The 69,884-nt window shown below is 54.1% G+C and overlaps 2 protein-coding genes across 3 annotated transcripts; both read left to right on the plus strand.

Moving 5' to 3' along the window:
- The first annotated feature begins 4,531 nt into the window (after positions 1-4,531).
- Positions 4,532-10,223, plus strand: CRYAA (crystallin alpha A). Of its 2 annotated transcripts, none has more exons than XM_070465902.1 (4): positions 4,532-4,939; positions 7,204-7,406; positions 8,532-8,654; positions 9,514-10,223. In XM_070465902.1, exons 1-4 carry the CDS (start codon positions 4,807-4,809, stop codon positions 9,721-9,723), a joined length of 669 nt encoding a protein of 222 aa, XP_070322003.1. In that variant the 5' UTR covers positions 4,532-4,806; the 3' UTR covers positions 9,724-10,223. The 2 variants fall into 2 exon arrangements, with proteins under 2 accessions (XP_070322003.1, XP_070322005.1); XM_070465904.1 differs by having other exon boundaries at positions 4,532-4,739.
- An 18,096-nt stretch (positions 10,224-28,319) lies between these two features.
- On the plus strand, positions 28,320-58,390 carry LOC139034867 (DNA-directed RNA polymerase II subunit RPB11-a-like). Its single transcript, XM_070467093.1, has 4 exons — positions 28,320-28,326; positions 29,582-29,650; positions 30,466-30,551; positions 57,933-58,390. Exons 1-4 carry the CDS (start codon positions 28,320-28,322, stop codon positions 58,230-58,232), a joined length of 462 nt encoding a protein of 153 aa, XP_070323194.1. The 3' UTR covers positions 58,233-58,390.
- The last annotated feature ends 11,494 nt before the right edge of the window (positions 58,391-69,884 follow it).

Below are 69,884 nucleotides of genomic sequence, written 5' to 3' on the forward strand. Positions count from 1 at the left end.
AAAATAGTATAGATGAACTTGTTTGCAAAACAGAAATAGAGACAAAGATATAGAAAACAGACATATAGATACCAAGAGGGAAAGTGAAGCACGGGATGAAATAGGCGATTGGGATTGATGCATATACACTCTATGTATAACATATGTAACTAATGAGATCCTGCTGTGTAACACAAGGAATTCTGCTCAGTGTTCTGTGGTGACCTAAACAGGAAGGAAATTCTCGGAAGAGGGGGATATATGTACACATATAGCTGATTCACTTTGCTGTACAGAAGAAGCTAACATAACACTGTAAAGCCACTACATTCCATTTATTGGAATATAGAGAAAAAAAGAGGAGGGACCCATATAAGGGCGGAATGACAGGCAGTCTGGGCTTTGCTTGAAAATATTTCAGGAAAGAAAAAAGAAGATGAAGCAAGTGGGACCAAACTCACCATCATTGCTGAATGTGGTTGATAACTACCTGGGGTCATTGTACCATTTTTTCTACATTTTAGATGTATGAAAACATTTGTAACAAAAAATAAACTAAATGAGATAGCACTTTACTCTCATGACAAAAATTATTGAAAATGCGAAGTGTTGTGGGCAAAATTGTATGTTCTGCCAGGGCCAAGCATGACCTGCAAAGGCGCTGGTGCAGGGTGGTCAGACTTGCCCTCCCTCCCTGGGCTGCCTTTGCAGCCCGTCAGCCTCACGGAGAGTCAGGACGAGTGAGAGCTCAGCCCAGTGACCCCCAGCACCACCTGATGGCCTGCACGGGGCACATCTGTGGCTGAGCCCTGCTGGGCCCTGGAGTGGAAAATCAGGGTGCCCGGGGATTTGCGAACACGCCTGCAGACTGCTGACGTCCGGGAATGCTGTGGATAAAGCAAATACCAGCCTTTGTGTGGGAAGGGCTGACATTCAGCTGGGGCAGCGGGATGCAAAACTGCTGAGAGCAGCTTAAGCGCTGCAGAAACAATGCCGGGATCACCCTCAAGGCCCCACTTCCTGCCGACGCAGGGCTTTGCCAGGGTCGGACCCCAAACTCCTGACGGGTCCCAATTTGTTCAGATGTTAGAGAGATGATCTTGGGGACTGTGACTCATGCTCCCCCAAACACACACACTACACACCCCCCCCACATGGGCACCCCCTTGTACAGACACACACAAGCACACATACACAGAGACACACATATATACATACAAACACATGTACAAAAAGACATACGTACAAGCACTTGCACAGATACACAGACACACATACCCTACATGTGCATCCCCCCATATAGACACACACGCAGACATATATGCACGCACACACATAGGAAACAGACATACCATACAAGCACCCCCCACATACAGACACACACACACACACACACACACACACACACACATACATACAGGCACACACATGCACCCCCTCAGTAGACACACACAGAGGCATATACTGGGGAGCCTGAGGACCTCGGCTTCCTGCCTGCCCCCACCCGGGCCCTCCATGAGCCTGGTCCTTCCTTTCCAGGTGGGGGCTCCAGGGCCAACCCTGGCCCAAGAAGCAGACAGGCACACCCGTGCATGGCATCTGCTCCTTTATCGGTACTGGGGGTGGCCTTGGGGTCAACTCTGTGGCCTTGTAGCCTCCATGGCTGGGCTGGGTGGGAAGACCTCTGTTGGGGTCTGGGGACAGGTCAGAGGGCCAGGGATATGGGAACACAGCTGTCTGGTCACTAGGGATTTGCACAGATCAGGGTCCTGGCCGGGGTGGCCTGGCTTAGCGCTCAGCTCGAGGGCAGGGGTCCCTGCACAGGCCTGCGGGGGTGTCCTTGTAACAGAGAGCAAGGTGGCTGGGTCCCCAGGACACCTCCTCGCTGTGCGTCCTCACCCTGGAGGCCCTGCGGGTCTCAGGAGCACATTGCTGGGGCGTTGTGGCTCCACTTCTCGTGGGCACCGCTTTGTGGTTGGTGCCCACGACCCCGATAAACAGCCCAACGAACAGAAGGGGGAAGTCTCACCCTTCCTCTGAGGCAGCCAAGACTAAACACTCAGGGTTCGGTAGGATGACAGGTTTTCCCCCCACTTTTAGATTACTGGATTTGTCCAAATTCTGAATAAGGGCAATGGACCACTTTTATAGTAAAAATGCCATTTAAAATAGAAAGAACATCACGGGACTCGTTGGTCCTCTTCTAAAAACTTAGTTCACACAGACCTTCTTGAAAAAACCCCTCCTGTCAATGATCTGCTTTTGTTCCTGAGAGCATTGTCTCCTCCTGGAGTTCCCAAGGCTGCTGGTGACCAGGCGGGTTACAGCTTGGAACCCCCAGAGGCGAGGCTGGGGTCCCGGCCAAAGGGCTCCACTCAAGGCCTTTCTGAGAACTCCTGAGGGGACGCATGTAGGGTGGACTTCGGGTCGTCCCTGGAAAGCTGCGGGGCCCATGCCACTCTTGTCAAGCTGCAGAAGGCCTCTGGGTTGCCAGTGGGGTGCCCGGAGGAGCCCAGGCCAGTGGCGTGCCGGTACATTTAATTCCGGGAGCCAGTCACTTTGGAACCCTTCCTTGTCCACAGAGCACATTTATTTCCAGTGTAATCGGAGAATAATCATGGATAAACATGAGTTTCCTGATTTGTTTTTTAAAACAAACAATTAACCATAAAAGAGAATATATTTCCATCTTAAATCACTGTCCAAAACTGTTTGCACTGCAACATCACATGTAACAGTCTGTGCTTCATTTCACAGCTTTTTAAATATGCAGTAAAAGTGCCAAAACGTTTCCTGGTGGCTCAGTGGTAAAGAGCCCGCCTGCCAAGCAGGAAACACAGGTTTGATCCCTGGGTCTGGAAGATCCCCTGGAGATGGAAATGGCAACCCACTCCAGTATTCTTGCCTGGGAAGTCTATGGACAGAGGAGTCTGGTGGGCTACAGTCCATGAGGTCGCAAAAGAGTTGGACACGACTTAGTGACTAAACAACAGCAGAAGTGCTGCGAAGTCACATAGAACGACAGAACGAGGATAACTCTGGTGCTGCGGCTTTACATGGGCTGTCACTGCATTCTAAAAATCCCGTGTTTAAGCACGGAAATAAGTCACATCACAGAGGCCAGAGGTGAGAACTGCCCTGGGAGCCTTAGTGGTTCCTGACCTTGGAAACTGGCTGCAGAACAGAAACACAGAGTGGAATCTGCCAGCTTTGGGCTAGCCATGTCACTGAGGGTCCTCCAGGTGATCACCATTTCCAAATGTTTGCATGCTCAGTGGACCAGCCGTGTTTGACTCTTTGTGACTCCATGGACTGCAGTGCCATCAGGCTCCTCTGTCCATGGGATTCTCCGGGCAAGAATACTGGAGTGGGTTGCCATGCCCTCCTCCAGGGGATCTTCCCGACCCAGGGATCTAACCTGAATCTCTTAGGTCTCTTGTATTGGCACATGGATTCTTTACCATTAGCGCCACCTGGGAAGCCCCAGCAAATGTTTAGAGATGGCTAAGAAAAAAGAACTCTTCAGATGTGAAGCTTACACACAAGCAGGCCCTCTGTGTATTTGTGGATTCCGTGTTTGAGGACCAGTCTTCAGCATTAGGTGCTCAGGCTGCCACAGTGTAGAACCACATATGGGTGGTTACATGGCAGGAATGACTCCTCAGTGTGAATGCTGGTAGCCACAGCTAGGCGCAGCAGGGCTGGACCCCCTGAGGCCTCCCCCTCTGGCGTGGAGAGGCTATCTCCTGCTGTGTCTTCACAGGGTATTTCACATGTTTGGGGACCACTGGTGTCTTCCCCTTGTAAGGACACCATCCTAGGGGATGAGGTCCTCCCCGGTGTGTGTCTGTGTCCTTGTCCCTCTTTTCGTGAGGACACCAGTGTATCAGGCCAGGACGCATCCTCGCAGGCTGATCTATCTTAGCTTGATCTCCTATTTAAAAGACCTGTCTGCAAACAAGTTCACGTTCTAAGTGCTGGGGGTTGGGACCTCAACACAGGACTTTGGGGAGATGCAAGTCAATCCATATCATCTACTCTCTGACATTTATTTTTGACCCCAAATCAATTCTCACGGCTCTTTTCACAGCCACTCACTGAGCAGAGCAGATGACATGGAGAAACCGAGTGGCCGGACATGCACGTCCCCAGCCGAGGGCGACAGGGCAGCTCCGCCTGCTTGTTTCAGCTTGTGCTGCAAACCAGCCTCTTTTCCAGGCCAGTTGAGTGCCAGGTTTTTTACATCTTTGTGCTTTTTCCCGGTGATTTTGCTTTTCTCATGGCCCAAGCCCAGTGGGAATGCTGTCTCGGGTCCCAGATTCAGGAGGCTGCGCTGTGACCTCTGGAGAAAGTAGGGTGTCACAGAGGAGTTTTGTTACAGGAGTGAGTTATGGGGATGCAGGCGGGAGCTCAGGGTTAGTGAATCAACAACACGCATGAAATCAGCTGTCTTTACTTACAAACACACACCAAACAAGCTCAAGTATTGATTGGCTGATGAAACTGTTGTGGCCAGAGGCTGGCAGAACTCTGACCCTGTGCTTCCCTGGGGGCCACGTCTCACTAGCTGCTAATTCGTCTTTCACAGCGACTTTATAGGATGTTCTTACTTCCAATAAATAGACCAACTACATTTTCTTTTTTAAGATTTTTTTTTGACTCCGACCAATTTTAAAGTCTTTACTGAATTTGTTACAATGTTGTTTCTGTTTTAGGTTTTGGTTTTTGGCTCCGAGGTAGGCGGTATCTTAGCTTCCAAGGTATGTGGGATCTTAGCTTCTTGCTTGTGTGCTAAGTTACTTCAGTCGTGTCCAACTCTCTGATCCCATGAACTGTAGCCTCCCAGGCTTCTCTGGCCATAGGATTCCGCAGGCAAGAATACTGAGAGGATTGCCATGCCCTCCTCCAGGGGGTCGTCTCAACCCAGGAATCGAACACGCATCTCATGTGACATTGGCAGGTGGGTTCTTTACCTCTTGTGCCCCCTGGGAAGCCACTTTAGTTCCCTGACTAGGGATGAAACCTGCACCCCCTGCATTGGAAGATTAAGTCCTAAACACGGGACTACCAGGGAAGTCCCAAGAACCAACTAGATTATTAGGTAGACTAACAGAAGAAGAGGTGTATATTGCACCTGCATAATTAGAACAGATTTTAGGTGGTTTGTTCTTGTTTTAATAAATCTCTGCACACACACACACAGTGCACCCCTTAGCATACAGCTGTGAATTCAAGGAGGAAGCTAGACCTGGATAAAAAGGGTCTTGTTTTCTCAGAATCCAGGGTGGGAGGGGCTGTGTGTGAGAGGCCAAGTGTGAGCAGGAGAAGCCACACAGGCGAGCTGGAAGCATTGGTGCCCATTGCCTTCATCTGCCATCCTTCATCTATCCCCGGGTCCGCTCTGCAGAGCCAGGCTGGGCCACCTGCTGCGGCACATGTGACCCACAGTTTTGGCCAATAGGTGAGGTCGGCAAACTGGAGAGGAAGCTGTTAAGGCCTGAGATGTAAGTCGACATGAACTAGGTGTTGTCTCTGAGTGACGTGAGCTTGTATTGGGTGTGATTGGCAGGACTTTCCTGAACTAAGGGTCACAGCTCTCCCCAACCCTCACTGCAGTGAGGGGATTCCAGAACCTGAGACTGTCACCTTATGTGGCAAGCAGGGAAATAAGGTTCCTTAAAGAGCAGATGTAAGAGAGGGGGTGATCCCTAGGAGGGGCCAGCCCTGCTGACTCTTGGATCTGAGCCCAGTGAGATGCAGGTGGATTTCTGATCTCCAACCCACAAGGTGATACATTTATATTGTTTTCAGCCACAAGTTCATGTCTTTTCAAGGTCACCATACTCCAACTGCCCAAAAAGGCTTTTGTTGTGGAATAATCCTTTATAGTAGTTATAGCAGCTGCTGGAAACCAATAGGGCGCTGTCATCTTGGCCTTGAACGGTACCCAAGGTCTCTGCAAGAAGGCCTCTGTAAGAAGCTGCAGGCTTCCCTGATGGCTCAGGGGGTGAAGAATCTGCCTGCGATGCAGGAGACATGGGAGATGAGGGTTTGATCCCTGAGTCGGGAAGAGGAAATGGCAACCCACTCCAGTATTCTTGCCCGGAGAATCCCACGGACAGAGGAGCCTGGCAGGCTGCAGTCCAAAGGGTCACAACAGAGTTGGATGTGACTGAATGATTAAGTACACGAGAAACTGCATGAATAAGTGTCTTGCCGCCTGGACTATGCATGAGAAAGCCGGCTGGGGTAGGGCATGGGAATGACTCTCTATTATGCTGTGAGTGGGGAGGGGAATGGTGCATTAGTGTAAGGCTCCCAGAGGCCAAGCTACTGAGAAGTATGAAAGCCTTAAAGCCGGGGGTGTCCTGACTGTGGTGGGTCTCCCTGGAACGCCTTCTGGGCCGTAGTTGGATGGGCAGAGCAGTCACACACCTGGCACAGGGCAGGGCACCTGCTTGAAGGAGCCTGGCTCTGTCTGTTCCCAGGCCTTGAGGTTTGCAGGGACGGGGTCCAGAGGAGACTCCTGCACATGCGGTTTTCCTTTGTCAAAGCAAACCTGCCTCCCCTCCTGGATACACGCAGACGCCATGACAGGCCTCCCTGGTGCTGGAGTCACAGGCTCTTTGTAGCTTCTGAGCTGCACTTTTTGTCTTTCCCAAGGTTTTTACAAGTATGTATCATTTTTGTGATCACCAAGATATAAGGGAGGTAATTCTGCCTTAAGGAAATGCAGCCGAACCCGGTAGCTGTGGGGCTGGGCGATCACTTGGGTGCCTGTTGGCTTGTGAAGCAGGGGTACGAGCTCCCACTCGGGGGGCAGCCGTGGGATCACAGGGGTCCATGTGTGCAGAGAGGGGCGCTGTCCCCGGCACACGGAGCCTCCCCTGGGGAAGGGAGATGAGAGTCTTCCCTGGATACCAGGGAGAGCGTGGGGGACGCAGAGCCGCCACAGAGGAGCCGCCTGGCAGCCCCGTCCTCCTGGCGTAGGGAGCTCCCGCTGGTCGGCGCTGCAGCCAGGGCTGGGCGAGGTGGGCGCTCAGCCTGGCCGGCCTACGATTCTGCTGACTGGGCGGCCTGCCTCCTGAGCTCGCGCTTTCCAGACAAATCCCTCTAATGCCTCCATTCTGCCCCGGCGTATATAGGCAGGGCCCGCATCCCAGTTCCTCAGTGCGCTGCCCACAGGCCCTGCTCTGACCATCTCCTCGCCCCGGCCGCCCGCAGAGCCGCTGCCCACCATGGATATCGCCATTCAGCACCCCTGGTTCAAACGCGCCCTGGGCCCCTTCTACCCCAGCCGGCTGTTCGACCAGTTCTTCGGCGAGGGCCTCTTCGAGTACGACCTGCTGCCTTTCCTGTCCTCCACCATCAGCCCCTACTACCGCCAGTCCCTCTTCCGCACCGTGCTGGACTCCGGCATCTCTGAGGTGAGGCTGCGGCCACGCTGCTTCCCGCTGCGGCCGTGGGGCGGGCCGGATGGGAGAGAGGGGCTTCTGAGGGCCAGCGGGGGCCCCGTCGTGTCTCGTGAAGCGGGTGGTAAGCGCCGCGGGGCCACTTTCCCTTCCTGCCCAATCTCGTCCCTCCTGGACTCAGAGGCTGGGCAGGCCATCCCCCCAGCAGAGCCTCCATGCCTCTGGGCTGGTGGGAAGAGGAGCCCACCCACTGTTTATGCCTCCTGCACTCAACTCGTGACCTGTATGTGGTGGGTGAGGTCCCCACCATCATCTGGGGTCCCCGAGAGCAGCGCCACTGGGGCATGGGCACTGGAGGGCCCAGCTTCATGCTCCGAGGCTGTGTGTGCCCTCAGGTCGGATACCTGACGTGGGCTGTGCTGCCCAAGGTCAGGTCGGAGGCCTCCTGTCTGAAGCCGTCTGTGGCCAGAGCTGCAGAGTTTGCCCAGCCGCCCAAGGCCAGGCCCCCAAGGGCAGCAAGGAGGCCCACAGGCTTTCCCTCTGCAGGGTCCAGCTCTCTGGGGGTGCCGGGTCTCACCACTGCCTAAAACACAGAGACCTGCCCAGAGCTGGTGCAAGGCTGACCACTCCGAGGAGTGGAGGGGGAGTGTGTGAGGAGCTGGGTGGTCTGTGCAGACCACTGGGAACATCTGTCCACGTGCAGAGACAGGGCCCCAGGCTGTTGACGGAGAGGTGGGCAGGGCCCAAGTATTTGATCTCATCGGCCATCTGAACAAACCATAACCAGTGCACAACCATAACCGGATAGTCAACCAACCCATAACCAGCCAAAAAGCCAGCAGCTAAGACATAACCAACCCTACAACCTTAACCCACCAATCTATAACAGGCAACTCAACCCCTCACCAGTCAGGCGGACAGCAGACCTCCAAGGTTCTGGTTGTTGGCCGAGTGTCCACTCACTCCTGAGTCCTGGGAGCCCCTGTCTCCGGGCACTCGGAGGGAGCGGTCAGAGCCCTGATGGTTCTTTCTGTTCCGATAACCCGGGACTGAGCCCCGGCCACCCAGCTCCGGCCGCTCCAGCTAGTCCCCATCCCTGAGCCGCGGCCCCGCAGGACCCACACGGGTGCTTGGTTTCAGGTCCGATCCGACCGGGACAAGTTTGTCATCTTCCTGGACGTGAAGCACTTCTCTCCCGAGGACCTGACGGTGAAGGTGCAGGAGGACTTCGTGGAGATCCATGGCAAGCACAACGAGCGGCAGGTGAGCCTGGGGCTGGCTGCAGCCTCAGCTGAGAGGCAGGACCACCGCTCCAGACCCTGGCCAACCTGGGGACCTCCGTAGGCCGGGGCAGCATGGCCAGTCCCCAGTGGGGCACTGCTTGGCATCCCTGGCTCTGTCCAAACCCCTGGGTGACTGGGTAGGGTTATGAAAGACCCCAGGAGATGCTGCACTGAGGGGCGAGCTCCTAGCCAGGCAGGCTTTCACACCAGTCTCACTCAGGGGGTTGGTGCAGCCAACGACTCCTGTTGGAGCCCTGATGCCCATTATCTTGGGGACAGGGGCACAACCTGACTCAGGGAGGACCCCAGCCAGCCAGGACAGGTCGGAGACCAGGGCTTCTCCGGTGGTGGGGGAGCTGGACTTGGGGGACAGACCCCACCCATCTGCTGTCCTCCCCTCCTGGGGTCCTAGAGACAAGCCCGGACACTTCCCTGGGGCTCCGAGTCTTTCCACTTGGAGGTGGCGGGAGCTGGGCCAGGGCATCAGGAGATGGGAATGTCCAGGCGTGGCTTTCTGGTTAGATGGATGGCAGGGACCTGAGCCCAAATGGTCTTGGGGCCACAGGTGAAGGGGAAGCTGGACTTGAGGGCGGGGCCAGGGTAGGACTGTTCGCAAGATGTTGTAATGAAATTAGTGAGAAGAGCCAAGGGCCCTGGGCGGGCCCAGATCTCATGCAGGGAGGCAGGGAGGTCCAGGGCCCTGGACACAGCCCAGCACCTGCCGCCCACCGCCCAGAGGAGCCTCGTGGGTCTGACCTCGTGCGGCCTGGGCCTCCTCCACGGGGGCTGGGGGCTGCCGGCAGCCGCAGCGCCTCTGACCGCGTCCTCCCCGTCCCCAGGATGACCATGGTTACATCTCCCGCGAGTTCCACCGCCGCTACCGCCTGCCTTCCAACGTGGACCAGTCTGCACTCTCCTGCTCCCTGTCCGCAGACGGCATGCTGACCTTCTCTGGCCCCAAGGTCCCATCTGGCGTGGACGCCGGCCACAGCGAGCGGGCCATCCCCGTGTCCCGGGAGGAGAAGCCCAGCTCTGCGCCCTCGTCCTAAGCTCGGCCTCGGCCTCGGCTGCCACCCGCTGCGGTCCCCACACCCATCCATCTGGGGGACCCTAGAAAGTGGGGGCATCCATCTCCCTCTGCTTCCCCCCTTTCCAGTTCCTTTTCCTCTTCTCCGAGGGCTTGAGGGTTTGAGAGAGTAGCCAGGAGGGCCCAGGGCCCCAGCCTGTGGTGCAGAGACCTCAGAGTGACCCGGATCCCAACACCAGCCCCTCGGTGGAAGTGACCGCCATCACAGCTTCTGCCCCGGAGGTCAGAGAGCACCCGTCTCTGAGCCATCTCTGGGTGGCCTCTGGTCTCCAGGCCCAGCCGGTGGTCCTGGCCCTTGGTGGCAGGCACTCTCATGAGGTCCGTCTGGTGGGGCTCCCCTGCGCCTGGCCTCTCAGACCCCCTTCCCTCAACCCTCCTTTCTGTAGTGCCGCTCTTGGGGCATCTGGTCACCCCTGAGAAGGCAGCCCGTGGCAGTCAATAAAGAGCAGGTGACACAAGCAACTTGCGGTGTGGTGGCTGTGTGATCTGTCCGGGGCTGGGGGGCGGGGGTGTTGGGGAGCTATGGAGAAGGCGAGGATTACTTGTTTTGGGGTTGGGAGGCGATGGGAGAGGGGAGGCAGGGTCTACCTGTCCCTGTTCAACCCAGCCACCTCTGAGTGACCAGGTCACGTCCTCGGCTCTCAGACCAGTGCCCCCCCTCGACCTCAGTTGTCCAGATTGGTGGGGTCTCCTCCCAGGGTTGGAAGGAGGTGGGGAGGGGGACACGGGAGGGAGAGCAGCTGAGGTCCCCTCTCTAACCTGCGTGCAAACTGGGTTGCCACGTGGGACCTCATCATCCTGCCCAGGCTCCCTTGGGGTTTTGCTCCCTAAGGGAAGAGGGCAGGCGGTCAGAAGTGTCCGCTCTCCTAGGCACCATGCCCTGGGCGTCTGTGTGGGAGGTGCCCCTTCGCTCTGCCACTCCTTTCTTGGAGCAGTCATGGGGCCCTCGGGGGGCTTCTGGTGACCAGGGCTGAATGTCCCTCACCCAGAGGGGTGATTTTCTCCCTGTCTGCCCAGACTCCCCCGAGACAGGAGGCTGCTGGCCTCCCCTGGGGAGCTGGCAGGGGGCTCAGCCAGGGGCCCTGCCAGGAGCATGATGACCCCAGAGATGGCGGTGGGGCTAGATGTGGCTTCTGGGAGCAGAAAGCAGGCAGATGCCCGGGTTGGAGGCAACCCTGTCCTGGGAAGTGGAGGCTGGGGGCCCTGGGCAGCCTGATGGGGTCAGTGGGCTGGTACTTGGGGCAGTGTCCATGTTCTTCCTCCTGGAGAAATGACACCAAGAGGGGAGGACACATGGGAGAACTTTCAGAAGTGACCCCCACTCAACACAGGGAAACAGTTGCTGTTACGGGGGTTTTTAGTGGAAAACAGTGGAACACACACACACACACACACACACACACACACACACATCCTTGCAGCCTGGCGTTTCTCTAGGTCTGGCCCCCCTCTACAGAAGGGTCCTCCCTCCGTGGAGTTTCTCCAGACTCCTTCCCACCCCTGCCTGCCCCGTTCCTTCCAATAGGAAGCCCCCTGCCACCATCCTGCCTTTTCACCCACATCCGTGGAGAAGGGGGCACCTTGTGTAACCGGCATAAATGGCCGCTGCATTTGGGGTCTGGGGAGGGTTTCTTTGGAGGTGGTGGGTATTGAGGAAAATCAGAGTCTCTGAAGTGGCCTGCTCCTCTCGGGTCACCCCAGAAGGCACCTCCCTTTGTTCACATTCGCCTCTCACCGCTTGGGTCTGGGGGAACTAGGTCTGTGGGTCTGGCTGCAGCCAGGACGGAGTTGTTACTGAAGCCCGCTGCTCTTGTGTTCACTGTGGTTTCTTCCCAGCCTGGTCACGGGCTGAGCTGTGAGCCCCCAATCTCCATCCTGAAGTCCTCATGCCAGCATCTCAGAAGGTGATTATTCTGGAGACATCCTTGTCATTCAGTTGCTCAGTCGTGTCCGACTCTTTGCCACACTATGGACTGTAGCCTGCCAGGGTCTTCTCCATGGGGATTCTCCAGGCAAGAATACTGGAGTGGGTTGCCATTTCCTCCTCTAGGGGATCTTCCCAACCCAGGGATCGAACCTGGGTCTCTTATGTCTCTTGCATTGACAGGCGGATTCTTTACCACTAGTGACACCTGGGAAGCCCATTTTGGAGACGAGGGTCTTTGAAAGGGTGATGAAGTTAAAATGACTCCTAGCCCTGCAGGACTGGTGTCCTTATAAGAAGAGAAGGTTGGAACACAGACACACATGCAGAAGGACAAACACTTGGGAACAGAGGGAGGAGCCGGCTGGCTATGTGCCCAGGAGGGAGGCCCTAGAGGACACAGCCTTGAGCTCAGGTTTCCAGCCTCCAGGACCATGGGAAAATGAACTTCTGCTGTTTAGGCCTCCCTGTCTGTGATATTTGTCTGCTCCCCTCTTCAGGCTCATGTCCGTCTACCTGATGCAGGCCTGGAGCGCACCACCTGTGTGGGTGGCAGGCCCCCACCTGCCTTGGGGAACCTCTGGTCACATCTCTCCTGGGGGACACCTCTCTCCTGGTGGGGGGACCTCCCTGGCAGTCCTGGGCCACCAAACCTGGCCCTCCCCTCTCTAGGACACGTGGCTGTCCCCACGACCAGAACCAGCAGACCGGAATCGACCGGAAGGTGGAATTGGTCAGCATCCCCCAAAACTGCCAGCCTGTGGGACCCACTAGATGCCCAGGCCCCACCCCAGACCCAGTAAACGAGCCTGTGGGGCTGGAGTTGGGAGTCTGTGTGTCTGATGACTCCAGTGGTACCGACGACCAGGTGAATCTGGGGATGCTTTAGGAAGAGTGACCATGTCCCTGGGCAGGGTGAGTGTGGGGGAAGGCAGTCCCGTGAGGATCCGCCTCCTCCCTCAGGCCTCATCCTACATCTCTGTGGGGAGGGGGGCAGCATCTCAACCCGGTAAACACCAGCTTGAATGTGGTTACGAGGCTCTGGAGCAGGAACAATCCTGTTCCCTAGTGGGGTCTCATTTTCATCCCGAGTGGCAAGATCATCATTATTATCATAACATCATCACTGTCATCAGCAGAAGCACCAGCAGGAGCAGTGATTGAGCACCTACTGTGTGCCAGGCACCGTGCCAACTGCACTGGCAGCTGGCAGCCCCCAGGTAGCCCAGCCACCTGTAATGGGCTCCACTGTTAGGGGGAAACCCAGGCTTGGATGCTGAGTCACTTACCTGGCATTCCCCATTGGTGAAGGCCTCGCCAGGACCCACCCCATCTGCTTGACCTCAAAGGCAGGACTCTGAACCCCTACTTGATGTGTACTATTTTACAGCATCGCCCCTAACCTGTAAGTCAGCGGCTCTGAGGAAGCCAGCCTGGTTGTTCTGCAGGCAACTCATTGTGTGACCACAGACAAGTTTATCAAGCTGTCTGAGTATCACCAGTTTACCAGGGTGGTGGACAAGATGCTCCTGGCATGTCTAGTTCCCAGATGATCACCTGCCATTCCAAGTTTTACCACCAGATGGCAGCAGAGGCTTTGCCTCGGCTGCTGAGACACGCCGGAAGGAGGCACGGAGCTTGTCACAGAGGTCACCTTCATGGGTCCAGACCGCGGGAAGCAGCCGCAACACACATCCGCAGAGGCCTTCGCTTGTGTGGGCAGGGCTGGCTGTGTAGAGAGCTCTGAGAGGCGCGCATCCTGACTCAGGGAGCCAGGGTCCAACAGAGGACTCCAGAACAGAGAGAAAGCCCCACAGGGACCCAGGGGTATTTCTCTGTAATAAGCAGTTTTTGCCTTATTATTATTTTTTTTTTGCAAAATCATTTGAAAAAGTGGAAATCACTGTCTTGGCAGACCAGCACCGCGCTGGGGGTTCCCGCAGCCCTGGCGGGATCTCCTCCCACACAGAATGACGAGGTATGCCAGCCCGCCCCAGCCACCTGTCTCCCCGCCCCCACAGCCGCTGCTGGGGAGACTCGCAGAGCAGCGTCTGTCCTCCCATGTCCCAGGAGGGCACGCGGACCCCGCGGGCAGCCCCAGAGCCTGGCACAAGTGGCCGGGTCATGGGCTCAGAGGTCCTGCCAGCCAGATGCTGCGGGTGGCTGCTGGGGAGCAGGCTGAGACCCAGAGGCTTATGCACACGTGTCAGAGCGGCATTTGAAAGTGGAGAAGCTGCCACAGGACCTGGGATCTGAGGGTCGATGCTTGGACCTGCGTCCCCACGAGCAGGCACCTGCTGCAACAGGGAGGGGAGTAGGGGTCCTGGAAGGGGATTCCCACTCAGGCCGCAGCCAGCTGAGCGGTGGCCTGGATGCAGGCTGCAGCCCCCACTTGGCCCGTATCAGGGCCAACTCCCTGGCTGCTGCAGTCGCTGGGCAAGGTGCTCTGATGCGGGGTTTCCTCCAAGATCCCAGGCCAAGGGTTGAATTTGCAGGGATGGGGGAGGTGGGCAGCCCTATGCCTATGTGTGCAGGCTGCTGTCAGAAAAACAGAGCCGAGTAGAAGACACGCACGTGCACACACACACACAGAGCAAGTCACATACACATGCAGACACACACAGGCACGCAAGCACATGTGTGCACACCATACAACACACGGAGCAACAAATGCACACGTGTGCAGACCTGCATATCCATGCACACAGAGAACACACACACACACCTGCTCTGGGCTCTGTTTTCTGCTTCTCATTGACTTCCCTCTGTGTCTGATTTGTACTTGAACTTGAAGACACAGTCACACAAAGATGTTTCCTGCCAGCTTCTCCACCTCGAGGGGAAACCTCCTGTGTGTGTTGGTCAGCAGATCTGTCACCTCACTTCTAGGGAGACCCAATGTTCTTTGTGTTGCTGGAAGCACCTGCTGACCCGCTGCTGCTAGAGACTAGCGGGAGAGGGTGGGGCAGTGTGCTCAAGGGCACCCCAAGGTCACGGGGATGGAGCGTGAGGAGCAGGGTGGCTCCGTCTTCCCTGGGACTGTCAGGTCCCCAGAGCCCAGCTTTTCTGCACAGCCTTTCCCCCTCCCCCAACCAAGAGCCAGAAATCAATACAAAAAAGATCTGGCTCAAAATTGTGGCTTTCCAAGGCGTCTTCAGAGACTTGCTGCAGGTAAGGCGGGGGGATGGGTTTGCAGATTGCTGCGTATGGAGGGGGTGGCGCTCTGGGCTCGGGCAAAGGAGACCCATCAGACCTGGGGGCTGAGTGGGAGGTGAGACACCCACGCTCTGTCTGCAGGAACTTGGAGGCCCTGTGCTGGCCCAGGGGCGCTGGGATGACGGTGAAAGGGGCAGTTCCTGGAGGCGCTGGAAATCAGTTTCCTCCTGCCGGCTGGTAACAGCGATGTGGGGTTCTCCCGTGCTGGTCTATGCTGAGAGCTCACCCCCAGCTCCCTGTGGGGACTCACCAGGGGCTGTTGCAGCTGCTTCCGCTTGTCTCCTGTGAAAAACCGAGCTAAACCAGGGGTCTGAGGACACGTGGGCTCCGAGGGGGTGAGTCCCAGCCATCTCCTCCCAAGCCACATCCTGACTGTCTTCACCACCGGTTCCCTCAGCTTGTTTCCTGGGAAGGGCAGCTCGAGTTCTGCTCAGCTGTCCAGGTCTCCAGGGCTGCCGAAGCAACTAACCATGAACCAGACAGCTTCAAGCAATGGACATGTGTTTGGCGGCCAGAGTGGTCAGGTCATCGGTCCTGAGGAGGCTTGAGGGGGTTCCTTCCTGCTCTTCCGGCTCCTGGTGCTGCCGGCCCCCCTGGCAGAGGCCACATCTGCTCCCTGCCCCCAGCTCTGCCTCCTCCAGGGTCACGGGGCCTCCCTGGCTCACGGCCGCGTCCCCCTGCTCCCCTCACCCTTTCTCTGCCTCCTCCACAGTCATGGGCCCCTTCCTGCTGTGCCTCTGCTCTTCTTTTAATGACACTGGTCACTGGATTTGATGTCCACCCGGGTAATCCAGATTGAACCTGGGTCACGGCAGTGAAAGTCTGGGATCCTGACTACTAGGCAACCAGCGCATTCCAGCATTATCTTCACTCCATCTGAAAAGACCGTTTTTCCAAATAAGGTTGCATTGGCAGGATCCTGGGTTTAGAACTGAGACGGCTCTTTGGGGGCCCCTGTTCCACCCAGGCCAGGACTGACCGCCTGAGTCACACCCCCTCCCTCGCCTGTTGGCACTCTCCTCTTGGCCCTGGAAGGAAGCCTCTGAGGTCAGCAGGACAGATACCAGCCCATTTTAAAGAAGAGGAAACTGAGGCCTAGAAATGTACAGCCGGGGATAGGCGGCCTGGGGCACGGGGAGCCCCGGCACAACCACTGGCCGGGTTAACCCGAGTGGATGTTCCTACACATGAAGTGAAGGGCAGGTCCCTCAGGCCCCTTTGTGAGTAAATTCTGTGATGCCTTGACTTCGTGGTAAATGACAGTGAGTGATCTGTGAAGAGTTTGATGACCACCCCCCACCCTGTCCCACCCAGGCCAGGCCACCCCATAGTCTCTATCATAACAGCCATGCTACTGCTTTAAGATCTGGGTTTGGATACATCTGTCGGAGGTTCCCCGCCACACCCCATGGCCCCCAGAGCCCAGCCTGCATCCTAACACTTGGAGGCCTGGGTTCCTGTTTAGGCGTTGCTATGGCAACCCTCTTTTGCCCACCCATGGATGACCCGAAGACTGGCGTCAATGATTCACCTATTAGCAGACTCATGGGGCAGCCGCTGACCCGGGCCCAGGCGCTGCCGCCCACGGGGCCCCAAACATTCCTTCCCGGAACCAGGAGATGCTGGCGCCACTCAGGGAACATGGGATCAAGTCCCCGCCCTGCCAGCAAGACGGTCCTGGAGCCTTGCCCAGGGACGTGGCCCCCGAGGCCCTGTGCACCGGGGAGGGGGTGGGCAAGGGAAGGCCAGGGGGCCTCTGGGTCCCCACCACCCCCCGGAGGCACTCCCAGGCAGCTTTCTGAATCACCTCCACCCTCCGTCTGTCCTCCCAGAGAGGAGAGTCGGGCCGTGGGTGCTGGCGGCTCCCCCTGTCCCACTTGTGCTGAGAGCGAAGGAGAGGGGAGCAGCGGGGTGTGGTTTCTGTGTTTCTGTGAGCGTCCGTGGGGCCTGAGGTCAAGGGGAGGGGAGGTAGTGTCCATGTGACAGTCTCAGTGCCCCAGACACCACCCTGCTCCCCGTGTCGTGAGGACTCACACGTTTCGGGGTTGGCATGTTTTGGGGTGGATCTACTGGGGCATGGTGGTAAGTGTGGGTCTCAGGAAGCTGGCTGGGACCTGTCATGGGAGGGCAGGGACTCACCACCGTGACCTCACGGACGGAGGAAGCGTTGTCCCTGCCCCTGGCCTGGACACTCAGCCGGCCCCCTGAGCCTTCACCGTGCCCGACAGTCAGGGGGACCTGTGGTGTGTTGTCTGGACACAGAGGGGCCTTGGGGGGGCAGCAGGGTGGAAAGGATAGGAAGGGGGTGCCCGAGGCCTCCCTTTTGTGAGGGTATGGGGGCTGCCCCCTGTCCTTCTCCTGCCCTGCCGGGCAGCGCTCTCTCAGCTCCAGGCCTCCTGACTGCATTGGCCCCCACTCCTGAGTTGGGGTGTCGTGGGTGATGGAGTTGGGGTAGGGGAGGGGAGCCGGGGGAGACCCCAGGTGAGTCCACGGGTGACTGGTGACTTCCCTCCTGCACTTGGAACATGGGGGAGCCGGGGACACAAGGTCATAGCCCCCCTACCTCCTCGTGGGACCCCCCACTGTGCTTTCAGTGTCCACTTCCTGAGGTTGCCCGGAACCCCCCCTCGCTCCCTAAGCTTCAGGCTGGCCCTCCCTCCGCCCACACTGGGCATCTCCATACCGGCCCTCCTCTGGCTAACTAAAGGAGATCTAGGGCAAGCGGATACTCTCAGGCCCCTGAACTCAGAGAGAGAGAGGATTTCCCATCCGGAAAACAAGGAGATGCAAGTCCTTAGTCAAAGCCAGCCTCCTCCACAGCCAATTCAATTCAGGGCTGGTGGGCGGCAGCGAGGCGGGCATCAGTCCTTGGGTGTGGCCGGAACTCTGCCCACACGCCTGACCGTGGGACTGAAGGATGGGAGCCCCCACCCTGCAGGGTGCAGCCCCACTGCCTCCCCCCGCCGCAGTGGAGCAGGGACCCGACCTCTCCTCCGGGGAGTCCAGGGGAGGGGACGGGAGAGCCGGGCACCAAGGTGGTAAGAAAGCAGCTCGGGCCCAGGTGGTTTGCGGGTGCGGCTCACCTGTCCTGAGCCCCGCCCTCCACCTGCAGCGCAGGGGCAGTGGGCACCGAGCTGTGGGCGTGAGTGGCCTGGGGCAGCGTCCAGCCACCGTGTCCACACGCTCCCGTGGCTGCCTCCTGCTTCTGTCTTGGTGTAACACTGCTTGAGCCTGACTTGGACCAGCAGCCACACTGAGAGGCCCCCCAGGGCAAGCCTTGATGGGGTGGGGGGCAGACCTGCCCGTTCCCCTTTTGGGGGCCACCCCCAGGGATGCCCACACGCAGAGCCTGTGTTCCTGGGGCCGACCACTGCTGAGGGCGCTGCATCCATGACTGCGTGGCTCCTTGCTGCCCTGGGTTTGCCCTTTGGAATTTAAGCTGCCTAATCCTCCATACAGACCCTGCTTTCTAGAGCGCGCTTGGCCGGTGAGGCTGGGCCTTGCCCCCGGGAATGAGGGTCTGCACTGCACCCCCGAGGGTGGGGGGCTGCACGGCCCTTGGGACGCTCCCCGGGGTCAATGCCGAGGTGGACCGCACTTTAGCAGTGAGGCGGCTCCTAGTGTGGCCTGTGGTGTTAGGGCTGTAGGTGGTCCTCCCTGGTCCACAGCCCCCGGTGGCCCAGGGCCTGCATTCTGGCCAGAGAGCAGGGAAGAGGATGAGGGACATCTACGGGTCCGCTCCTGGCCACTCCCCTGGTTAGGTAGGGCTTCGTGGGCTCCTCCCCTGCGGGCCTACCCCCTCTGAGTGGCCCAGCTCATTCAGGCCGGCTCTTTTCTCCTCTGAACTTGGGCAGCTGGAAGACCGCAGCCCCTGACCGGCAGAGAAATCCCCGCGGCCCCTCCCAATGTGGGCGGCGGGAGGGGGTCTGACGGCAGAGCGGGAGGGGGCCCCTCAAACCAGCCAGCTGGGAAAGCCCCGACTGAGAAAGAGCTGGGGGTTTCACCCAGAAACTCCTCTGCCCACCCTCCCCCATCCCGGAGGGGGTCCCCAGAGGGAAGCCGCCGGAAAGATTGGGTTCTTGTGGCCCCTGTGGAGTACACGGCGATACTGCGGCCCCCACATTTCCTGCCTGGACACCCCGCCCACTATGGCTTTTCCTTCCTCCCCTGGCCCCTCTGGGGGGCTCTGTTCCTGGTTGGTGGGGAGTGGGGGAGGGGAGGCAGGGCCCCTCAGCCAGCAGCTGACACAGAGCCCGCTCAGGGGACTGTGGGTGGTTAGATGCTGGGTCAGCCTGAGCTGTTAGCCCTTGTTGGGGGAGAGCTGAGTCCCTGCCTCTGGGGCCAGCAGGTCTGGGTGGAGCCTGGAGCTTCGGGCTGCTTGCCTCAGCTTCTGCATCTGTCAAATGGGACGCTGACACTGATCTCGTGGGCCAGCCCAGCACCCAGGGGCCACCCAGTGGCCAGAGCAAACCCCACCAGCCAAGGAAGCTCCTTCACAATGCTTGCTGGAAATGCGTGGCTCACACCTGGGCACCCACATAGCCCCTTGAGGTGACCCTTGCTCTCCAAACCAGCCCTGCACACCCTCACTGTCGGAACTCAGATCCACATAGGCGTCAAGATCTGAGCACAGAGCCAAGCCCTGGAAGAGGCCCTGGAACAAGGCAAACACAGGGAGACTGTTGTTCGAGGAGCCGCCGAATCCTGCTGGACGTGGGAGGCCCAACGCCCCCTGAGGAGGAAGAAAGCCTGTCCTTGGACCCGCAAGATCCCCACTTCCTTCCTGTCCCAGGCTGGGGCCGGTCACACTCTGCCCCAGCCACGCTGCCCCTTGCAGACTCCTGCCCCAGGACATTGGCATGCTCTGCCCTCTGGCGGGGTTGGGGGGGGCCCTTGTGCATGGCTCCCTCCCTCCCAGCCCAAGCTCCTGGGCTGGACCGCCTTCCCTGAGCGCCCCATCTAGGCAGCACCCTTCCTACCCCTTCATGCACCCCATATTTTGATGGCTCAGAGTTCCCCTCTTCAAAGGACCTGAGCCCCATGAGCATAGCGGTGGGCCTATCTGCTTCACTGCCACATCTCTGGGGCTTCAGGCAGATTGCTCCACGCAGGTGCCCTGTAAGTGCTGGGAGCAAATGAACGCATGAACAAACAAATAAATGAATGTGGTGATGGTCAGAGGTGGAGGGTGATAGAGTCAGAGGCCCAGCGAGTCCTGGAAATTCCCACGGGAAGGACAGCCCCGCCAGCCTCCCTTCACCTCAACGCGAGAACCTCCTCCCAGCTCCGTGGTCTCAACCCTGGCTGGTTCTCAATACTTGGGGAGCTTTTAAAACCACTGATCCCGGCCGCCCTTCTGCCTCCTCATTTGGACATATTCCAGCTGGGCCTCCACAGGTATGTAAAAAACCCTCAGATGGTTCTACTTGCAGGTGGGGTCAAGGACCCGGGTTAGGCTTTATTTCACTTCTCGACCAGTTAGAGGGGCATTTAGGTGACTTGGCAGGTCCGGGAGGTCTCATCAGACATTCTCTCTCTTTTCAAAAAAATGTTTTGGTTGTGCTGGGCCTTCATTGTTGCACACAGATTTTCTCTAGTTGTGGCAAGTGGGGGCTGCTCTCTAGCCCCCAAGGCTTCTTCTCTGAGAAGCCTCATGATACGTGGGCTTCTCATTGCAGTGCCTTCGCTTGTTGTGGCTTTCGGGCCTCAGAGTGAGGGTGTCAGTAGTTATGGTGTGTGGGCTTAGTTGTCCTGAGGCAGGTGGGATCTTTCTGGACCAAGGATCGAACCCGTGTCCCCTGTGAGTCACTGGACCACGAGGGAAGTCCAGCCATTCACTCTTGAGTATGAATTAGTGGGGGGGTGGGGGGTAATCCTGCTTCTTTTTCCCAGTGCTGAGCTGGGTTAGGCAGGTGAGGAGGTGGGACATTTTCTGGGTGGGAGAGAGAAAAGGGGAAGGTAGTGTTGGGACGGAAAGCCCTTGGGGGGCCGTGTTTGGGTACGGGAAGGCTTGGAGGTGATGAGGAAAGGAGGCAATGTTTGAAACCTGGAAGGAGGGTGCTTCTGATTCCCGGTTTCTGGGGTGTTTCTCAGGACCACGCCCCTCCCCCAGGGCAGAGCTGGCTTTCCTGCCCAGCATGGGGGCCCTGGGGGCTCCTGGCTGAGGCTGACGACCCTATGACGACAGTCAGGCTGATGGCAGGGCCTGGCTGGCTTCACGCTCTGCTCTGTCACAGGGGTGGGGCTGGCAGAGCCTCCATGGCCGTTCCTGAGCTTTCTCTAGTCCCAGGACCCCACGTCTCTGCAGTGCAGATGCACGCAACCCACACCCCAGGAGACAGTGCGGGCGGCTGGCTGAGCCCACTCCTGCCCATCAGGCAAACACAGTCCCTCACTCATGCCTGTCCTTGGCCTCTGGTGGGCCCAACCCGGGTGAGGTCTGTCGGTCTGTAGACACAGGTGTGCATGTGCCCACATACACACGTGCAAGCATATGGAAGCCAAAGGGTGAAGTCATCCGATGCCGCCACCTGAGCCCCAGGCAGCTGGGATCCGTGCCGCTGTGGCTCGGGACCAGAGGACTCCTCACCTAGGCTTCTCGGTCTGCAACGCCGTGACCACCTGTGGTTTGACCTTGGTGATGACCTGCAGCCACGGTTGTCCAGAAACTGGCAGCGTTTCTGACTCTGGGGCGGCCTTGAAACTGCTGGGCGGGGCTGGGTTCTAACAACGCAGCTGGGTGACACCGTGCCTGCTGGTCTTGGGACTCTGCCTGAGAGGTGAGGTTACCCCAGCACAGAAGGGGAAGATGGGGGCCCCATAGGCCCTGGTCCCCGGGTGTTCACACCACACCTGCTATCCAGGGGGCCCCTGGGAATGGATGAACCACACCCCCACCTCAGTGCCTCGGGTGTCTTCGGATCACATACTTTACAAACTGCTGACCTTGAGCAGGTTGCACGGTCACCATCAACAGCAGCTGAAGCTGAGACCTAGGAGGAGTCTGGGAGGAGCCTGTGCAGGAGCGGACTGTGCAGGAGCTGCTCCTTGCAGGGGAAGGGTGATAACCATAAACTGAGTCTGAAAGCAACAAATCCAAACTAGTGAGTTTAATGCATTCCCCCCATTTTAAAATTCAGTGAAATGTTCTTAATTAGCATGTTCTCTATCTTTGCATTAACAGCCTGGCAGCTGGCACACGCATCCTGCGTGCGGGGCTCTCTGCTGAACTGCAGGGGTGGGTGAGCCTGGGAACAGGGGGGTCCTGAGCCCTGCCTGCTGGGGAGGAAGCAGTGTGGCCAGGTTGCCCAGCAAACCATCAACGTGCATTCTGGAGTGGCAGGCTGAGGGTTCTATGTGGGTGGAGTTGGGGTCCAGCCTATTCCACATGCCAGTGGGGTGTCCAGCTTTTGGCCAAGTTGTCTGGCCTCACTGGGCCTCAGTCTCATTATCTGGTCAGTGAATCCCAGTGCACTAGTGGGGTTTGGGAACCAGACAAAACCCTGCAGGCCTATGGCGAAGGGTTAGCATGGGGAGAGGGAGGGTTGGTTTTTTGGGCCCAGGAAAGGAGGGGGTGTGGACACCAGAGAACTTCTGGGGGGCAGGCTTGGTTCTCTTGGGCATAGGGCCAGAGCTGGCAGAGTCTCCATAGCCATTCCTGAGCTTTCTCTAGTCCCAGGACCCCACGTCTTTGCAGTGCAGACACACACAATCCACACCGCAGGAGATAGTGCTGGCGGCTGCCTGACTCCACTCCTTCCCATCCTAAAAACACAGTCCCTCACTCACACCTGTCCTCAGTCTGTCCTTGGCCTCCTGTGGGCCCAACCCAGCTGAGGTCTGTCAGCCTGTAGACACAGGATTGCATGTGCCCACATACACACGTGCAAGAGTGTGGAAGCCAGAGGGTGAAGTCATCCAGGGCAGCCACCTGGGCCCCGGGCTGCCCAGACCCCAGCTGATCGTCACTTGACTAAGTTGTCACAGACCTGCCTTAGGTTCAACAAAACAGTCTGGAGGAGACTCAGCCGCCCACCCTGCCACGTTCAGTGGGGAGAGACAGTGCAACACCTTCACGTCCACGGAGGCGCGGTCCATGTGGCCTGGGACTGAGTGTGCATGCATGTGTGTGCATGCGTGTGCACATGTGTATCTGTACCGTGTGCCCATGTGCATTTTTGTACCACCTTCATGCACATACATGCATGTGTGCATGTTTGTGTGTGTGCGTGTGTACATACCTATGGATGTGTAGACGTGTGTACATGTGTCTCCTGGGTAGAAATGCGCTTGTTCCATGACAGTGACCAAGCCCTCCTTCAGAACGCTGTGCTCAGAGTGGCTGCAGCCTGAGTTTCCACAGGGGTCATTTATGGCCTGTGGGTCCCCTTGAAGCCCCTCCTGTGTTTCTGAATGTGCCTGTGTGCAGGAGGCCGTGTGCTCAGAACACACAGAGCCTGGTCAGCTGGGTAGGTAATGTGCACTGGTCACTGAACACAGTTCACCCTGTGAATCCAGGCAGACTACTGGATTCGTTCACTTACCCATTCATCAGTTCACCAGTGGTTTATTGAGCATTTGTTGCATTCTAGGCTGGCCTGGTTTAGGAAGGCAGGTCCTTGTCATTGGAACACACTCTACTGGGGATAGGAAGGAGGTGGAAGAGGAAGGGTGTAGATGGGGCATAAATGGAAAGATACAAGGAAACTGACACCTTAATCAGACCTAGGGTGGAGGGAGACACATGGCCTCCGGCATTCATTCCTGCAGCGGTCAGGACAGACTTCTTGTGGTGCATAACAAGCACGCCCCAAGCTCAGTGCCTTAGAGCCTTGTCTCTGAGGCTGGGGCCCAGGGCTTAGTTCTGGTTGTTGTTGTCTGGCCTCACAGTGTGGCATTATCATTTCATCTTCAGCGCCCCTTCCTGAGAAGGGGACTCTGCCCCTGGTCTGAGGTAGGTCGTGAGTGGAGAAGAGGGAAGCAGGGCTCATGGTCTCCTGCCTGAGTCTGGCACCATGGCAGCCAGCGAGGTTCAAGGGGAAGGGGGGCTGGCCCAACTCTCTTGCTGGAGGAGCTGCAGGATCATGCTGCAGAGAGCAGGCTGCAGGAAGGCCCGGGAGAGGTGCAGTTCTCCCGCCCTAGGGCTCTTTACACCTCTGTGCAGACGGCTGGCCCTGAACCTCTCTCTGCCTTGGGTTTTGCAGCTGAGCCCGGAGCCCAGACAGGGATGGCGCATCTCCCTGCCCCAGGGTCATGGTGACTCAGTTTTGAGTCTCTTGTCGGGACTTTCCAGGCTCTCCCGCCCCTCCCACTGGTCTGTGCTTGTTACAACACAGAAGTGGCCTGCATTTGGGAGGTGCTGGGTGGATTCTCCCTCTCGAGTCACCTGCGGGTGGTGGGTGTGGCTGGGTGGCCCTGCGGCCTGGTCCCAGCCTGTCTCTGCTCTGTCACTGTTGGCCGAGGGCCTGCAGGGATGCTCGCCACAGGGACCTGTCTGTGCTCGCGACACAGCCAGGTGAGGTCAGAGAGGACACAGATGACCACAGGAGCAGGCGTGGGGAGCACTGGTGCTGAAGGAATCTTCCTGAATCTTCCCGAGCTTGACCCCCACTCCCTGCGTGCGGCCTTGGGCTCTGGGATCTCAAGGCAGGTTTGCCAGGGATGGGGTGGTTCTTGGGCCAAGCCCACCGCATTCTGGGCCCTTCCTTGTCAGGACTGAGTGTGAACAGGGAGGAAGGGAGCCTTGGCATGCCTGGTCCCTGCTCTCCAGGTAGAGCCCTGCAGGGGTGGGGGCACAGGGCTGACAGGACAGCATCTGACATCCCCATCCCCGGACTGGCTCAGACGTCTGCCCTTACCCCGCTCTGGGAGACCCCCTGCGAGACGTCCAGCAGGACAGTGAAGAAGCTGCCCCTGGGTGCCTGGCAGTGGGGGCCTGGAGGGGCTAGGACTGCTGGTAGCAGGGACAGGATCCTCAGCTTCTGGAACTTGCTGGTCTCTTTGCTATTGAAATGGGTTGTGGGAAGGAGGCCATCCGTGTCGGGGTTGGAGGGAGCTTCTGTCTCATAGGCGCCCCCACCGTCACCCTTCACAGACTGCCCAGCCCAGCCTCTGTCAGGGCGGCGCAGAGCTGTCCCCTCCACATGTAACCAGCTGGACCCCCAGGGCCCCAGGGCTGAGGGGAGGGGCGTGGCTCTCCAGATGTCAGGACCCCTGCAGGCAAGGCTGAGTGGCGGGCTCTGCACCTGCGCTTGACCCCCACAAGGTGAAGGGCAGGGCCGCCGAAGCCTCCCTGTCCTCTTCTGATGAAAAGGGCTGGCAAAGAAAAGGAAAAGGAAACCAGGAGCCCGGGAAGCCCGCTGCGAGGGGGAGGTGGGAGCAGTCTGTGCCATCTTGGCAACACCAAGCTCAACCTGGTTTCCACGGAGGCTGAACAGCCCAGGAGGGATGCGGGTCCCGAGGTGCAGCCTTCAAAAGCTGAGCACGTGTCATTTAAGGGCACAGACTTGCTCCAAGTATGTAAATGAGGCCCGGAGATCTAACCCACAGCACCGTGATTATCGTCAACAGGACTGCATTATGAACTTTAAAGCTGCTGAGAGATTGGATCTCAGTTGTTCTCACCATACACAAAAAATAATAACTATGTGAGGAGACAGAGGTGTTAGCCAATACATCATGTTGCTACACTGAGACATATCAAATCAACACACTGTATACCTTAAACTTATACAATATTATATGATGATTATAAATTAATTTTAAATAAAGAAAACAGAGTGCACCTTGGAATGGGGATGGGACTGGGGTTGTCTGGAGGGGTCTCTGGATAAAGCATTTCCATGGGTTAGATGGAGAATGCCATTTGCCACTGGCAGGTGAAGAACCAGGAGAGCCTAAGGATGGGTTTCCTTGTAGAGAAGTCTAGAAGCCCCAGGACAGGGGGGCAGCACTGACAGGGGGGCTGCCTTGCAACCACTCATGTTTCCCCAGGTGCCCTGCCTGTCTCCTCCTCTTTGGATTCTAAGGCAATATTCTGGCTTCCTTCCACCCATCTGAGCAGGGCCAGTGGCAGGAACACGCACTTTGGGGCACACACACCTGGATTCCATTGTTTCTAGCTATGGGGCTTTGGCAGGTTATCAAAGCTCTCTATGTCTCAGTTTCCTTTTCTGTGAAGTGGCACTATCTCAGATAATTGTTTTAGATATTAAAAGGAGACATAAAACATTTAGCATACTTACTCAGCCTAGAGTCAGTCTTCAGTGAATCGAAACAGCATGAGCTTCACCATTATGACCTCCATCATCACCATTACCATCACCATCCTCATCACCTTTATTATCGCCTTCACCATCACCACCATCGTTATCACTATCACCATCATTACTATCACCATCACCATCATCACCATCATCATGATCACCATCATCATCACCACCATCATCACGATCACCATCATCATCACCTTCATTATCACCACCATTACCACCATCATCACCATCACCACTACCATCACCATCACTACCACCACCACCATCATTGCTGGGTCAGTTTGCCAGAATGCTTAGTACTCATCTGGAATTCTAGGCCAGGGTACAAAATACAGAGTGCAAGAGAGGGGGTAGACCAAAGACTGACCGTACAGAAAACTCTGACCACAGATTAATCTCAGGGTGGGGGCTGGAGTGGGTGGGGAGGAGGAAGGTAGGGTTAACATGTGAGTGGACTCTGAATTCCATCACTGAGCAGGGATCCATGGTGGGCCTTTTGAAAGTTAAGGTGCTGCATACAGCATGCTAGGTAGGCCCATCAGAATCAGGCTCCTTGAGATGAGTGAGTCAGGAGGGTTGGGGGACACTGGGCTGCCCAGAGGAGTAAGAGATGGGAAAGAAGACTAAGAATCCTTTGTTACAAGGCTCTCAGTTCAGTGAGTCATACTCAATGCACAGTAAACAGACTGTGTGTGTACCTGTGTGTGTATCTGTGTACGCAGTGTGTATAGAGGTATGTTCATATGTGAGTCTGTGTATGTGTGTATCTGTGTGTGGTGTGTGTCTTAGGGGCAGGGGTCAGGTTAAGCCACAGGGCAAGGAGGGAGGGGTTACGATGAGGGTGGGGCCATCGGGTGCAGGAGGCTGACTGAGGGGTGTGGCCAGGCTGGGGCCCTTGGGTCCTCTAGGAGCAAGGGTGGCTATTGGCAGCATCCTTGGGGAAGTCTGACCTGGAAACACAGGCATGGGCGGGCCGGGCGGGGCAAGCACCTGGGAGATGGAAGAGGCAGTTGGGTGACTGTTTCCATGGGGGCGGACCCTGCTCTGTGCTCTGCGCAGGTGCCCATCCGACCTCTGGCAGCTTCCCCTCCCCATAGCCCAAGCCACCTGCACGGCCTGAGGTTGCATTTGTGCATCGACTCAGCCAAGCCCTGAGGTTCCCCACACTGAGGTCAGGACTAGCTGTGTACCTTAGGAGGTGTGTGTGTGAGAATAGGATCATGTGCAACTTACGTCCACTGGTGTGTGAACACATTCATGAGCATGTGAGTGTGCCTTGATGTGCAAGTATGTATGAATGTGAGTGTGTACATGTGTGCTTGTGTCCATGAGCATGCGACCATGTGTGTGTGACTGTGTGTGTGTATGTGTGTGTATGCACATTCATGAGCTGGCTGCGCACTGGGAAGTGGACACCATTCCTGAACCCAGGCACTGGGTCTTTGCAGGGAAATCAACACATTTGTGAACCCTCAACATTAACCCAATGTTAGCTAAATATTGAGCTTTCTGGGGCCACCCAGGAAGGTTTTGGGGGCCAATCACGGTCTCTACCCTTCTAGGATGCAGCCAGGGGTCAACCTCACATCTCGGTGAAACAGCCGGTCCCCTCTGGGCTGGCCCCCATCTCTGCGGCAGCCTGGGGGAGTCAGTTTTGCCTCTGTGGGTCATTTCAACATGCAGATCTGCAGGCGGCGGGGACTCCTTCCAGGGTACCTTAGTGGAAGGTGGCTGCTGGGAGTTGGTGGCCCTGGCAGATGGAGCACAGGAGGGTGCTGGGGCCCTGTGGTAGGTGGGGCACTGCAGACAGGTTCTGTGCAGCTGGATTTGATGGCAGGGTGCCTGCCAGCTGAGTGGCACTCGTGAGGGTTAAATGTGGGGTGGTCCCTGAGCACGGGCTGTGGCTATCCCACCGGCCACTCTGGAGGTAGAACAGGACCCCAGGGCCCCCGGGGCATCTCAGCACACACCCAACCATGACTTCATGGCAAGTGATTGTCATCCAGGGATGTGGAGGGCAGAGGGTGTCCGTGGTACACTCATGCTCCTCAGAGGTCCTCATGGTCTAGCAGAGGTGACGGTGGAGACAACCCTGGCATGAGTGTCTCGTGCCTGGATGGCCTGGCTCCATGACCTGTGCCGACCATGACAGGTAGGGGCCCTTTAAGTGGATGTCTGAGCACCCCATGGAGGGACCTGGCTGACGGCTCAGGTCGTCTGCTGGAGCTGCACCTGCTCTAAGTTGTGATCAGGCTAAATTAGATGGAAAAACATGCAAATATAGTTGGAGCCTTTTGGCAAATTATAGTGCAGACGGGCGGGTGAGGCTCGCCGTGGAAGGGAAACGCTTTCCCCGTTTGCTAATTACACAGGCAGTCACATTAAGACAGCGGGCTCTCCGTGCGTGAGTTTTTAAACGGGAATTATTTCAGCTACATTTTCTAGTCCTCCAAGGTTGCCTAAAAAGGCCAAGGAAAGATGTTCCCCTGCTGGTTTTCACCGGCATTGGATGGGTAAAGTTAGGGAAGCTTTTTAATGCAGGAGGAAAGTCAGGAGGCTTTCCTCGGTCAGCCTTTGACCACAGGACCTAGAATCCCAGCACGTTTTCCTGGGTGGGTTATTCTGGCTACGCCTGCTGAAGCTGGAGCAGTCAGAGCCCTGAACCCATGGTCTTCCATAGGTGGGAAGCAACCGCTTGGCTCTGCTTGTGTGTGGTGCCGTGATGGCCAAGACGTCATTAAGACCCCAGTGGCATGCAGATGGTCTTTAGGTGTTAGCGGTCCTGGGAGGAAAACATGGGCTGGGGCCCTACCAGCAAAGAGGCTCAGTGGTAACAAGACACCAGGCCCTCGTGTGGAGCGGGCCCATGTGTGGTTGGCATCCAGCTCCTTGCCTGGGTATCACAACCTAGCATCAGGTCAAGCCAAAGGTATGTCTGGTGTGCCCAGTTCAGACAGTGGACATGGTGTTGTCCTTGAGGGCAGGGAGAGGAGCCACCTCATATAGCACTCACTCTCTGTGACCCCACCCTTCCCCTGGATGCCCCCCATACTCCATCCCATCGCTGACCCCTTTGTTTTTAGTGCATTTTCGTTCCTCCCCATCTGAATGAAGGACTTAGTTTTATGTCTTCCTGTGGTTTGACGCCCCTCTGCCCTCAAGGCCACTGCACACGCAGTGCTGCGGGGACGAGCCTGGCCTGGTGCATCCAGGGTGGCTTCCCAGGTGGTGAGGCGTCTGCTGCTCTCTCTGAATGGTGGAGAGCAGCAGGAAGTCGTCTGGGATGCCTGCCCCTCGCAGGAGACATAGGAGGGCTGGCCATCCCGTGGGCACGGTCCCTGTGAAGGCATCACTCTATCCTCCTATCCCAGAACTCAGCTAAGCCGTGTGGCTCACTCTTGTTTCAGGAGAAACTGACAAGCAGCCTTTCCCGGAGTCCCTGGGAGTGCCCGCCTGTGAATGGAGGGGCCGCCAGAGTAGGTACCCTTGGGAAGACAAGCCGTTGGGTAGTAAGGTCCCCGTGGCTGCCCTGCACCTGCGTGTGCCTGCCGCGGGCAGAGCTGTGGGGGTCGGCCCTGTTAACCATCTCACTCGTGGAAGGTTGGGCTGAATCCAGGAGATTTTTTTTTCTGGGACGAAATTTTGGGTGGGAAAAAAATTACATAAAAATCAGTGTAGCTATATATCAAGTATACACTGAACAGTCTCTATCATTTAAAAAAAAAACTTATTTGGCTGCACTGAGTCCTCGTTGCAGCTCACAGGGTCTTTAGTTGCAGCGTGTGGGATCTAGTTTCCCGACCAGGGATTGAACCCAGGCACCCTGCCAGATGGTGGGCAGATCAGAGCATCCAGCTGGTGCTGGGAAGACCATTTCGGGGTTACGTCCACCAGGTCAGAGAAACATGGCAATCACCTGAGGCTTTTCACCAGAAAGCCAGACATGGAGTAAAATCTTCTATGTTCAGAAATAAAATGATTATTAACTATATTGAGGCAGGATACTGGAGGGAGGGAGGTCTTGCTGGCATGGTGGGTTCACTGCCTGGCACAGAGAGAGACGGGGGCCCTCCTAGATGGGAGGATGGCGCACACAGGGGGAGAACCTATGCTGAGGTTCCCTCTGGACACCCACGCCTTCCTCTCTTGAGGCCCTGTTGTGTGTTAGAGATCCCTTCCAGCCTCTCCCATCCCTGGGGCATCTGAGGGAGGGGTCCTTGCCTTGGGCAGGACTGGTCATCAGCAGACCCCAGGGCGGCAGGAAGGGGTGTGCTGGGCCCCTCTGCCCTAGGAAGAGAGTGTCTCGAGGTGACTGACCTTGCTCCCTCCTCCCTCCACATCATCATTATGAACCTGCTGCAGCCGTCTGGCTACCAGGTGAGGACAAACGCCCCACACAGAAGCGGGCAGAGCTGGGACGCCTCGGAGGGGCAGAGCCTTCTTCCGCCCCCCATCCCCGTCCTGCGTGAGCCTGCTGGGTGGATTTTCTGTTCCTCGGAGCTGGACTCTCCCCACCTGGCTCGTGGTGTGAAAGTGAAGCAGCACTTTTGCCCATCATTCCATGGCAGTTATGACTCAGTGCCTGTGACGTTGGGCCTGACCTTGGGTTTGTGGAGGATCGATCGCCCACTGTGAAGTCCAGTTCTAGTGACAAAATAATGAAACTGGATCGGCCATGTGGCCCGTCACAGTTTGACACAGTTTGACCCTGTACTGAGCCCCGATGTTGCTGCAGCCGGGCTCAGGGTCTTTGGCACAGACGAGGCACAGGGAAGGGGGAGGGTCCTGGCATGCTCTGGTCCAGGTGCTGGCCAGGCCAGACCTCAAAGCTGCCACAGTCAGCGTCATTGTCACCATCTACACTCAAAGAAACATGCTCCCAGAACCCAAGGCCACCAGGCCAGGGTAGAGCTGGATTTCCACTTGGAGCCTCTGAGTCTGCAGCCAGGAGCCAGCGGATCACTAGGACCTGTCCTCTGGGGCCTGCATCACCAGTCAGCCATGGCCATAAGCAGGGGATCAGCTCTGCTTCTGGGAAGACCCGTGTACACACTCCTCTCCATGTGCTTCTTCTCCTGGGGCCCCCGTGACTCACCCAGCATGTTCCTTCCCATCCACATGCGCCCTCCTGCCTTATTTACTGGTTTAGACTTTGCACATCAGTTGTGGTAACATTTCCCACCCACCCTGGACCCCCGCCGGGCCGGGTGCTGGGGGCCTGTCACTGCGGGTCTTACACAGTGTACCCCTGGTGAGGGTAATGTGACATGGTGTCGGGCTCAGGGCTGACTTCTCAGCTCTGCCACGAGGTCGGCCCTGCAGCCCAGCTGGGCCTCTGCTCTTGCTGCTGCCTGGGGTCCTATGGGGTGCAGACCAGCAGTGTGGTCAGCTCAGAACCGATCCTCAGGGCGGTGCAGGCAGAACACAGGTCTCCAGGGGTGGACACAACTGGATGCCTCCCCTCCTGGTAACACAGGGTGACCTGGGACTCAGGAACACCTCGGGAGGGACAGGGCTCAGCCAAGGGCAGAGGGAGGGTAGGACTTGGGCTCGCTCTGTGCCCCTTTGAACCTCTGTTTCTTTATCTGTGACCTCTTCTCTGGGGTCAGTGTGCCTCTGAAAATGTGATCGAAGAACACTGACTAGTTTCCAGAAGTGTACAGGCGTATACTCACACACACACACACGAATGCATGCCTGCACACATGCATGAACGAACATGTGCACACACAAGCACACATAACATGCACACGCGCGTGCACGCACGCACACGCACACACACACACACACACACACACACGCACTCCAGGGGCCCATGGGCTCCAGGAAGCCTGTCATGGATTCCAGGTTGAAAACCTTTAGAGAGACCATATTTTGCAAGTAGTGGTCACATGCTGTGAAATTCATTTAGTGAGTCGCCACCAGCATTCAGCTTCTTTGGCATCAGTGGTTGGGGCATTACTATGATGCTGAATGGTTTGCCTTGGAAAGGAACAGAGATCATCCTGTCGTTTTTGAGAATGCATCCAAGTACTGCATTTCAGACTCTTTTGTTGACTGTGAGGGCTACTTCATTTCCTTTAAGAGATTCTTGTCCACAGTAGTAGTAGATATAATGGTCATCTGAATTAAATTTGCCCATTCTTGTCCGTTTTAGGCCACTGATTCCTAAAATGTTGATGTTCACTCTTGCCACCTCCTTTTGACCACTTCCAATTTACCTTGATTCATGGACCTAACATTCCAGGTTCCTATGCAGTATTGTTCTTTATAGCATCAAACTTTACTTTCACCAGCAGACACATCCGCAACTGAGCATTACTTGGACAGCAAGGAGATCAAACCAGTCAATCCTAAAGGAAATCAACCCTGTATATTTATTGGAAGGACTGATGCTGAAGCTGAAACTCCAATACTTTGGCCACCTGATTCATAGAGCCGACTCATTGGAAAAGACCCTGATGCTGGGAAAGATTGAGGGCAGGAGGAGAAGGGGTCAACAGAGGATGAGATGGCTGGATGGCATCACCAACTCAATGCACATTAGTTTGAGCAAACTCTGGGAAATAGTGAAGGACAGGGAAACCTGGTGTGCTATAGTTCACAGTGTCACAAAGAGTTGGACATGACTTGGTGACTGAACAATAACAGCACCAGCATTCTTTATAAAAGGAACAGGATAGGAAGCAGTGGAAATGGCGTTGTTTATTTATTTATTTGTCTGTGCCAGGTCTTGGGTGCAGCACAGAGGATCTAGTTCCCTGACCAGGGATTGAGCCCTGCATTGTGAGCTCCAAATCTTAGCCCCTGGACCACCAGGGAAGTCCTGGAAATTCCATTGCTTCATCACTCATTCATTTCAGGGCTGCACCCAAGTTCACAGGCTCTAACCATGCCTCTCTTTCCCTCCTCTTCCCCCTCCTTCCTGCAGAAACGTTAGCCAGGGGGCCCCTTCCAACCTCTCTGCTAATGACACTAATTAGCAAACCCACTTTCACCCAGTGGGCAGCTTGGCATCGGGAAACTTTCAACACCAGAACTTCCTCCTCGTCCTGCCAGGACTGGGAGAATTGAGCATCTCAAAGAGGGCAGGTGCCAACCTCCCTTGGCAAGCCACGGCATTTCTCCACTTTTGCCAAAACTGTAGCAAAATCCAGCTCAGTTTCTTGAGCTCTTCTGAAACTCAGAAAAGAAAAAATAAGGATTCCGTATTCCACTCCTGAACTTGCTGTACTGATTTTCTTCTGTTATATTTGTTTCTGTACTAAACCCACAGAGCTTTAGTTATTCTACTTCAATAGGAGTATTAGTAGATTTAGTTGTTCTACATCAATAAATAATGTTCTTCCCCAGCACTGGTTGTTTCCAAATGACAGGGTGCTCGGGGCTGGTGCACTGGGACGACCCTGAGGGATGGGATGGGGAGGGAGGTGGGAGGGGGGTTCAGGATGGGGAACACATGAACACCCATGGCGGATTCATGTCAATGTATGGCAAAACCCACTACAGTATTGTAAGTAATTCGCCTCCAATTAAAATAAATAAATTAATTTAAATTTTTTAAAATTATATTTTTATTGTGAAATAGTACATACCAAGAAGTGTGTACAATACATGTGTGCCTTTTAAAGACTGTGTGGCCTCTTCTCAGATTAAGAAACAGAACATTCACCAGAAACTGAGAAGCTGCCTGCATGCCCTCTGTGGTCACATCTGATCATCCTTCCATCCGTCCATCCATCCATCCATCCATCCATCCTTCCATCCGTCCATCCATCCATCCTTCCATCTGTCCATCCATCCATCCATCCGTCCATCCATCCATCCATCCATCCTTCCATCCATCCATCCATCCTTCCATCTGTCCATCTATCCATCCGTCCATGCATCCATCCATCCGTCCAGCACATCTCTGAGCCCTTGCCATGTGCCAGGTATTGTTCTGTGTGTCTGGGATCCACAGTGAACAGAACGTGAAAGCCCTGTCCCACAGCCAGATGCAGCCCTGCAGGTAAAAAGCCTTGTGCTGGTCTTTGCTGTGGCTTTGCTGCCCTTCCGTGTCTGTGTGATTGATCACATCCCTGAACCACATACGGTGCAGGTTTGTGGGTTTGGGTCTCTCAGGTCAATGAGCCTGTGTACCTGTTCTGATGGTCCTGCCCTCTCATTGGCCTCACCTGTGAGAGGCGGCCTGTCATGTTTGTGGGTGTTGCTCACTGGCTTTCACACCCGTGACCATAAGTAACCCATCCCTTTCTCCATCCCGCCGTGGATGGACAGTGGGTGGTTTCTGATCTGTGGCTGTGGCAGAAAACACTGCCGTGAGCCTGACTCTCCGTGTCCCTGGGTCTCAGGAACGGCATTGCTCTGACTCAGGACACACCAGCTCAGCCTCGCAGGTAAGAGCATCTCAGATGCAGTCCATCCACGGTCACCAGGGAGGTCTCTGACTGTGGTGAGGTCAAGTGTTTTCACAGGCTGGTATCCTGTTCCATTGGCTCTTTTTGAAATCTCTCCCTGTGTCTCCCAGGTTCTGGCCTTTCCTTCTGACTTCTGAGCTTTGTTTATATTGATTGTTCTCAAGGGAGGCAGTTCTGTCCCCCAGGGGGACATTTGGTTCCTGCTGGTGGGGGTCCCTGTCCCATTCCCCTAGGGTGCTCAGGTTGCAGCTCCTCTCCTGAATATCTCAGAGTGGCTGCTGGGTGAGTGGCTGGCTCCAGTGAGCCCTTCCCCGGGGGGTGTCCTAGCCTAAGATTGACCTTGGGTCACCCTGAGGCAGGGTTCCTCCTCATAATGTCTTCCTTGGGCTGGGTTCTTACCCTCGATGGTGGAGGGAGAGGCCAGGCTCATTGCCATGTAGAGATGTCCCTCTCCTGCTCGGACCTGCGCAGCCTACACAGGCCACCTGTCTTGTCCCTCAGGGCAGCGAGGACCTGCCCATGTGTCACTGCTTGCATACCAGGGTCCTTACCAGGGGGTCTGCCCACCGCAGTCCTCTATGCCCACCATCAGAGGAGGGCTGGGCTGCCCACCGCAGTCTGCTATGCCCACCATCAGAGGAGGGCTGGGCTGCCCACCATGGTCTGCCGTGCCCACCATCAGAGGAGGGCTGGTCTGCCCACCATCGTCTGCCGTGCCCACCATCAGAGGAGGGCTGGGCTGCCCACCATCGTCTGCCGTGCCCACCATCAGAGGAGGGCTGGCACCTGTGGCTGGGGATTATGTTGCCAGTGTCAGCTCTGGAGGGGTCTGTGAACACAAAATGCAGCCACACAGGTAGGACATGTAAACCACGACCTCCAACCCTGTTATTGCCCAGGACCCCATGGAGGGGAGTGGTTCATGAGACTTTGATTCAGAGATGCCAAGGGGTGGGGAAAGGCACATTCCAGCTGCTGTCAATCAAACCGCACTTGGAATGAGATGCGGGAGTTCAGTAGTCTGAGATGTCTTGTCACAGACCTGCTGGTAAACGGGAGAAGTTTTCTCTGAAATGTGGATTTTTCTCATGTCATTTTGCTTGACTGACAAAGTTCATGAGGCATGGGGGAGGGGCTATGGCAGGACCACGGATGTCAAGTCCATGGAGAGTCCTGGTGGGGGAGGGGCAGCAGAAAGGCGTGGGATTGGCAGGTGCAGGGAGGAGGCGGTCAGCACGGGGGACCCTGTGTGCTGGGAGGGCTTCTGGGCCCCCAGGAGGAAGATGGGTGGGTACTGATCGGGGGTGGGGCAGGAGAGGGCTTCTGGTGCCAGGGGAGGTGACTCAGCTCTGTTTTAGGGACCCTCTGCGACCCCCGTTTCCTGGGCCGAGCTCCCTGGGTGTGGAGCGAACTGTGCTTTTGAGAAAACGCAACAGTGCCTCAGTGTTTTCTTTCACACCTTTGAATCATTAACTGTAAATTTGCTCCCAACAGCAATTAGTTCCATGCTAATATAAGAAGTGCTAATTTCTGCACTGTATAAAATGCCACCCAATGCCGTTTTGTGCACATGAGTAAAGACAGACGGCAGGGCTGAGCGCTCAACCTTTGTGGATAGAGTGACTGCAGCATCCTGCTGGTCTTCCGGGGTCTGTCTCCACCAGTCATTGCCCACGGGAAGAGGGCACCGGGCCTAGGGGAGCCCTGGAATCTGTCCACCCAACCGGTGGGTCTGGGAGCCCAGGCTGTGTATTCAATATGCCCCCAGGGGCTTCTGGGAACAGTGGCTTTAGTGAATGGTGTAGGGGGCTGCAGGATCCCGAGAGGAGCCATCACCAGCTGGGACCCTCCCTCTAACCCCCTCCCCGCTGTCTCAGTCACCTGGGCTTCCTTAACCAGATATCACAGCTGGGCTGCTTGGACAGCAGATGTTGGCTGCTCACAGCAGGGTGGAGGTCAGAGGTTAAGGTGCCCATTGCCTGGGTGTCTGGCGGGGGCCGCTCCAGCCTGCTGCGTTCTCCTGAGGCTGAGGCCAAGCTGGTCTCTGCCTCCTTGTGGGGGCCCAGCTGGATCCCATTAGAGCCCTGTCCACATTTTACCAGCCTCTTGCATGCCCTGCCTTCACACACAGTAGGCTTGGAGAGCAGGGCCTCCAGAAGTGACTTTCAGGGCACACAAATCAGCCAACAGCACTTGTCTTGCCTTGGGGGTCTCCCAGGACTTCATTTCTTTCTCATCTGGCTGCTTTAGAGTCTTATCTTGGGATGCAGTGCTGGGCTCTCTGAGGGATAGCACCTCCCAGGCTCCTTGTGTTTTGCTCAATTTCTTGGATTTGTATAGGTATCCTAACAGAAGCAGACGATATTAAGAAGAGGTGGCAAGAATACACAGAACTATACAAAAAAGATCTTCATGACCCAGATAACCACAATGGTGTGATCACTCACCGAGAGCCAGATATCCTGGAGTGCAAAGTCAAGTGGGCCTTAGGAAGCATCACTACGAACAAAGCTAGTGGAGGTGATGGAATTCCAGTTGAGCTATTTCAAATCCTAAAAGATGATGCTGTGAAAGTGCCACACTCAATACGCCAGCAAATTTGAAAAACTCAGCAGTGGCCACAGGACTGGAAAAGGTCAGATTTCATTCCAATCCCAAAGGAAGGCAATGCCAAAGAATGTTCAAAGTACCGCACAATTCCACTCATCTCACATACTAGCAAAGTAATCTCAAAATTCCCCAAGCCAGGTTTCAAAGTACTTGAACCAGATGTTCAAGCTGGATTTAGAAATGGCAGCGGAACCAGAGATCAAATTGTCAACATCCGCTGAATCATCAAAAAAGAAAGAGTTCCAGAAAACATCTACTTCTGCTTTATTGACTATGCCAAAGCCTTTGACTGTGTGGATCACAACAAACTGTGGAAAATTCTTCAAGAGATGGGAATACCAGACCACCTGACCTGCCTCCTGAGAATCTGTGTGCAGGTCAAGCAGCAACAGTTAGAACTGGACATGGAACAACAGACTGGTTCCAAACTGGGAAAGGAGTGTGACAAGGCTGACTATTGTCACCCTGCTTATTTAACTTATATGCAGAGTACATCATGTGAAGTGTCAGGCTGGATGAAGCACAAGCTGGAATCAAGTTTGCCAGGAGAAATATCAGTAACCTCAGATATGCAGATGATACTACCCTTATGGCAAAAAGCTGGACTGATGCTGAAGCTGAAACTTCAATACTTTGGCAACCTGACAAAGAACTGACTCATTGGAAGGGGCCCTGATGCTGGGAAAGATTGAAAGCAGGAGAAGGGGATGACAGAGGATGAGATGGTTGGATGGCATCACCAACTCAATGGACATGAGTTTGAGTAAGCTCTGGGAGTTGGTGATGAACAGGGAAGTCTGTTGTGCTGCAGTCCATGGGGTTGCAAAGAGTTGGACACGACTGGGCAACTGAACTGAACTGAATTGTGTAAGCGTCAGTCTCTCTGGGAGCAATGATTCAGCCCTGAAGGGCCTCTGAAAGCACAGGAGTACTGTGTGGGTGGCAGGGATTCAGGTGTGAGGTCAAGACCCTGCCCCACTGGGAGGCTGTGGTCACAGGGATACAAGTTTCAGTTCAGCGAGCCCAATCTCATGGCACCTTCATTTATTCAGTTCAGTTCAGTTCAGTCACTCAGTCTTGTCCAACTCTTTGCAATCCCATGGACTGCAGCACAACAGGCTTCCCTGTCCATCACCAACTCCCAGAGTTTACTCAAACTCATGTCCATTGAGTCGGTGATGCCATCCAACCATCTCATCCCCTGTCGTCCCCTTCTCCTGCTGCCTTCAATATTTCCCAGCATCAGGGTCTTTTCCAATGTGTCAGTTCTTCCCATCAGGTGGCCAAAGAATTGGAGTTTCATCTTCAGCATCAGTCCTTCCAATGAATATACAGGACTGATTTCCTTTAGGATTGACTGGTTGGATCTCCTTGCAGTCCAAAGGACTCTCAAGAGTCTTCTCCAGCACCACAGTTCAAAAACATCAATTCTTTGATGCTCAGCTTTCTTTATGGTCCAACTCTCACATCCATACAGAACTACTGGAAAAACCATAGCTTTGACTAGACAGATCTTTGCTGGCAAAGTGATGTCTCTGCTTTTTAACATGCTGTCTAGGTTGGTCATAGCTTTTCATCCAATTCATGGCTGGAGTCACCATCTGCAGTGATTTTTGAGCACCCCAAAATAAAGTCTGTCACTGTTTCCATTGTTTCCCCATCTATTTGTCATGAAGTGATGGGACCAGATGCCATGATCTCAGTTTTCTGAATGTTAAATTTTAAGCTAACTTTTCCACTCTCCTCTTTTACTTTTATCAAGAGGCTCTTTAGTTCTTCTTCACTTTCTGCCATAAGGATGGTGTCATCTGCATATCTGCAGTTATTGATATTTTTCGTGGCAATCTTGATTCCGCCTTGTACTTCATCCAGCCAGGCATTTCACATGATGTACTCTGCATTTAAGTTAAATAAGCAGGGTGACAATAGTCAGCCTTGACATACTCCTTTCCCAATTTGGAGCCAGTCTGCTGTTCCATGTCCAGTTCTAACAGTTGCTTCCCGACCTGCATAGAGATTTCTCAAGAGGCAGGTCAGGTGGTCTGGTATTCCCATCTCTGGAAGAATTTTCTACAGTTTGTGGTGATCCACGCAGTGAAAGGCTTTGGCATAGTCAATAAAACAAAAGTAGATATTTTTCTGGAACTCTCTTGTTTTTTTGATGATCCAGCGGATGTTGGCAATCTGATCTCTGGTTCCTCTGCCTTTTCTAAATCCAGCTTGAACATCTGGAAGTTCACAGTTTCCCGCTCCAGGGCCATGCAGCCACCACTCCAGCAGCAAACTTCCAGATGTTCAAACACGGCCCACTGGAGAAGGGAGTATTCTTGCCTTGAGAACCCCATGAACACTATGAAAAGGCAAAAAGATAGGACATTGAAAGAATAACTCCCTAGGTCGGTAGGTGCCCAGTATGCTACTGGAGATCGGTGGAGAAATAACTCCAGAAAGAATGAAGAGACGGAGTCAAAGCAAAAAGAACACCCAGTTGTGGATGTGATTGGTGATAGAAGTAAAGTTCGATGCTGTAAAGAGGAATATTGCATAGGAACCTGGAATGTTAGGTCCATGAATCAAGGCAAATTGAAAGTGGTCAAACGGGAGATGGCAAGAGTGAACATCAACATTTCAGAAATCAGTGAACTAAAATGGACTGGAATGAGTGAATTTAATTCAGATGGCCATTATATCTACTACTGTGGGCAAGAATCCCTTAGAAGAAATGGAGTAACCCTCATAGTCAACGAAAGAGTCTGAAATGCAGTACTTGGATGTAATCTCAAAAACGGCGGAATGATCTCGGTTCATTTCCAAGGCAAACCATTCAATATCACAGTGATTCAAGTCTATGCCCTGCTGGGGCAGCAGCTGCGCAGTGCACTGGATTGGCGACTGTGAGGAGATGCCCAACATGCAAGGGCAGAAAAACCCCAGCAAAGACGGTAGGCGCTGGAGCAGTCTTGGGTCAGGATTTATTAGCTTATATGAAAAAATACAGCACAAGCCAGTACACCACGTCTGTGAATCAGCTCTCTGGCTACCGGTTTGAGACTCCTGCCAGCATCTTCCTGGCTCTCTGCTTTGCCAAAGTGGCCAACAATTAATTCGGATTTTGCTAGTCCGCTGTACTAGATTTTAGCATCCCTGCACATGATGCTGACCATTTTGTTATGTGCTCAGTATCCTTTGATGCAAATTAGCTTCAGCAATGGGGGCTTATTTTAAGGATAACAGAAGAAAGTGTGGCAGAGCCTCCGGGAATCCAGGGTAGAAGCCTTGACTGTTTATGTCTCTCCATGAGGCAGAGCTCTGCCTTGCAGCGAGGGTCTGTCCTCAGCAAGGCTGACACCGCTGACACCACCTCCATGGTTTTGCACTCTCCCTGGACACCTCCCACTCAAATGTTAGTTCATACTTTCCTCACTTACTTGTAACTTCAGCAAGTACCAGCATGTCCTATCTCTGTTCCTGCAAGCCCCAAATTTAACTCAAGGCTCATCTCTTTAGTGTCTTTCGAGTTTCAGCTGTCACTACTAAATATTCTATGTGCTTGATATTTATTAGTTTATAATTTTTAGGTAAAGGATTTTTCTCCAGTAGGACAGTCCACAGGCCACTGGCAAGCATGTAGACAACTGTGCTGGTCAGGGGTCCACTCTAGCCCAGGCGACTGGAGGAGAAAGGCCAGGGTCAAGAGTGCTGATGCAGTGGCCTGCATGGCAGCGCTTGGGGGCAGAGCATCCTTCAGTAGGCCATGGCTCTAGGCAAATGTCTAACAGGGTAATCTTAACAGTTCATCCAGCTTGTCAGCACGTTGGTTTTATGAAGATCTACTGGCTCAGGAAAAAACTCTTCCATCATAGTAGAATGCTCCAGTAGAAGGCACTGGAGCAGATGTTGGTGACATTCTACTCAGAAGTCATGTTTATCCAGGAGTTCTATCAGTTGGAAATCCCAATGCATCCCACTTCAACTAGAGTAATGTGTTTGCAAATTCTGCATCTTGCTTTTGTATTTTTGACAGTGTAGTAACTAAATTCATTGAAGTGACCAAGATCACAGGTTGCTAGAATTAGAAGGAACTTTACCCTAATTCCTCGTTTGTTCTGCTCTAATGCCCCTTGGCCTCCAATCCTGAGTGACCTCACCCTGACGGGGCCTCTCTACCCGGGCTCAGGGACTCTTGAACAGTCAGCCCTCCTGGATCTGGCATCAGCAGGTGGTTAGTAGGGATCTGGTGCTTGCATTTTAATAATCTACTTGAACCTTCTCATGTTCCATTTCGAAGGGGTCCCGAGGAAGTGAAGTGGTTTTAAAACACAGAAAGTGGTTTTTGAAATTTCTGCAGCCAGCCACTGGCATAACTGGTAGGAAATTTGTGCTGCCTCTTCTTTTTGCCAAAGGAGCTAGAAAGTTGGACAAAATATTTATAACAACTGGATTTGGAGAAAGTAAGTTACTCCCAAGAAGATATCTATAGGTAGTCATTTTTTGAGGCTTGTTGATTAAGGGAAGGACTTTGGATTGGGCCCTGTGGTGGGGTGTGGGGTGCTATGATTGGCCTCAATCCACAGATGTCCCTTCCTGTGTATTCTCTGATAGCCAGGGTACTCTGAATTAGGAGTAGGAGGACAGAAAGGCAGGCACTGACTAGGATAAAGGCGAAAGCAGACAGACACAGGTGGTTCAGGACTGCAATCCCCTTGAGAAAGGGAACAGACACCTAGTTCACTCCATACTGCTGTCTTTCCTGGGGGGCAGAGGGCTGCAGGTGGGGAGGAGGGTGGGAGCCGCGTGTGGCCATCTGCATATGGGATGGTGGAAGTGAGAGCTGGGGAGAAGGAAGGTCTGAGAGAAGAAGGTCAGTGTCTGCATCAGGTCCGCTGAGCTTTGACTCAAACTGAGTCTGCGCACGTGTTGGGAAAGTTCCATGACGTGAGTTGGCAGCTGAACAGTTCTCCGAACTCGGGCCAGGCGGAGAGATGTGTGAACTCCACCAGTGAGACAGCTCAGGGAACACTTGGGGCAATGGATAAAGTACATCAGGGTCGTGTAGGGATAAATCGGCCAGGAGAAAAGTCTACTTAGATCCACCCCGAGGACTTAAACCTCAAAAGAAGCGATGTCATCTAAATCAAGAACATCTCACCTGATACAAATGCTATCCATTTTATGCTGTATTTACAGGAAATATTGTTCCAATAGGTCTTTAAAAAATTTCCAGTACAGTAGTTTGATGTACAGGAAGAAGCAGAAGCATATGGTGACATTTAGGGGGAAAAAAAATCAATGCTGAAGCTGCTGGTCCTCAGATCACCTGTGGAACCAGGTTCCTGTGATGTAATCTGCCTTGAGTAATAAAATGAGAAGATGTTGTAACATTAATTTCTTCAGTTCCAAACATGTACAGCCATTAGATAGTAAGCTGGACTTTTCCCTGGGAGGACCCTTTTTAATATACATTTTATTATTTTTACATACCTTGAATCTTTGAGGTCTGATCTTTGTATAACGTTCTTAACTGGATCAATGTTGCTGCTGTCTGCTTCCTCTTTTATCTCGGTCAGTGTCTGCCTTTCTGTCCTCCTACCAATTACTCCAGGCTCCCCTGGTGGCTCAGTTGGTAAAGAATCTGCCTGCAGTGTGGGAGACCTGGGTTCGATACCTGGGTTGGGAAGATCCCTTGAAGAAGGGAACAGCTACCCACTCCAGTATTCTGGCTTGGAAAATTCCATGGAATATATAGTTCATGGGGTTGCAAAGAGTTGGACACAACTGAGCAACTTTCACTTTTACCAAAAACACCAGGCCATGGTGCTGGTCAGAATACCCTGGCTATCAGAGTATCCACAGGAAGGGATGTCTGGTCAGAGTCTGATCAATCAGAGCACCCCATCCCCCATCACAGGGACTGATCCAGAGATGAGGCCTGGAGTCCATTCCTTAATCAGTACGCCTCAAAAAATCACCACCTAGATGTATCTTCTCTGGAGTAATTTACTTTCTCCAGCTTTCTTTCTTTCTTTTTTTTTTTTTTTTACTGTGCTGGATCTTTGATGATGTTCTAGGGCTTTCTTTAGCTGTGGCCAGTGAGGACAACTCTCTAGTTGCGGTGGGCAGGCTTCTCATTGCAGTGGTGTCTCTTGTTGTGGAGCATGAGCTCTAGGGTGCTTAGGTTTAACTAGCTGCAGCACTCAGGTTTAGTTGCCCCTCAGCTTGTAGAATCTTCTGGGACTGGGGATTGAACAGAGTCTGCCAAGAGAACATACTGGTCGTAGCAAACACCCTCTTCCAACAACAGCAGAGACGACTCTACACATGGATATCACCAGATGGTCAACACCAAAATCAGATTGATTATATTCCTTGCGGCCAAAGTTGGAGAAGTTCTATACAGTCAGCAAAAACAAGACCAGGAGCTGACTGTGGCTCAGATCATGAGCTCCTTATTGCCAAATTCAGACTTAAATTGAAGAAAATAGGGAAAACCATTAGACCATTCATGTATGACCTTAATCAAATACCTTATGAATTTACAGTGGAAGTCAGAAATAGATTTAAGGGATTAGATCTGATTGAGTGCCTGAAGAACTATGAATGGAGTTTCATAACATTGTACAAGAGGCAGGGATCAAAACCATCCCTAAGAAAAAGAAATGCAAAAAGGCAAAATGGTTGTCTGAGGGGGCCTTACAAATAGCTGAGAAGGGTGGGATGATTTGAGAAAATAGCATTGAAACATGTATATTAACATATGTGAAACAGATTGCCAGTCCAGGTTTGATGCATTGAGGCAGAATGCTCAGGGCTGGTGCACTGGGATGACCCTGAGAGATGGGATGGGGAAAGGAGGTGGGAGGGAGGATCAGGATGAGGAACACATGTACACCCATGGCTGATTCATGTGAATGTATGGCAAAACCACCACAATATTGTAAAGTAATTAGACTCCAATTTAGAAAAAGAAAGAAGGAAAAACAGGAAAAAAAAAAACCCCAACAAATAGAAGAGAAAAAAGAAGAGAAGTGAAAGGCAAAGGAGAAAAGGAAAGATATATCCATCTGGATATAGAGTTCCAAAGAATAGCAAGGAGAGATGAGAAAGCCTTTCTCAGTGATCAATGCAAAGAAATAGAGGAAATTAATAGAATGGGAAAGACTAGAGATCTCTTCAAGAAAATTAGAGATACCAAGGGAATATTTCATGCAAAGATGGGCACCATAAGGGACAGAAATGGTATGGACCTAACAGAAGCAGAAGAGGTTAAGAAGAGGTGTCAAGAATACACAGAAGAACTGTACAAAAAAGATCTTCATAACCCAGATAACCACAATGGTGTGATCACTCACTTAGAGCCAGACATCCTGGAGTGCAAAGTCAGGTGGGCCTTAGGAGACATCACTACAAACAAAGCTAGTGGAGGTGATGGAATTCCAACTGAGCTATTTCAAATTCTGAAAGATGATGGTGTGAAAGTGCCGCACTCAATATACCAGCAATTTTGGAAAACTCAGCAGTGGCCACAGGACTGGGAAATGTCAGTGTTCATTCCAATTCCAAAGAAGGGCAATGCCAAAGAATGATCAAATTACCACACAATTCCACTTATCTCACACACTAGCAGAACAATGCTGAAAATTCTCCAAGCCAGGCTTCAACAGTACATGAACCAAGATCTTCCAGATGTCCAAACTGGATTTAGAAAAAGCAGAGGAACTGGAGATTAAATTGCCAACATCCGTTGAATTATCGAAAAAGAAAGACAGTTCCAGAAAAACACCTATTTCTGCTTTACTGACTATGCCAAAGCCTTTGACTGTGTGGATCACAGCAAACCATGGAAAATTCTTCAAGAGATGGGAATACCAGACCACCTGACCTGCCTCTTGAGAAACCTGTATGCAGGTCAAGCAGCAACAGTTAGAACTGGACGTGGAACAACAGACTGGTTCCAAATTGGGAAAGGAGTACATCAAGGCTGTATATTGTCACCCTGCTTATTTAAGTTATATGCAGAGTACATCATGAGAAATCTTGGCCTGGATAAAGCACAAGCTGGAATCAAGACTGCCAGGAGAAATACCAGTAACCTCAGATATGCAGATGACACCACCCTTATGGCAGAAAGTGAGGAAGAACTAATGAGCCTCTTGATGAAAGTGAAAGAGAGTGAAAAAGTTTGCTTAAAGCTCAACGTTCAGAAAACTGAGATCATGGCATCCAATTCCATCACTTCATGGCAAATAGATGGGGAAACAGTGGAAACAGTGGCTGACTTTATTTCTGGGGTCTTGAAAATCACTGCAGATGGTGACTCCAGCCATGAAATTAAAAGACGCTTGCTCCTTGGATGAAAAGCTATGACCAACCTAGACAGCATGTTAAAAAGCAGAGACATCACTTTGCCAGCAAAGATCTGTCTAGTCAAAGCTATGGTTTTTCCAGTAGTTATGTATGGATGTGAGAGTTGGACCATAAAGAAAGCTGAGCATCAAAGAATTGATGCTTTTGAGCTGTGGTGTTGGAGAAGACTCGAGAGTCCCTTGGACTGCAAGGAGATCCAACCAGTCAATCCTAAAGGAAATCAGTCCTGTATATTCATTGGAAGGACTGATGCTGAAGATGAAGCTCCAGTCCTTTGGCCACCTGATGGGAAGAACTGACTCACTGGAAAAGACCCTGATGCTGGGAAAGATTGAAGGCAGAAGAAGGGGATGACAGAGGATGAGATGGTTGGATGGCATCACTGACTTGATGGCTGTGAGTTTGAGCAAGCTCTGGGAGTTGGTGATGGACAGGGAAGCCTGTTGTGCTGCAGTCCATGGGATCAAAGAGCTGGACCTGACTGAGCAACTGAGCTGAGATGAACTGGCATCCGATCTTGGCATAACTCTGGCCCTGCAGCATAGTGTCTCCCTGTCTGGCACCTCGACCTGTCCCCTCTGGTGCCCAGGCTTTCTCAGCGGGCACCTCGGCCTGTCCCCTCTGGTGCCCAGGCTTTCTCAGCGGGCACCTCGGCCTGTCCCCTCTGGTGCCCAGGCTTTCTCAGCGGGCACCTTGGCCTGTCCCCTCTGGTGCCCAGGCTTTCTCAGCTCTTCCACTGGGCTTTCTCCTCCTTGGCATTCTCCAAGTGACACTTGGTCGCCCACCTTGGTGGCCTGGCTTGTGCCTGGGTGTTCCTGGGGCCGGTCTTACTCCTGATCAGGGGGCAGAGGTGGCCCTGTTGTGTGGTCATGGGGAGACTAGGTGTGTCTTCTCCTGGCCCGGCACGTGGAGAAGCTGGGTGGTGGTTACTGAATCTCTGGGAGGAGGATTTGCCTCTCGCCACCCCCTTCCCCGCACCTCTGCAATGTAGCTGGTCACTCCCCCCTCCACAAAGCTAATCTGCCTCTGGGGTGGGGGGGGGTTGGGCCCTGGATCAGAAGCTTAACATCCCCCACTCCCCTCTGCTCCTGCCACCCAGCCAAGTGGAAAACACAGCCCCTCTTGAAGACAGGAAAGAGACCAGAAAAACCAAATGTACCCACCACCTGGATGGGGAGGCAAGGTGGAGTGCTCAGCAGAGTCTTAAGAAAAAAATGAGTGGACATCCTGGAAGAAAGTCAGAGCTAGAGCCGCCTCCAGCTACTTCCCAATCCGTGCAAACATCCCGCACTGCACCCACCTCAACATTCCCCCAAAGAGCGTTCCCTCCTCAGACCCTTGTCCACAGGTGTTCTGTCTGGGATGATGCCTTCCCTGCTGGACACTGCATTCAGCAGGAGATTGAGTCACTATTCACTCAGCACACTCCACCCTGAATGACCAGAAAATCAAGATTCACTGGGAAACCAGAATCTTACCCTGCCGGGGGATGTCGACCACGCCCAGGAGAACTTCCGGGGGCAGGGCTTCCCTCAGTTGCCTGGTGGCTCAGATGATAAAGAATCAACAAAGGGTTGTCCCTGGACACTTCCCTGGATGACTAGAATCAGGGCTTCAGGCTACTTTGGTTGACTTTGGAGGGTTCTGGAATTTTGTCCCTGTTGTCACCATCTCATCATTCCCCTGCAGACACGGCCATAAATCTGCTCAGTGACAAGCCTGTGGGCTCAGCTCAGGGGCAACGAGGAGGTGCTGGAGGGTCTGACTTGTCAGTCATTCTCAGGGAGAAATACTGGGATGTCCTGCTGGGTGCTCACTGGGGTCAGTCCCCTGCAGGGCGGGTTCCGGCATGTCTTCTCCAAGCAGAGCCCTCTGGGACCCCCAACTGCAGTTCTGGCCTCCTGCCTCCACCCAAGGCTCAGACTTGCTTTTGGAGCACCCAAGTGCTCCCATGACCCCTGCACACCATCCCTGGGGGCACCCCTTCCAGGGCTGCTCATTTTATCAGGGCCTTGCTCTCCTCGCTGCTCAGTGTCAGAACCCTACAGCAGCTCGGGCGTGTCCAAGGCCATCCTGGCCTTCGGAAGTCACAGCTGCCCACCTAGGAAGCCCCGGAGCCCTATGACCTGTGATGAAGAGGCGTTCGGCCCTTCCCCGCAGCTCCATAGGCAGGTTCCCCACTGCCAGGCCTGCCTGCTCTTTGCAGATGATTCCATTTGCCGCAGCAAGGGTCCTGCATTAGGAGGGCAGTGGGTGGGGGGCGGGAGCTGTGAGCCTGACTCCCGTGGCCACGTGGAGAAAGCAGCTCAGAGGGGAGGCATCTTTCAGCCATTCCGTTTACTTGGCTGCAATTTTCTGAATCAATGCTTCAACTCACGAGTGAGAGAAAATCATACGTTCCTGCCACACACTAGGTGGAGGTCGGCTGCAGTCCTTTCAGAGATGGCCACTGATTTCTCCGCATCTGTTGCCCATGAGGTACTGAGGGTGCATCCAGAACTTGCCCTGGTTCCCCAGGCAGCCGTTACCTGTCTCCAGGGGTCGCAGTGGCGAAGGGCTCGGGCGTGCAGGTGCCCAGAGCTGCCCATAAAGGCAGGGCCGCGTCTTTTGTGTTGTTTTGTTTTGCTTTTGTATATGTGATCCAAAGCTTAACACATGGTAGGTGCTTGATAAATGCTTGCTCTGTGTTCATTTGATTTATTGTCTTCTATATTCCAGAATAAAATGTCAATATACCACACATTAAGAAATCTGGGGCACTCTGCATAGGAAGGGTGTCCTAAGGCATGGGCCCTGCTCCCTGAGGGGCCTCATAGGAGACCGTGGGGCTGGTGTGTGTGTGTGTGTGTGTGTGTGTGTGTGTGTGTGTGAGCGCTCTGTTGTGCCGACTCTTTGCCACCGCATGGACTGTAGCCCACCAGGCTCCTTGGTCCATGGGATTCTCCAGGCAAGAATACTGGAGTGGGTAGCTATTCCCTTCTGCAGGGTATCTTTCCCTGCACAGGGATCGAACCCACATGTCTTGTGTCTCCTGTATTGGCATGCAGATTCTTTTCCATTGAGCTGCCTGGGAAGTCCCAAACCCCAAGATCCAAGTGGAAATGCCAGGGATTGAACCCGGGGCCTTACCCATGTGAAGCATGCGCTCTACCACAGAGATACATCCCCTGGAGCTGGGGGTCTTGGGGAAAGCCCAAGTGTCCACTCCAGCTTCTGGGGTCAGTCAGAACGTCAAGGTGCTTTGCTTCTCGAGGACTTTAGTCATCTTTGTGGTGTGACACCATCTCACAGAGATGGAAGCTGACTGACGTCAGTGATTACCTCTGAAACTAGAGGAAAAGTGTTAACCACCTCATGGTAAATACAGTTCAATGGGGGGGGGGGGGGGTGTCAGTGAGCAAAAGCAAGCAGTTATTAGGTGGTGGCATGGGAAACAGCTTTCTCTGGGCGAGTGTGGCCAAGATTTCTAGTGGATCCAGTACCCATCTTCCCTTCCCTTCCCTTCTGGGTACTCAGCCACCAGAAAACAATTCTACCTCCCACCGTCTCTGGAAGCCAGGGGAGCCACGTGGGCTGTGAATAGAGGAGACAGGCCATTTCCAGAACGTACCAGTCAACACAGAGGCTGTGCCTACTCATGTGACCCAGTGACTAAACAACCACCACCCTCTCCTTCAGACCCTTCCAGGAGCCTCGAGACGAAATGAGAAGGAAGGAGCTGGGGTAGCCACGTTGGGCTGTGAGGTGGAGACTGTATCGTGAGGCGGGCAGAGCAGCAGGTGGTGGGAGGAGTCTGCGTCCACGTGCACGTGGGTGTGGAGGGGAAATCTCTGCCTCGCTTCTGCTGCTGGGTTTGGGGCTCTTCGCTACAGCAGCCCAAGTTGTACCTTCATTCCTAGTGCATCCAGAACTCCTTGTCTGAGTCCCCGTCTTGCCACGTGATCCCCGACCTCCCCCTGAAGGCAAATGTTAGTTTGAAAATTCTCTCTTGACTTTATTTTCGAAATTTATTAGACTCTTGGTGAGAAATCACATATAAGTTTCCTAACACTCCCCTCTCAAGAAAACCCTCCCTGGTCACCAGTCTCCTCTCTCCCTTCCTCTCTACTTTCTCTGTTTCTTGGCTTCTCTTTCTGAAATCTAGACGCTGACATCAGGGTCGGTGGTTCCCAGCTCTGCGCTCGGCTTGAGGCAGCCGACCGGTCCCACCCTCCTCCTGTTTCTTCTCCCCTCCCCTCTTCCCTCCTTTCGCGAAGCCTCACTGAGGGGACGTGAGGAAGGTGCGGGGTGCATGGAAGGTCGCTGGAATCAGGCTCCGGCCTCTCCAGGCAGCACTGGGAATTCAGGCTGTGGGGCCTTGGGCCCCACGTTGTTGAGTAAACTAGTGTGAGCTGGAATTCAGAGAATGAGCCAGACATTCCAAGGGTCGTTGCTTTGATTTTATTCTGTGTAATTTTTAGTTTCTTAAAATTAACAGTCTTGGGCCTGCTATGCCTCCTTTTACGTTTTAGCATTTTGATCCAGGCTCGCTTGAATCAAAGGCACTTTTATGTTCAGGGAGTCCTCCTGACGGTAAACTCACCTTCCACCTCCGTTCCCACCTTGCAGACATCCCTGCTCCTCACCGTGGTCCTCATTAGATGGCTCCTCGAACCTGGTTCCAGAAACAAGTGAGGCAGCAGGAGGAGGAGAGCCCCCCGGCCCTGCCCTGGCCGCATCCCATCCTTAGGGTGAGTGACCCTGGCTGCATCCCGTCCTTAGGGTGAGTGACGCTTGCCCCCTCAACAAGTGTCTCCCTGTTTCACCAGCTGTACAACTCGGGCTTTCCAGGTGGTGCTAGTGGTAAAACAAAAACAAAAAAACCCGACTACCAATGCAGGAGACATAGAGATGTGGGTTCGATCCCTAGGTCGGGAAGATCCCCTGGAGGAGGAAATGGCAACCCATTCCAGTGCAAAATATTCTTGTTGGGGAAATATCTTGGACAGAGGAGCCTGGCATGGCTACAGTTCATGGGGTCACAGAGTCAGACACGACTGAAGTGACTCAGCACGCATGCGCACCTTGTGGGTGCCCCTTCCCCAACCTCGGAGACCCTGCACTTTCCTCCCAGAACAAGCAGCTCAGAAAGCACTGTGAGGTTTCTGGTGGCCGGCTGGAAGTCAGTTTACACAGATAGGACACCCCCTTCCCACAGCTGGGAGTGCACCTGGCCTCTCCTGGCCACGGGGTCTCCATCACCTGAGCCAGGCACTAACGAGGGGCGGGGAAGTGGGGCCGCTCTGCAGACACCTCCAGGGCTGGTGGATCTTGTGGCTGAGGCTCCCGTGCAGCAGGTGGGCTTCGGGCGCGCCTGGCTCCATCCCCGGTCAGGTCCAGGACCTAGGGGGCGGCAGCCGGGTCTCTCGGGGCTTGTTATCGGACCCTGGGACTTGGGAGGCGGCCTGCATACACTTGGCATGACTGTCCCTTTCAGCCTGCTTCAGAGAGGCAGCGGTGAGGAGAAGGCCAGCTTTAATGGGCTCTCAGGGCCCAGCCCTGTGGGAAGGGAATCGGTAAGAGTTGTCCAGGCCCCCCCAGGCCCCAGGGCCCCCAGGTTATGGTGGCCAGCACTGCCGCTGCTCAGCCGTGTTCGACTGTGACCCCGTGGACGGTAGCCCACCAGGCTCCTCTGTCGATGGGATTCTCCAGGCAAGAATAATGGAGTGGGCTGCCGAGTCCTCCTCCAGGGGATCTTCCCGACCCAGGGATCGAACTCACAGTCTCTTCTGTCCTCTGCATTGACAGGCGGCTTCTTTACCACCAGCGCCCCCTGGGAGGCCCTGGTCAGCACTCCTGACCCCCAAACAGCAGCAGATCCTCTAGACAAACCTGGGGAAAGGGGGGGCAAGGGCGGGAGCTGTGGAGAGCTGCAGCAATGAAGGCAGGAACTGGTGCATTCTGTGCTATCCCACGTGGGGCCCAGGAGATTGAGATCTTGACGGGGCATCCCCCTGGAGCCCACCTGGGCAAGGCACTTCATCAGTGGAGAGCAGCTGGTCCCCTCCCAGACTATGTCCCAGAGGCTGTGTACCCCCCTTCACCTGGGAAATAGGAAGCCCCTCATTGGGGGCCAGTTGGATCCTCAGCCCTTTGGAGGAGCACCCCAAGGTCCTGAGCAGACAGCAGGGCCACAGATCAGACTCGTTGCTTGCTCCCATCTCCCTAACTCAGAGGTGGGAGTGCTAACATTTCAGCTAGAATTCAGTGGTCAGGATTACTTCAGCTGTTGACGGTGGGGGTGATGTCAAGGACAACCCCCATCTCACTCCAAAGACATGGATGATGAAGGCGGGGGTCTCTGCCTCAAGTCACCAAGGCCCCCTCTTCCTGCAGCTCGGCAGCGTTAAGCACTGTTTGGGCCCCGGACACAGAGGGTCTGCCTCTGTATGTCTGTCCATCTCTCTCTTTAGTGTTCCATCTGCATCTCTTCGGTGCCTCCCGAGTGTTGGGATGACCACAGGGAGGGAGGAAGATGCTCTGTGCCAGGCCAGGGACCTCTGCCACTTCTCACTCACATGTGTGTTTAGAGTCTGCAGATACAAAGAAGTGGGAAGCAAGGGGAAGCTGGTCCTGCATGAGTGTTGGGTTCAGGGCAAGGTCTACGTCTCAGGAGCTCGGGGCTGCAGACAGTCATCCCACATGTCCCCACCTCCCTGTACCCCCAGCCTCGGTGCTAAAGTCATGGACCCTGTGGTCAGGGCAGCTGAGCCTTTGCCAAAGGACACTCGCAGGTCTACTGACTGTTATGGATGGTTGCTTGGGGTCAGTGGCAGGTGTCTCTGGCTTCCTCAGGTCAATGAAAAGCTGAGGGCTGGAGAAAGAGCCCTGGGCAGTCCCTGAGTCCTGGAGGGAGACAGGGCCCGGGAGACAGATCCTAGGAGGCGGGACCAAGGGCCTCTGGAGTTGGCAGTGGGCGACAGTCTGCCCTTCTCCGGGAGTGCTGGAAAGCAGGGGCCCTCGCAGGCCTGCTCTAGCAGATGTGGTCTTGTCATGTTATGCTCCTGGGCTTCCTGCCCTGCCTGCCTCTGGATTCCAGTCCAGGTCCTGGTTACTGGCCCAGCAGTGAGGCTGCTGTTCCCAGTTCGCCTGCATCAACAAGGGGGTCTTCCCCTTGGGAGCTGGGGGAAACGCTGAGCCAGGTGGGAAGCCTGAACCCTGTGGAGCAGGTGGGGGTGGGAGAGAAGACGCTGAGCCAGAGGAGGACTTGCACATGGGGCCTGGGTGGGGCCCTGGGGAGAACCCAGCAGGTGGAGCCGTGAGCCGAGGGCCGGGTGAGTCTCGATGAGTCACGTTCCTTTTTGTGAGCGGTACAGTGTTGACGTGAGTCATACGCAGCCAGACCCCAGGAATAGAACCCAAGAGCCGCTCTGCTCCCCACACATTCCCTGCCGGGTCCGTCTGGGTCAAGGTCGTTAACGAGAGCTACCCTACCCTGGGGCCACTGTCCCCTGGGTCTTCCCTGGCCGAAGCCAGCAGGAGACAGCCGGGTGGCCGGCTTAGGGACGAGGGTCATCTTCAGGCCCAGGATCCCATGGCCCTGACCACCCCCCTGCCCCCTCCCCTAGTGCTTGACAGCATCAGAAAGCCCCTCACCCTGGCAAAGCTCTCCTAGTGGTTGCTCTGGGCTCAGAGTGTGAGCAGAGTTCAGCCCACTGGTGGCTGGTCAGCGTTAGCTCCAGGTGTGAAATCACTTGGCCCCTGTGGGCTGGAGGCTGTTTTCTAGTTCCTCTGTCCCCAACCCCTGCAACTGAGGGGAGGAGAGGGGCTGTGTGCTGAGGACAGGCTCCCTGTGTAGGGCGGGGGGCGCTGGGCGATCCCCACCATGGATCCCCACTCAGCAGGCAGGCAGATGAGGGCTGGGACTTGGAGTTCCCGAGGGTCGGCGCAGAGCTGGTCTCCAGGACCCAGGCCTGCAGGTCACTTTGAAGTCAGCCCATGGGGAAGTAGCCGGAAAAGTCATTTCCTGTCTGTCTGTTTGGGGGAATCAGCTGAGTGGGGCCTGCGTGGTCAGGATTGAGATTTTTCTCCCAGTCTCTGTGCTCGTGTTATCTGTGCAAAGCTTTCCTGGAATCTCCGCCGAGCCTCTGTCTCAGGCAGACAGCCTTGTAATTACCTCCAAATTGGTGGCCGCGTGGTGTCCCCTGGGTGCTCCTGGCTTAGCCGCCAGCTGCAACCCCCTGGCTTCTGGGAATCCCCTCCCCGCTCCCAGCCACCGCGTTCCGGGATCCCGGATGGAGTCCACCCACCCACGGGACACGCAGCAGCTTTGGAACTTGTAGCAGGATGATGGAGACTTTGCTCTTCTCTGCCCGTGGAGAAGGGCTGCAGAGTGGAGGTCGGGTGTACATGCAACCTCAGGGAGTCTGTCTGGGATTAGGAGGGAGCTTAATCTGTTGCTGGTTTGGCACTTGGGGGCCATGGGATGCCCTACAGGAATGAAAGAGGCTGCGGGAGGGTGTCTCATGCTGAGTGAGGCAGCATCACTCAGACCAACGGCTCAAAGACCCCAAACCCAAAACGGCCACCAAAGGGCTACTCCCACAATTTGTTTCAAAAACAACACTGACACCCTCTCCCATTAAACCCAGCATGGCCTGCCCTGAGTCTGTGGTGCTCCTGGCTGTACTAATGAGAGGGCTCATTTTGTTTCTTTTTAAAATTTTATTTATTTATTTTATTGCTGTTGTGCTAGGGCTTTCTCTAGTTGAGGCCAGCAGGAGTTACTCTCTGATCGCAGTGCACCAGTTTCTCATTGCAGTGGCTTCTCTGTTGCAGAGCTCAGGTTCTAGGTGATGCCAGTAGCTGTGATACACAGACTTGGTTGCTCTGCGGCATGTGGGATCTCCCTGTATCAGGGATGGAACCCATTTCCCCGCCTTGGCAGATGGATTCTCAATGACTGGACCACCAGGGAAGTCCTCAATTTGTTTCTTGCACCCAGTCCAGTTTCTCTAGAGGCTTCTCTGGACTGGCTGCATGGCAGACCCTCCTGCTGGACCCTGAGTCACAGGTACGCTCACCTCCTGGCCCCCTGGGTGGCTCCCTCTGTCTACTGCGGCGGGGCTGCCCAGCGTTGTCCTGTTAGTTAGTCATGTTGCTCCACGACTGGGGGACTTCTTTGGAGCGAAGGATCGCCAAGGGTCTGCCCCTTCTTCTGGCTCTTTTGGGGCTCCGCCTGAGAAACATGGATCTTTCATTGCACCACTGGGACGGGAAGGTGTGTTTCCCCCAGACCCGGCCAGAGTGCATTTGACTGGTTTCCTCATCTTGCTAAATCCAAAGGCCTGACAGGACTTTGCCTTCACGGTTGCATTTTCTCAACTAAAAGTCGGTTTGCCATTTGGGAGAGACGCAGTTGTTGGAAGGTGGTTCTCTGTATATTCCTGCAGGGATTCCAACTTCCCACTACTCCAGCAGTGTGGTTGTGAATCCAGCACGTTCTGAAGATCAGGCATAAGGTAAGTTCAGAAGGAAGCAGCCTGGAGCTGGCAGAAGAGCGGACTTCGGGATGAATTCACGCTTGGAGAGGGAGGATGGCCGAGCTGGAAACTGGGACCCACAGTTTACAAGCTGTGTTCACTCCCCCGTGAGGCGGTGGCGAGAGTGAGGGCATGGCTTTCTCTGCTCTTCTCCATCAATATTCACTTCTGTGTCTTCGAAGTCCCATTATGTCCCAGTGCAAGTTAGGAAGACAGCTGGGGCTATGATGGTGGGTGGGGGGAAGATTGCAGCCCCCAGGTTGCTAGGAAACGGGATGCTGGTGTGGATGGGGCCACCCCCCATAGGGCTTCTCCATCCTTCAGTTATCAAAACAAGCTCTTTGGGATGGGACCTGGCAGAGCTGCTTGGAGGGGACACATCCATTTACAAGTCTCTAACCGCGGCTCAGATGATAACGAATCCACCTGCAATGCAGGAGACCCAGGTCCGATCCATGGGTCAGGAAGATCCCCTGGAGAAGGTAATGGCAACTCACTCCAGTATTCTTGCCTGGAAAATTCCGTGGGCAGAAGAGCCTGGTGAACTACAGTCCATGGGGTCACAAAGAGTCAGACATGACTGAGCAACTAACACTTTCTTCACTTTTCAATTTAGAGGGGAAAAAAGATCCAAAATGGGGCTTCAGAAACTATGGCACACAGTGTTTATATTTAACAAATTAACTTTTAGCACATAAAAATCAGTGTAACATGATTGTGCTATTCAAAATATGACTTCATGGTGCATATAGCTCATGGGGTCAAGCTTAGAGGCGTCAGGAGACCTATCTGCTTTTAGTCTGGAAGGCGAGCTCTGAGGCTCTGTAACCTCAGTCCTTGGTACACGTGAGCCCCAGGACCCCCTAGAGCCCCACCCGTCCTGGACAGGCTTTGAGACTGGGCTTCAGCCTTCCCATTGCTGACCAATAGTCCTGACTCCTTGGGATCTGAGGGCTCATGGTCCTGCCCACAGCAAGTGGCACAAGGGGACTTTCTTGTGTCAGTCATGATGGTCTTTTCTTTTTCCCCAAGGGACAGTTTGAGTGTTATAGTGGGTTGGATGGTGGTCCCCAAAGACGCATCCATGTCCTAATGCCCCCAGACCATGACCTTCTGTAGCAAAAATGTGATCGAAGATCCTGAGAGGAGGTATTTATCCAGGATTATTGGGTGGGTCCTCGATGCCACCACGGGGGTCCTTATAAGGAAGCAACAGAGAGAGGTCAGATAGACACAGAGGGGGTGGCCACGTGAGGATGGAGCAGAGAGATGGGACCACAAGCCAGGGATGCCAGGAGCTCTGAGGAGCTGGGAGAGGCAGGAAGGATTCCCCCCCAGAGTCTTGAGAACTAGCAGGGCCCCGCTGACACTTTGATATCAGACTGCTGGCTCCAGAGCCATGGGAGAAAAAATTCCTGTTGTTTTGAGCCCCCAAATTTGTAGTGATTTTTTTGAGAAGTTCTAGGAAATGAATACAAGTGTTCTCATTTTTACATGTATATTCTCGTCATTTTCATACTCAGGGCTCTCCCTGATCTTCCCACTTGGCCAAGCTTGTTCTCTAAGGCTAAGCTGAGAGCATCCTCCTGCCTCCCACAGTGACCTCACTCTTCCTGGAAATCTCAGCAGAGGGGCTCGGAGACCACATGAACATGGAGCCCCGGGCTCAGGCAAATGCTGTCACCTGGGTCCCACCCACAGAAATGCTGATTGCCTTGTCTGGGGTGCAGCCTGGGCCCTGGGGTTCTGGAAGCTCCCTGCACATCCTAACTTGGTGGTCTAAACCCAGGCTGGTCCTGCTGAGTGGGGAGCGGCGTGTCCAAAGTGGGTGGCCCTTTAGCTCAGGGTGGAAGTGTGGACCCACCTTGGCACCAGTGCTGAGTGGTGTGTGTAGCTTGGCAGACAATGAGTTTCTGGAGGAAGAGACTGAACAATGCTTTCAACAGATGCCAGGATCTGTCTTTTAAATATTTCTGGACTTTTCTGAAATGTGGCTGAGTCACCTTGACTCAAAGGTATCAAAGACTGGCCCTGCTCTTCCCTGTCTTTGAACTGCAAAAGCGGTGAAACCACCCAAAGCAGCCCAGGGAACGCATTTATTGACCGGTCCTCATTTTCATGGTTGTTTGACAATGGTGGACAAGTGATGCCTGAGGCCCTGGTGTTACGGTTTGGGGCCAGGAGCAAGCATAGCTCATCTGCCGGCTGGCCCTTCATGTTGGTTAGAGTGGAGACGGTCCACCCTGGAACCCAGACACACTCTGGGAACCTGCCTACCTCAGCCCTCGGACTGTGAACCAGGGCAGCCGGTTGGTCCTGGGTCCCTGGACTCAGCCCCTGTGCTTCGATGATCCTCTTGTTGCTGTGTTTAATCTCTAAGTCGTGTCTGACTCTGCGATCCCGTAGACTGCAGCACACCAGGTTTCCCTGTCCTCCACCATCTCCCAGAGTTTGCTCAAATTCATGTCCATTGAGTCAGTTATGCCTTCCCACCATCTCATCCTCTGTCACTTCCTTCTCCTCCTACCCTCAATCTTTCCCAGCATCAGGTTCAATAAGTCAGTTCTTCACATCAGGTGGCCAAAGCATTGGAGCTTCACCTTCAGCATCAGTCCTTCCAATGAATATTCAGGGTTGATTTCCTTTAGGATTGACTGATTTTATCTCCTTGCAGTCCAAGGGACTCTTGAGTCTTCTCCAGCACCACAGTTCGAAAGCATCAATTCTTCAGAGCTAAGCCTTCTTTACGGTCCAGCTCTCACATCCATACATGACTACTGGAAAAATCATAGCTTTGACTATATGGACCCTTGTCGGCAAAGTGATGTCTTTGCTTTTTAAAGATCACCATTAACAAGGACACCAAAGTACCCAATGCCTGTTTGTTCACCATCAACAAGGAGGACCACACACTAGGAAACATCATTAAATCGCAGCTGCTCAAGGACCCACAGGTGCTGTTTGCTGGCTACAAAGTCCCACACCCCTTGGAGCACAAGATCATCATCCGGGTGCAGACCACGCCGGATTACAGCCCCCAGGAGGCCTTCACCAACGCCATCACCGACCTCATCAGTGAACTGTCCCTGCTGGAAGAGTGCTTCCGGGTGGCCATCAAGGACAAGCAGGAAGGCATCGAGTAGGGGGCCACTCCCAGCCCTTCTCCAGGTGGGCGAGAGTGCCTCCTCTGGCTGCAGGCCTCCGTGTAGACTCCAGTGAGCGCCCCCCGCCCCCCGACATGAATGCGTTCTGTATACAGAGAGTCTGTTTTATCTTTCTAATAAAGCGTGGCCAGAAACAACCCCCCCCCCAAAAAAAAAATATGCTGCCTAGATTTGTCATAGCTTTTCTCCCAAGGAGCAAGTGTCTTTTAATTTCATGGCTGCAGTCACTATCTGCAGTGATTTTGGAGCCCAAGAAAGCAAAATCTGTCACTGTTTCCCCCTTTTCTTTATACCCCACCTCTGAGGTTACAGTAGCTGCCCTGTGTACCACCCCAGCACATAAGCCAGCAGCACCAAACATCTCTCCTAAAATGCATCCTGTTCAGAAGGGGCAGGGTGTCAGGATGGCCGAGCGGTCTAAGGCGCTGCGTTCAGAAGGGGCAGGGTCCCGCAGCAGCTTCAGGGCCCTGGGCTACAGCCTGCTTGATGAGTTCCCTGCTATTCCCAGCAATTGGCCTTCCCAGAGGTAAAGAGAAGCAGCACGTGTGCGATTGCGCTGGGATGGTCCCCAAAGGCTGCTGTGCATGGGGACATCCTCCCAGCTAGCGGCTGTTCACGGGAAAGATAAAAGCTGTAAGAAGAGAATATGTCCCACATTCCAAATTTATTAATTAAAAGCATTAATGTTCTCACACTGGAATGGGTAACACAGTCACAGGGTTCAAAATCCAGAAGACACGCTCCACAAGCTTGCAAAGGCTTGGTTGTAAAGCTGCAGTGAAGAAGGCCACGAGGTGCTGGAGGAGGCACAGACCTGTAGATCAAAGGACCCACATGGACAAAGCCACCCAGCTGATGGCCAATGACAGTCAGAGGTCGACCACGGGAAGATGGCCTTGTCAACAAGTGATGCTGGAGGAAAGGGGAGGAACTCGGGTGCTGAAACGGGAACTCGACCTAAGTGTGGCGCCGAATGCAAAAATTAAATCCAAACAGATCACAGGTGAAATGTAAAACGTAAACTATCGCACTTTTAGGAAAAGTCTAGAGTCTCTCAGAAGCTGAGTTTAGGTGAAGAGTCCTTAGACTTGGGACTTCTCTAGTGGTCCAGTGGTTAAGACGGGTGAGTGGCTGCAAGGAGTTTGAAGTTGGGGAGGGAGGAGATGCAGCAGGGACCCTGGGCAGCAGGAGGACCCTTGTGGAGGGACCGAGTGGTGGCGCACACACACACACACACACACACACACACACACACACAGACATGAGTGCACGTGCAAGGAGTGATGAAGGCCTTTCCTGGAAATGCATCAATGTCCATTTCTTGCCTTGATCCAGAAGCCTCATGTTTACATTCATGGGCTTCCCAAGTGGCTCAGCGGTAAAGAATCTGTCTGCCACACCCTGGTTGTGGGTTCCATCCCTGGTTTGGGAAGATTCCCTGAAGGAGGAAATGGCAACTCACTCTGGTATTCTTGCTTGGGAAATCCCAAGGAGAGTGGAGCCTGGCGAGCTACAGTCTGTGAGGTCACAAAGAGTCGGACATGACTTAGCGACTAAATAGCAACAATAGACATAATATCTATGTACAGGCAGTGCTTCCTGATCTCAGCACTGTGGCTGGTGACCCCGAGAGGGAGCCCCTAGCCCAGGCGTGGAGCACCAGAGTCAGGACGACATCCTTCCTGTCCGAGCCTGCTTCATATTTGTCTGTCTCCATGCCGGGGGACCTTCACCCAGAAGGATGGGAGCCGACTGTGCCCTCGATAGAAGTACTGTTCGTAGAGAAGTATTTACCATCAATGAATGAGAGACAATGGTTATGTAACTCATGTAAAAATAGACTTACGTCTGAATGTGTTTCAGGTTTGGAGGAAAATCTGTATTTAAGCTCCTTATGAGATAGCTGGACTGCAATTCACTAGGCTTTCAGGACCATTCAGAGAACACAGTTCAGCTGTTTCATTCCCGTCAGAGAATGGCGGTTAGTGGTGTAAATCAATGAGCTGCCGGGTGACCCTCTTCTGGTGGAAGGAGAGGAGTTCTCTCAATCCGGAGGCCCCGTCACAGCCTTGCTGACTTTGCTGATAATTGGTTTTTGCTCTCCTGGGTATCTGCCTACTGATCTGGAACCCACCGTGCACCATCCATCCGTCCGGGGTGCATAGCAGCGAGATGGATGGCATCTAGACTGACAAGTGAGTGGGCAACCATCGGGGTGGGTCTGTGGGCCCCAGCCTCCCAGCCACTCTCCTGGGTGACTTCCAAGTTCCCTGCCCCCTCTTGCATTGTCAGGAGCACCCACCCTCCACAACTGACGTGTATCCGGGCACTGTCTGACCCTCACAGCTGGGACCACTGCGTCTTCGCACAACTCCGTGAGGTGGCCACTAGAAAGTATGTCACCCAGGGTGGCTTTGAGCTGGAATTTGAGCCCTGGCAGTCTGGCTGCAGAGTCTGGCCCTGCTCCTGGTGAACGAGCGCCCCTTACCCACGGAAGGCAGTGAGCCTGGGGAGTGGGGGAGGCATCTGTGCCCTGGGTTCCAGAGCAGAGAAGCCCAACCCCTTGGCCCACCTCCTCTCCTACACGGAGCTCTGTGAGTGTGACTCCGTCTGTGGGATTTTCGCTCTAATGGACTGTAGTGGACAGGGAGAATCAGGTGCAACTGGCTGCCTGAAACCTTGACGCTGCCCCCACCCCATGCCCCCGACTGTGTGATAAAGCCGGGAGCTGAAATGCTGCTTCAGAGCAGTGAGGCCGACAGACAGAGGGCCCGCTCTGCCCAGGCTCAGCAAACGTGTGCAATCAGACGAGCCAGAAGCACCGGGTACGTGGTGTGCAGAGTCTCGGTGACCAGTTAACATGGGACAGGGGAGGCTTCCCTGACAAGGTAACGGGTGGACACAGACTCCAGGGAAGGGAGGGGGCACCCACCTGGGGGTGAGCCATCCTGGCTGAGGGGGCAACCGTGCAAAGGTCCTGGGGCAGTGGCGTGCTTGGGGGCTCCAGGGGGCAGGCTAGCGAGGCTGGAGACGAAAGTGGTCACAGAAGGTTCTGAGAGCGATTGCCTCAATGCCTCCAAGAAGTTCACACCGGTGCACACCCCCACCAACAAAATCAACTCAGTGGGTGTTGTATTTAGTTGCACTAAGCAGCTTCAGTTGCATGCAACAAACTCTGGTAAATTCCTTTTTCATTTTTATTCTGTTACAAATATTTTCTAATTTTCCTTGTTACGGCTTCTTACATACACCTATCATTTAAAAGCAGTCATTTAATTTCCAAATACATGGTATTTTAAAAGTATCTGATATTAATTTCTCATTTTGTTGTTAATTTCTCATTTAAATGTTTTCTTCTCTGCAATCACCTTCTGTGTTTTTCCAGTCTTTTTATTTTATTGAGGCTTTCGATGGCTAGGTCAAAGATCTCTCTTGGTAAATGTCACATTGCACTTGAGAATGTGTGGGTTATTTTCAAATTTGATATTGATCTCTAACATAATTCCACAGTGATAAGAGAACAGACTCTGTATGATTTCAATACCTTTAGACCATGAAATTTTTGTACCTTGTTTTATGTTCTTGGGTATGTTCCAATGTCTCTTACTTTAGAGTGTATGGGAACTTGAATAGAATTTGAATTCTTGTTGTTGCATGAGAATTACATAAATCTTAATTATGTTGAATTGGTTCATGGTGCTTTTCAGGTCTATCATATCCTTCTACTTTTCTGTATATTTATTCTATTAATTTTTGAGAGCTTGATATTGAAACTCCAACTAAAAATCTTAATTTATCTGCTTAAAAATAATTGTAATATATAGTGGAACTATATGTAACTTTGTTCTGTATTTTCCAGGTCTCCTGTAAATGTGTTATCATACTTTCATAATTAAAAAATAAAAAAGAAGAGAAAAAAAATGAAGACTTGTACACCCTTGAGAGGAAAAGTCTCCAAAAGGTATTAATAAGTAAAAAAGTCAGGATACCAAAATAAGCAGCTCAGTGGGTGGCTGAAGCAGGGATTTGGGGGTACAAAGGGAAACTTTGGGGTAACAGAAATGTTCTGCGCTTTGACTGTGGAGGTGACTTCATGAGTGAAGATGTCTGTCAAACACACTGATTTATACAGTTTAAGTGGGTGTGGTGTTCAGCTCAGTTCAGTTCAGTCGCTCAGTCGTGTCTGACTCTATGCGACCCCATGAATCGCAGCACACCAGGCCTCCCTGTCCATCACAAACTCCTGGAGTTACTCAAACTCATGTCCTTCGAGTCGGTGATGCCATCCAGCCATCTCATCCTCTGTCGTCCCCTTCTCCTCCTGCCCCCAACCCCTCCCAGCATCAGGGTCTTTGGTGTTATTGCACATCAAATTACACTTCAACAACAGCAAAAAAAAACAAACAAAAGGAAGCAATTCTGAAAAGTCCCTGAGCTGTGGGCAGCAGCAACCTTGGAGGCCAGGCCTGGGCCTGGCTCCTGCCACAGCATCTCCTGCTGATATCTGCCCTACAGGGAGCTTTTTCCCAAGCAGGGGACTCAGGCCCTCCCAGAACGCGGCACGTCCAACACAGGAGGCAGACCGTCCCTCGCCTGCGTTTACAGGGGAATTCTGCAGAGAGCATGGCCATGTGAGGGGTGCCCAGAGAAGGTGCCGCCTCCGAGGGGCTCGTGATCCAAGCAGGTGTGCTGTTGAGGCTGCTGGCCTGGAGGGAGGGTTTGCAGGAACTGGAGGTCTAGACCCCCTGGAAATCAAGCCTCTGTGGCCAGAGATCCCCTCTTCTCCCAGCAATCACCCAGAACGGAATGAAAGAAAAGCCTCGATTCTGGGGGTCCCTGGGAGGCGCACCGCTGGGACTGCCCCTCCCTCAAGAATCCCCCCACTTCTGGGTGGAAACTGAGGTGTTCACCCTGACATCTGCCAGGATAGCAGGCTGGATCCCCTGGCCCCACTCCTGAGCTCCCTCCTGCCCAGAGATAGTGAGTCAGCCCCAAGAGGCTTCTGCCGTCCACTCCAGCCCAGCGCACTGCCCATGGCCCTCCAGCCACCTACTGCCCCCCAGGAACTGCAGGCCATCTGGTGCCAGCCTTGCCCACTCAGACTCACATGTCTTGCTCTCGGTCACCGCCTGGGGTCTCAGCCCCACAGCACTGGGCATGTGCTGTCCACTCTACCCCAGCTTTCCAGTGACCCCCTCACGCCCACTCTGCACTGCCCCACTCTGAGGACACCAGCTGTTGCTGGCAGCCCCAGGGTTCCTCCTACATCGGGCTCTTCTAACCCCGCTTCCTCTGACCATGAACCTCAGCCTCGGTCTCCCTCCAGTACCCCCAGGACCGCCCCCCACAACCTTCACGTTCTCGGCCCTGACCTCAGCACCGCCATCCCTGAAATGTTTATGTCTGACATTAGTGAAATATCAAGACCAGGAAAGTGGCATTGGTGCAAGTGTACCCGGCTCTAAGGCATTTCAACATGTGTGGACCTGTAACCACCACCACCATCCTACTACAGAGGGGCTCTGTCAGCTCAGTCTTTCCTATTCTACCCCTTCACAGTCACCCTCTCTGGGATGCTCCCCACCTTGACCACGCCTCCTCTGTCTCTGTCCCCTCATCTGTCATCTCAAGAACATCCTGAAAGCAGAGTCGGGTTTGGTCCGTACAGGGAATTGTGTGTATCTTTTCTCTTTTTGCTACACAGATTCTAGGTACCACAAATGGGTTTATTCATTCGCTCACCTACTGAAGGATTTCTGGGTGGTTCCCTCTTTGGGGGGATGGCAAACAAAGCTGTCATAAACATTTGTGTCTGCCTTTAGCTGTGGACACAAGTTTTTGTCTCCCAGGATAAAAATGCCACATGTGTTTTAAGGAACTGAAAACCTTCTCCATCTCAGCTGCATCACTGTGCATCCTCATGGCAGTGTGAGAATCTGTTCTATAATGCTTGGACTTGAAGGATTTCTGGGTGGTTCCCTCTTTGGGGGGATGGCAAACAAAGCTGGCATAAACATTTGTGTCTGCCTTTAGCTGTGGACACAAGTTTTTGTCTCCCAGGATAAAAATGCCACATGTGTTTTAAGGAACTGAAAACCTTCTCCATCTCAGCTGCATCACTGTGCATCCTCATGGCAGTGTGAGAATCTGTTCTATAATGCTTGGACATGACTGTTGTCTTACTTGGGATTGAATTGTATGTATTTGACAGTTTGACAGTGGCCTCATATCCCCTGATGTGATCTTATCAGCATTTTCTCATGGGTCGTATTTTTCGGCAACTCCTTTAAATTGCTGAAGAATATTCCGGCAGGTGGGTCTGTAGTTTACATACGTGACCAGCCACACGTAGCTTGTTGTTACTTAAGTATGGGTTCATTTGATAACTCCCCCTGCATGTCAGCTGCTTGTGATACGCGTCATGTGTCGGAACATGTGACAGGCCTGTTGTTGTTGGGGCCAGGACTAAAAGTAAATCCACGGGTGACCATGCTCATCACAAACCGATGAGTTCTGGGAGCAAGCTGTGTGAGGCTTGAGGCTGCGCGGTGGGTCCTCCAGGACTTAGATTCAGGGAAGGTGCCTGCTGGAATGATGTCTGGGCTGGGGTCTAGAGAAAATGTACAAGCTCAGTAACCCAGGGCAGTCGGAGGGCTGGCTGCTGCAGTCCCGTCTCGACCATGTTTATTTCTGATTATGAGCTTATTCAAGGTACACTGAGCCACTGTCCCCCGGGCAGGGCACATCTGCCCAGTACTGCTCAGAGAATCCAGAAGATCACGCAGAACATCTGTGCACGCCAGAGGTCTTTGCACACAGCTCTGACATGTTGCTTAGATTCAGTCCCCGAGAGTGAAGTGGCTGGTGGCTAACTGTCGCTTGCATTTACAAGGCCTAGACACAGTTTCCACCCCAGTGGCTGTTCATTTAGCTCCCAGACTCCAGCCTTTGGGGACCCTCTCTGGACCACAGTAGTACCATGGATATCTCAGCAGACACTGGGAGCTGCCCACTCCCTGGTCTCCTGAGCCGGGCCCCCAATTCCTGAGGCCAGTGTGCAGGTGGGGAGTGGGTCAGCTCTCAGGGACAGCACCAGATCTAATTCTGCTCAAAGGGAAGCAGCCCCGCCTGAGGCCAGTGCACTGTGGTTTGTGTGCTGGGCAGGGAGGGAGGGGCAAGGGGGAGGGGGTTCCCATCGAGGGGGTGGGTGAAGAGGGCTGGGGCCTGGATTTCTGGGCCAAGAGGCAGAGCCGGAGGTAACCTGAGCCCCTTCACTCTGCCTCCCATGCAGAACTTCCCACTGTGGGAAAGGGGAGCTCTCGCAGGAACCGATCACTGATAAGGACAGGACTCTACAGATCCCAGGCCCTAGCTGCTGGAGATGATGCCCAGAGGGGCTGTGTTCTCCAAAGAATCCTGGGGGGGCAGTGTCGTCCCACCTGCCAGAGCCCAGGTACCTGAGAGGCAGGTATGCACTCAGGATTGCCTGCAGGACTCTCAATACTCTCACTTTGGAGTGCCAAGTTGGCACTGGGCTGTGAAAAGGGTCGCTCTGCACGGACACAAGAGTGTCCTCGAGATGCCCCTACAGTCCCTCCCTTCTCTGCACACATGCCACCCCCACATCAAGAGATGGAGCTAGTTTCTCTCTCTTTGAATTTCCCCAGCCCTGAGGACTGGCTCTGACATAAAGGATGCAACAGAAATGACGTCCAAAAAAAAAAAAAAAGAAAGAAAGAAATGACGTCCTGACTTCTGAGCTTCTTAGAGCCCAGCAGCCATACTGGGAGGCAGTCCAACTAGCCACAGGGAGAGACCAAGAGAGGAGAACCAGGGACCCAGCCCTCAGCCCCCTGATCTCATTGTCCCCAGCCAGCCCCAACCTGCAGCCATGCAAATGAGGCTATTTGGGATCCTCCAAACACCCCTGAACCCCAGCGGCTCCAGAGAGAGCAAACTCCAAACCAACACACAGAACTGTGAAGGACGAGAAATGATCAGTTTTTATTCCAAGTCGCTGAGTTTTGGGAGCATTCATTAGATAAACAAAACAGGAGCTGACGTGGCAAGGCTCTTTAAAAACGTGATGTAGGGCAGGATTTCCAATTTTGCTCATTAGGCCAGTATATACCAGGCATTATGCTTCCCTGGCGGCTCAGATGAAGAATCTGCCTGTAATGCAGGAGACCAGGGTTCAATCCCTGGGTCAGGAAGATCCCCTAGAGAAGGGAATGGCAACCCACTCCAGTATTCTTGCCTGGAGAATCCCATGCACAAAGGAGACTGGTGACTATAGTCCATGGGGTGGCAAAGAGTCAGACAAGACTGAGCGACTATCACTCACTCATCATCATACTGGGCATTAGTCCAGGTTCTAGAAATGATTCAACCGGAATCTGAGCTTTGGGTGCCGACAGTCTAACCCTCCTTGCATTTATTTATTTTTTGGAGGAGGTTTTCTTATGTTTTTGGCTGAACTGGGTCTTCATTGCTGCGTGGGGGCTTTCTCTAGTCGTGGTGAGCGGGGGCTCCTCTCTGGTTGCGGTGTGCGGGCTTCTCCTGCTGCGTAGCACAGGCCCTAGGGCGCAGGGGCTTCAGTAGTTGCCGCACGCAGGCTTAGTTGCCCCTCGACACGTGGAGTCTTCCTGGACCAGGAATCAAACCTGAGTCCCTTGCATTGGCTGGCAGATTCTTAACCACTGGACCAGGAGACAAGTCCCCCTTCTTGCTTTTAAAGCATCAGTTCCTCATGGAGTCTGAGCCACGTTCATAGAAATCCCATCAGGAAAGGTCCTGGGCCTCTCCCTGTAGGGCGGCCAGCTTCTCTGACCCATGTTCAGCCCAGAGCACGAAGTTTCTGGGCTCCCCTGGGCAGATCCTCAGTCCTCAGGCAGGTGGAGGGTGGGCACCTGGTATTGACCTGAGTCCGGAGGTTGGGGACGTGATCTGGCAATGGCCCAGAGCTGGGCCGTCCTTGCTGGGGCAGTGAGGGGGGTGGTTATCACGGCCTCTGCAGTTTTCACGCGTCATACTGACCTCGCAGTGGGGCAGACAGCAGGCAGGATCCCCAGCATTCACAGAAAGACTTTCATCTCTCAGTTCTGGGCATCAAACTCTCTGACGGGCTCTGGTTCCCTCAGAAGGTGCTTCCCAATTGGGGACCTGCCTGTCCATTGACTACTCTCTTGAAGCTGGTTCCTTTCCTCAGCACCGCCCACCCCAACAGTGTGACCAGGAGCACGTCCCTTTGATCCTCAAGGGCAGAGAGAGGACCATCTGCCATCCGTCTGCTTGCCGGTCCCATGGTGCATTCTTCTGGCTTAACCCTCTCCCGTCTTCTCTGAACCAGACGCTGGCTCCCCTCTGCCTTGTGCTCTCCCATCCACCCTCGCATCTCCCCTGGGAGTGTGATGGGAACAGGTGGTGACAGCAGCCCCTCTCCAGCAAGCGGCCGCGGTGTGGATCACCCTTCTGCATGCATCACCCCAGGACCCCTGACCATAGCCACAGCCCCCCGAAGCCAAGGCTGCTGCCATTCCCACTTCACAGGGACGTTTCATAATGCAAACGGCTCATGCCCACATGACAGGGAAGGTGGCTGAGGAGCTGCCGGAGGCTGGACCCTGGTCTCAGGGCTATGCCGCTCTCAGCTCCAGCCTGTAAATTTTAGGGCTAGGTGCAGCGGGCAGGTGGCTGATGTTGATGCTTGTCCCATAGACACCAAGGCTGACCTTTTCTGCTGCCTACCCCCGGTGGCTGTGGCACCAAGGCCCAGCAGTCACTGTGGGCACTAGGGTGGGCCAGGGTCTGGCTCAGTGTGAGCTGGGCAAACCTCCTTCTCTGCACTGGGGCCTCTGGGTGTCCCCTCGGGGCTGTGTTGGTGTCCAGGGGGGGCAAGGGCCCCCAGCAGCGCACATCCAGCCAGCATTCTCCAGGGGCCTACTGAGACCTGGCCTCTGTGGGGGGTGGGGACAAATTCACCTGTGATAGTGGCTGGGCAGCTTCCTTGTGTCACTGGGTCACCTCCAGTCCTCGCAGGGAGGGCATTGTTCCTGGACATGGACAGTAGGAGAGAGAGGGCTGAGGCCTGGGAGGAGTGTGAATGTGGCCTTGGAGCCCCCACGGGGCTCTCAATCCGACTGGCTTTACGAGGCCCAGAGGCCCTGGTGTTGGTAAGTTTGGGGACCCCTCCATCCTCAGCATCTCTTGGACCTGTCAGTCTTGGGGTCCCAGGCCTGTGAGGAGGGGGCAGTGACAGAGGCACGGGTACCTCCTGCCCAAATGTCACACGTCAGAGTGTCCCCCTGCCCATGACCCCACCTAGACATGGTCAGGCTGGCAGGCAGTGGCCCCTCCAGAGGCCAGGCACTGTGACTGCCTGATTGGCCCTTCTAAAGTCTGTATGTGAGGTGTTGGTGAACGAAGCTCTGTGGGGAGCACTTTCCGGAGAAAACCCCATTCCAGGCCGCGTGAGTGTTTCAGGTGGTCCTTGCTCCTCCTCAGGAGCAGCCGAAGTGCAGCCAGGCGCAGGGGCAGCTCTGGGCACTGGGCTGCCTTGCTGGCCCCTGTCACCTATGGCCTCCAGCCTGGGCAGAATCTTTTAGCCATACCCAGGCCATCCCAGGGGGTTCCAGCAGGGCCTCGTGTCCCAGCAACAGTGGCCCCTGTGGCCAGAGGGGAAGCGGGCTGAGCAGAGGCCTTCAGCGCCACGTTCCCACTGCACCTACTTCCAGAGAAGCCCTGATGGCAAAACTGGAGGGCAGCTGCTCTGGGGATTAGACCAAGATGCTAGCTGTCCCCCCAGGACCCAGGCTCATGGAGAATGAAGTGGTCAAGCTTGGCAAGTCTCCCCTTGGTGTGAGGGCAGGTGCAGAGGCAGCCCTCCTGTCCAGCTGAGGAGCAGGATGATGACAACCGCGCAGTGGGTGCTGTGAGTATGACACAGTGTGTGCTCAGGGCTGGCTTTTCAGAGCACTCAGGTCCACTTTCTCCCTCACCTGGGGCCAAGGGCCAGCTGGGTGTGTCTTGCAGGTGCACGTCCATACAGTGGGTCCTCTGACAGACAGCTCTTGTGGTTTAGAGAGGAGATTCCAGTGATGGATATGCCAGCTGGTCAAGACAAAAACAGTCTAAAATGTTTATAGCAACTCTCCTTCCTCCTCAAATCTCTCCCCGGCCCTCTCTCCTAAAACTGTTTAATAGACTCTTTTTAAGAGCAGTTTTAGATTCACAACAAAACTGAGTGGAAGGTATGGAGGTTTCCCCTACACCTCCTACCCCCACACATGCAAAGTTCCCCCAACATCAACATCCTGCAAGAGTAGTGTGTTTGTTAGAAATGAAGAACCTACATTGCTGTATCATTGTCAAAGTCTGTTGTGTATATTAAGGTTACTCTTGGTGTTGTACATTCTGTGGGTTTGGGCAGTTGTGTGTCACCCATCAGGATATCATACAAAGTTGTTGATATTCAGTCTCTCACTCGTGTCTGACTTCGTGACCCCATGGACTGCAGCACGCCAGGCTTCCCTGTCCTTCACTATCTCCTGGAGTTTGCTCAGATTCATGTCCATTGAGTCAGTGATGCTATCTAACCATCTCATCCTCTGCCGACCACCTTCTCCTCCTGCC

Source organism: Odocoileus virginianus, chromosome 4 (assembly GCF_023699985.2).
Source record: "Odocoileus virginianus isolate 20LAN1187 ecotype Illinois chromosome 4, Ovbor_1.2, whole genome shotgun sequence".
NCBI classification, from domain to species: Eukaryota; Metazoa; Chordata; class Mammalia; order Artiodactyla; family Cervidae; genus Odocoileus; species Odocoileus virginianus.

What these genes read in the sequence shown, in the direction of transcription:
- LOC139034867 (XM_070467093.1), top strand. An exon ending in TGAATGGAGGGGCCGCCAGA is followed by an intron (nt 29,651 to 30,465) that starts GTAGGTACCCTT and finishes CCTCTGCCCTAG; the next exon opens with GAAGAGAGTGTCTCGAGGTG. An exon ending in TGCAGCCGTCTGGCTACCAG is followed by an intron (nt 30,552 to 57,932) that starts GTGAGGACAAAC and finishes TGCTTTTTAAAG; the next exon opens with ATCACCATTAACAAGGACAC.
- CRYAA (XM_070465902.1), top strand. Translation starts at nt 4,807, where the DNA reads ATGAACTGTAGCCTCCCAGGCTTCTCTGGCCATAGGATTCCGCAGGCA. An exon ending in TGGACTCCGGCATCTCTGAG is followed by an intron (nt 7,407 to 8,531) that starts GTGAGGCTGCGG and finishes GCTTGGTTTCAG; the next exon opens with GTCCGATCCGACCGGGACAA. An exon ending in GCAAGCACAACGAGCGGCAG is followed by an intron (nt 8,655 to 9,513) that starts GTGAGCCTGGGG and finishes CCCCGTCCCCAG; the next exon opens with GATGACCATGGTTACATCTC.